Source organism: Pinus tabuliformis, chromosome 2_1, assembly GCF_031772625.1.
Source record: "Pinus tabuliformis cultivar Carrire ecotype Pingquan chromosome 2_1, CPIR1, whole genome shotgun sequence".
In the NCBI taxonomy this organism is placed as follows: domain Eukaryota; kingdom Viridiplantae; phylum Streptophyta; class Pinopsida; order Pinales; family Pinaceae; genus Pinus; species Pinus tabuliformis.
In genome coordinates this window covers 86,675,259-86,747,347 of record NC_142299.1, presented here as the reverse complement: position 1 = coordinate 86,747,347, position 72,089 = coordinate 86,675,259, and the positions used below count along the sequence as shown (strand labels likewise).

Genomic DNA, 72,089 nt, shown 5'->3' with positions numbered 1-72,089 from the left:
TCATTTGCGGGCCCCGAGTACGGTAGGGTGACGTGGTGCTGACTGGGCCAACGATGTGGCACGGGACACAGTGGCGGGGTATGGACGGAGAGACAGAAGCGGTTTGTGGTTTTATCAGACCGCCTTCTGTACGGGAGTGGTATTTGTCAGAGGGACTCCGATGCAATCGCGTGGAGACATGCGTCTTTGGTACGGTGGAGAAACCGCTAGCCTATCGGAGGCTAAGCGTCGGACGTCGGGGCGGCTCCGAAATGCACGTGAGCCGTTGGATCTGGGAGGGCGGATCGAAGGGTTGACGGAGCGCGGAGCTGCGGGTACGATAATCTGAGGGGCCCACCGAGTATTTAAATCATTTGTTAATATGGCGGGGTTCAAAACTTTAGGTTTGTGGGTTTTGCAGGTTATTTGCGCTGGAAGTGTTTAATGTTTAAATAAACATTTGAACACCTAATATGAACAAAGAGCGTAAGAGGGGTAGAACATTTAAGGTTTAAGGGTAAAGGGGAGTAGTTATTAATTTAACCAGGGGTTAAATTAACTCCGGGTTAGGACGCGGAAGGGTTAATAGTAGTCCCAGATGGACTATTATTCCCCTAAACTATATTTATATGGCTATAATGCTATAGGGTGGGATATTTAATGCCTTTTTGGGATTTTATATTTTATATAGTTTTTTGTAGAAGTAGGGAAGGGGAAGTGGTTTTTAGGGAGCTATATAATAGGATTAGGAGTTAATATGGGTTTATGGATTGAAACTAAATGGATGATTGCTAAGTCCATAGTATGAAGACTTAGAGATAGGAAGATGAAAGGAGTATAGAATGATTTTTACACAAGAAATGTGGCTTCTTTTCAGTGAAGAAAGTCAAAGCTTGACTAAGTATTTTTACAAAAATGAAGTGATAACAGGGCTGGTTGGGCAGATCCCAAGGTCTTTTAGGGGTGTTAGTAAGGAACTTTGGAAGGGGGGGAAAGGGAGTTAGACATGCTTCCATCGTTCTGCCATCAAACAACTGCTTTGGGCATTTCTTTCATTGATGAGACAAGCTATAATTGACAATATATCAGGTGATCCAAACCTTGCTTTCTGCATCCTCAAACTACTTACCCAACCTAATACACCTAACATTTTTTCTTGCTTTTGAATGGGTGCACTTAGACTTTCAGACCCTGATTATCCTCTTTTCTTTTGACTTCCCTCCTAACTAGATCTACCCTTATCTCTTCCAAGGACCCAGATTAAGTAGTTGGGCTCCTTCATTTCTCTACCTAGCTACTCATCTACCAAGTTTGAATTGTTTGGCTAGATATCCATTCTCTAGTCTAGAACAAGCAATTTAAACCATGGCATGGTCCAGATTGAACTGTTGGGCCATCCATCCAACTAGCAGTGGCATTTGAAATAGCCACTTCCCTAGTATTTCTTTGGGGTTCATTTTTATCATTATTTTTGACCAATTTACTCTTTTTTCCCTTTGATAATTCTTTTAGGGCATACCCTCTTCAAATTTTTTACCTTGTCACTAATGCCTTTTTACAAAATATGGAACCTTTGCAGCATGAAAAGATCAACATATTTGGCACTTCCACTGTCAATCATGAAATATGAACACCTGTTGCAACAGGAGGCTAACACGTTAGACATTGGGCCTCTTGACATCTGCCATGATATTCATGTGAGCTCTTTGATGGAACTGTATAACACAATGAAAGAGGCATTTAATTTAGAAGTTATATCAATTCCATTTATGCAGCCAAATACAAATATAAAATTGGAGATGTTTGAGCAATTCTCAGCAGATGCTTCGTGGTTGGTCCTTTAAAATCCATGGATGTTAAGCAGAGCAGTGAAGTATTTCCTAATTAAAGGGTGTGTACCCGATCAAGGGTATGAATTATGGGGAAAGGAGCTTACAATAATGTACATGAGTATAATCATGGTAATAGAACCAAATGGGAAAGTATTTACAAGTGATAAACTTGTACTGCCTTTGTTAGATAGGTGGAGGCCAAAGGCTTATCCCTTTACCCTGGACAGAATTAAAGAATTAGAGGAGGAAGAGTGGTCTCAAATGGAGATTACGTCTACTTTAGAGATTCTTTTCTACAATAAAGAAAGCCTATGGCATAAGGTGAGTAGTCCATCATTGTTCGTTTAAAGTTTGATAGATTAAAGGTTGTTTTGTTATATAATTTTTTTTTTTGGGAGATGATAAATTAAAGATTAGTATTTAATTTATATTTGTTTTTTTAATATTGTTATTAAAAATAATAAGTTAAAAAAAAATAAATAGATTATTTATTATTGTTTTAAGATTAATTTTTTTTCTTATTTTGAAAGGTAAAAGAGGTATTGCTTCAACAAAAAATGATATGTTTATTTGGTGGAGATGGCTCTCAAAAAGGAATATCTATGAAGGAGTTTGCATTTTTCTTAAGGAATGTGTTAATAGAGTTTATTGATGACATTCATATAATTTATATCAATGGATTTGATTTCAAAGAGTCAAAAAGTTCAAAGCTCACTGATGCCACTTATGTTTATTATTGTCAACTGCGAAATCCTAAATTTCCAAAAGTTGATATGGAGGAGATGCCTTTGTTGAATTTATTGGAACATGAGGGTATACGATTTTGGACAAACTTTTATTCTTTAGAAGAAATGGTGTCTAAAAGATATGACAATGCCAAACTGAAAAAAATCTTTGACTCTATTGGTTGTTGAAATTTGGTACCGGAGGACAGGTGGTTCCCTTAGGCTTTGATCTTTGGCCTAGGGAAAAGTGTCCAAAAGAATTTAATTTTTCTCATAAAGTAACTTTATAATTTTTATAAAGTTAAATATAATTTAAAAGTGACTTTAAGTGATAAAGTTACTAAGTCTAATTTTAAAGTGACTTTTATAAAGTCAATGAAAAATTAGAAAGGAAAAGTGACTTTGGAAATAAATGACTAAGTGGGTCTTTATTAAAGTGGGGTGAATTAAAAAATAGAAAGTGAGATTTAAATGAGCATTTAATCTCAGCCATTGATCTAAATCTATTTCAGCCATTGGATTTAGGGATCACCCAAAAGTCACTTAGGGTTGGGTTAAGGGAGGAAAAGGAGGAAAAGATCATTAATTCTTTCATGAGCAGATTGAGAGAAGGAGAGCAAGAGAGCAAGGGAGATTTCTGGGCGGTGTAACAGCAAAGCTGAAAGCGGAGTAACAGCAAAGCTGAAAGCGGTGTAACAGCAAAGCTGAAAGCGGAGTAACAGCAAAGCTGAAAGCGGTGTAACAGCAAAGCTGAAAGCGGAGTAACAGCAAAGCTGAAAGCGGTGTAACAGCAAAGCTGAAAGCGGAGTAACAGCAAAGCTGAAAGCGGTGTAACAGCAAAGCTGAAAGCGGAGTAACAGCAACAGCCGCGGTGTAACAGCAACAGCCGCGGTGTAACAGCAACAGCAGCGGTGTAACAACAATAGCCGCGGTGTAACAGCAACAGCTGCGGAGTATCAGCAGTGGAGTTTCAGCAAGGCTGAGATAAGTTGTAAAAGTCTGTTTGTTGATTTTTGCTGAACATTTCTCTCACTGTAAAAAGGCATTTTCCAGAAATAAAGAAGAGCTCTCAAACTGGTTTTCCCCAAGAGTTGTAGGGGGTTTTTCCAAGGTCACATTGACCAAAAATCTCAGTGTTTAAATGTGTTTTAAAGGCTGTTTATTACTGCTGATTTTTTATTTCTGCAATTTCCAGCATTCTGTAAAATTTCCAGAATTTGTGTTTTCAGCAATATTTATTTTTTCCAGCTTGTTGAATGTATGGTTATGGGAAAGGGAATTTAACTATATGGGAGAAATAAGGAGAAACTGAAAACCGGGGTGGGAAATGAGAAATTTCTACATGGTATCGGAGCTTGAGTGCTGAAGCGCAGTTTGGGACAGCAAAAGGGAAAATTACAGTTGCTGATTTTTCACTCAGAAAATTCCAGCAAGCTGATTTTTCATAAACATCAGTTTTATCTTTACCACAGCAGTGCTATTTTTCAGTTTTAGGACAGCAGGATGTCATTGGGATTGAGGGTAGAGGATAGGCTGGATGGGCATACAAATTACAGCGTTTGGAAGGAGAGAATGCAGAGTATCTTTGAGGAGGCAGAAGTCTGGGATATCATGGTGCATACCACACAGAACCCTGTTGTTGTGCCTACTGATGCTACTCAGTTGGCTGCTTATAATAAAAAGAACAACAAGGGTAAGAGGCTGATTCTAGACTGAATCAAAGACCATTGCATTCCTCATGTGAGAGGAAAGAACAATGCCCATGAGATGTGGACAACATTGTCCAATCTCTACTAGAGTACCAATGAGAACCGGAAAATGGTCCTGAAGGAGAAGCTGAAGAACATTAAGATGGGTAATGATAGTGCAGCTGGATATCTCACTAAGATTACTAATGTGAGAGATGAGTTGGCAGCAATTGGAGAGGCCATTCCACCCACTAAGTTGGTGCGGATTGCAGTGAATGGCCTCCCCCGTTCATGGTTGAACTTTGCTGATGGGGTTTGTGAACGTGAGACCCTTCCCACATGGGAGAGGTTTTGGGATGATTGCATTCAGACAGAGATCAGGAAAGGACAGCTTGGGGCAGCCAAGCCAGTTGAGCAGGATGAGGACGTAGCATTGGTGGCAGGAGGCAAGAAAGGCAAAGGGAAGAAGCAGGCTTCCACAAGCGGTGGTGGGGGCAAAGGCAAAGGTAAAGGTAAACAGGGGAACACACAGAAGGACTATTCCAAGGTGAAGTGTTGGAATTGTCAGAAGATGGGACACTATGCAGTTGTGTGTCCAGAGAAGAAGAAAAAGAAGGGGAAGAACCAGGATGTGGCAGCTTCAGCAGAGATTGAGGACTTTGCAGGTCGTTTTGACCGGGAGTTTGCGTTCACTGCATGTGAGTCCTCTAGTGCAGGATCACCTGCCACACAGGTTCAGAGGGAGCATGCTTTTCCCTCGACTAGTGCAGCATCTTCAGGTATCTGGTATGTGGACAGTGGGGCTTCACGTCATATGACAGGAGTCCGTGAGTACTTCTCAGAGCTTTTAGAGAGTGGCACTGATATTGAGGTAGTACTCGGTGATGATAGAGTTGTTAGAGCAGTCGGGGTGGGGACAGTGACATTTCAGAGGGAGTCCAAACCTCCCTTGAAGGTGTCAGAGGTTCTTTATGTGCCAGGGATGAGGAAGAACCTTATATCCGTCTCAGCTTTGGAGGACAGAGGATATGAGGTACTGTTCACGGGAGGACAGGTGTTGATGTATCCCAGGGGTACTCCAGCTGATTCAGCTAGAGTGATAGGTGTACGCCAGGCAAAGGTGTACAAGTTTTCATTCCAACCCCTTTTGGCATTGAGCAATAGTACCGACAGCAGAGCTAGCAGTTCTGAGCTGTGTGAGATTTGGCACCGCAGGATGGGACATATGTATCATGGAGCCTTGAGGACATTGCGGGAGATCACTACAGGTGTGCCAAATTTCAGTACTGATCACTTTGATACTTGCAGAGGTTGTGCGATGGGCAAGTTTGCCAAATCCCCTTTTCCCAGCAGTGACAGCAGAGCGACTGGGATACTTGATTTGATTCATTCCGATGTGAGCGGTCGGATGTCTCATGTTTCCTTGAGTGGATATGAGTACTATGTTGTATTCATTGATGATCACTCCAGGAGAACCTGGATTTATTTCTTGAAGACCAAAAGTGAGGTCTTCAAGCGGTTTCAGGAGTTTAGAGCTCTTGTGGAGACACAGACAGGTCGGAAGATCAAGTCCCTGAGGTCGGACAATGGAGGAGAGTACACCCTTGGAGAGTTTGTTGACTATTGTGCGGAGGCAGGCATTAGGAGGGAGTTCACTGTTCCTTACAACCCCTAGCAGAACGGGGTTGCGGAGAGGAAGAACAAATCCATCATAGGGGCTGCCAAAGCCATGTTACATGATCAGGGGTTGCCATTGTTCTTGTGGGCAGAGGCCTGCAACACAGCTGTTTACTTGCAGAACAGGAGTCCGCATCGTGCCTTGGGGCACATGACTTCGGAGGAGGCTTTCTCTGGGAAGAAGCCTGATCTTGGTCATCTTCATATCTTTGGATGCATTACATACTCCTATATACCCAAGGAGAAGAGGACCAAACTAGAGCCCACCGCAGAGAAGGGTATCTTTGTGGGCTACAGTGAGACCTCAAAGGCCTTTGGGATTTACATTCATGCACAGAGGAGAGTTGTTGTCAGACGGGATGTGAAGTTCGAGGAGGACAGGGCCTTTAGGAGGTCACGGGAGTTAGAGTATCTGGATCAGCCAGACCCTCAGCAGCAGTTGAGTCAGTTGCAGGGATCCAGTGGGCAGGGATCAGGAGGATCCGGAGGTACATCTATGAGGATGTCAGGTCCATCAGTGAGCAGTGGCTCGCCGAGCCAGAGGGGTGGTGCTCCGGGCAGCATGCAGAGCAGTTCACAGAGCAGTTCACTAGGGAGTCCACTGATGGACAGTTCACACGGTACCTCAGCTTCTACAGTTTCAGGTGCAGGCAGGAGGACAGCAGATAGACAGTCAGGAGTTCAGGCTACTGATGGTGATGAGGAGGAGGAGTTTCATTCTCCTATGGGAGAAGCATGCTTAGGGAAGAGGAAGCCCAAGTGGCTTCAGGACCCCTTGAGAGATGCCACATCTGTTGCTGAGCCGAAGAGGCCGGTCAGAGAGAGTAGACCACCTGAGAGGTTTTGTAGTTATATGGCGATGGTTACCAGCATCCTTGACTCTGAGCCTTCTAGCTATGAAGAGGCAGCTAGCCAGCAGGTCTGGAGAGAGGCCATGCAGGAGGAGTATTCTTCTATCATGAAGAATGATGTTTGGGAGGTGGTGCCGAGGCCTGAGGGCAAATCCGTGGTTACTTCCAGATGGCTTTACAAGGTAAAGCATGCTGCTGATGGCAGCATTGAGAAATTCAAAGCAAGGTTTGTGGCTAGAGGGTTCTCCCAGGTAGAGGGAGTTGATTATGAGGAGACCTTCGCTCCCGTGGCTCGATATACTTCGATACGCTCCATTATATCGATAGCAGCAGAGATGGGTTGGAAGATCCACCAGATGGATGTGAAGACTGCATTTCTCAATGGCTTCATACAGGAGGAGGTGTACATTGAGCAGCCACAGGGCTTTGAGGTGCATGGGAAGGAGTCCCATGTGTGCAGACTGAAGAAGGCCCTTTATGGCCTGAAGCAAGCTCCCAGAGCTTGGTACTCCAAGATAGATACATATTTGCAGGGGATGGGTTTCACAAAGAGTGAGGCAGATCCGAACCTTTACTTTATTGTGATTGGTGAGGAGCCTCTCATTCTGGTGTTGTATGTGGATGACTTGGTCATTACAGGTGCAGAGAGACTCATAGAGCACTGCAAGAGAGATCTTGCGGCGGAGTTTGAGATGAAGGACATCGGCTTGATGCATTACTTTTTGGGTTTGGAGGTGTGGCAGGAGGAGGGGCATTTCTTCCTGGGGCAGGGGAAGTATATTGTGGACATCCTTAGCAGATTCCACATGGAGGATTGTAGACCCATGTTGACACCGATGATCAACAACTGGAAGAAGCTTCATGCTTCGGATTTCGAGTTGGTGGATCCCACATTGTACAGGCAGCTGATTGGTTCCTTGATGTATTTGGTCAACACTAGACCAGATATCTGTTTTGCAGTCAACACGATGAGTCAGTTTATGTGTGAGCCTAGGAAGGTTCACTGGGTGGCTGCAAAACACATTCTACGGTACTTGCAGGGGACAGTGGATTATGGTCTGGACTACAGGCAGGGAGATGGAGTGAGATTGGAAGGATACACTGATTCTGATTGGGCAGGTTGTGCTTCTGATAGGAAGAGCACTTCAGGGTGTTTTTTTGGGTTGGGTTCAGCAGTAGTGTCATGGTTCAGCCGGAAGCAGCAGTCAGTAGCACTGAGTTCAGCGGAAGCAGAGTATATGGCAGCCAGTCTAGCTAGTTGTGAGGCCATCTGGCTTCGCAAGATGTTGTTTGGCTTATTTGGTCAGCCATTGAGACCTTCAGTGATTTACTGTGATAATCAGAGTTGCATTAAACTCACGGAGAATCCAGTATTTCATGACAGATCAAAGCATATCGGGATCAGATATCATTTCATCAGAGACTATGTTCAGAAGGGAGCTGTGAAGCTTGAGTATATTTCCACTGATGAGCAGGTTGCAGATATTCTTACCAAAGCCTTACCACGGGGCAAGCATGTCTACTTCAGAGACAAGATGGGTGTGGTGAGGAACACCTTCCTCGGTAAGAGGGAGCGTTGAAATTTGGTACCGGAGGACAGGTGGTTCCCTTAGGCTTTGATCTTTGGCCTAGGGAAAAGTGTCCAAAAGAATTTAATTTTTCTCCTAAAGTAACTTTATAATTTTTATAAAGTTAAATCTAATTTAAAAGTGACTTTAAGTGATAAAGTTACTAAGTCTAATTTTAAAGTGACTTTTATAAAGTCAATGAAAAATTAGAAAGGAAAAGTGACTTTGGAAATAAATGACTAAGAGGGTCTTTATTAAAGTGGGGTGAATTAAAAAATAGAAAGTGAGATTTAAATGAGCATTTAATCTCAGCCATTGATCTAAATCTATTTCAGCCATTGGATTTAGGGATCACCCAAAAGTCACTTAGGGTTGGGTTAAGGGAGGAAAAGGAGGAAAAGATCATTAATTCTTTCATGAGCAAATTGAGAGAAGGAGAGCAAGAGAGCAAGGGAGATTTCTGGGCGGTGTAACAGCAAAGCTGAAAGCGGAGTAACAGCAAAGCTGAAAGCGGAGTAACAGCAAAGCTGAAAGCGGTGTAACAGCAAAGCTGAAAGCAGTGTAACAGCAAAGCTGAAAGCGGAGTAACAGCAAAGTTGAAAGCGGTGTAACAGCAAAGCTGAAAGCGGAGTAACAGCAAAGCTGAAAGCGGAGTAACAGCAAAGCTGAAAGCGGTGTAACAGAAAAGCTGAAAGCGGAGTAACAGCAAAGCTAAAAGCGGTGTAACAGCAAAGCTGAAAGCGGAGTAATAGCAACAGCCGCGGTGTAACAGCAACAGCCGCGGTGTAACAACAACAGCAGCAGTGTAACAGCAACAGCCGTGGTGTAACAACAACAGCTGCAGAGTATCAGCAGTGGAGTTTCAGCAAGGCTGAGATAAGTTGTAAAAGTCTGTTTGTTGATTTTTGCTGAACATTTCTCTCACTGTAAAAAGGCATTTTCCAGAAATAAAGAAGAGCTCTCAAACTGGTTTTCCCCAAGAGTTGTAGGGGGTTTTTCTAGGGTCACATTGACCAAAAATCTCAGTGTTTAAATGTGTTTTAAAGGCTGTTTATTACTGTTGATTTTTTATTTCTGCAATTTCCAGCATTCTGTAAAATTTCCAGAATTTGTGTTTTCAGCAATATTTATTTTTTCCAGCTTGTTGAATGTATGGTTATGGGAAAGGGCATTTAACTATATGGGAGAAATAAGGAGAAACTAAAAACCGGGGTGGGAAATGAGAAATTTCTACATTGGTTATCGCATTCCATGGATGATATTAATATATAAAAATGTAGGTTTTAACCCCGTATAGAAATTACCTGCATACTAATTCTAAAACACATAAAATAAACAATGCAAGAGCATAACACATAAAACACATATACACAGATATTTTTCCCTGGATCCCAAAACCGGGACTACCAGCTTGATTTTTCATTATATTCCTTTCAATGTTACAATACATATTTATACATGCCGAAGCATCCAATACCATGGACCGAAAACCATCGCGTCCAAAACCATGTGCGAAAATCATGCACACAACCATAGGTAGGTCCACCCATAGAGTGGGGTTACCTGCAACCCTCAAACCCCCTGTGACTCCCCCTGCTACACAATCGGTGCAACGAAAGGGGGGCTCCACCCCCCCTCTAACCCTACAGTTAACTATGTGGGCTAGTCGTGGAAAGAATATAACACAACCCAACATTCTCCCACTTGTTGTTTTCTTTCCATAGGGGGCCACAAGAGAGCTTAGTCATTTATCCAGCCCTGCAATGCCCATTGTTTCTCTACACCAAGAGAACTTCTCAAAGCTCACAAATTTTGTCAATGCATCTGCAGTATTATTCAAAGTGTCCACCTTTACAAGCAACACCTTTTTTCTTCTATCATATCGCTCACAAAGTGATACTGAACATCAATGTGCTTTGTCTTTGAATGATATGCAAGGTTCTTTGCCAAGAAAATTTCACTTTGGCTGTCACAGTCTATCCTTATAGCTCCCTGTACTAACCCTATACTTGAACACAATCTTTGCAACCAAACTGCTTCCTTGCTTGCATGAGTGGCTGCCATGTATTCTGCCTTTGTAGTTGATAGTGACACTACAAATTGTTTCTTAATCATCCAACTGACTACACCTCCAAATAGGTTAAACATATACCCACTTGTAGATCTTCTCTGATCCAGATCTCCAGCCCAGTCTGCATCAACAAAACCACAAATATCCAACACTCTGTCCAATCTTGGTCTTCCTTGGTAGCACAAACCATAATCACTAGTGCCATGCAAATGCTTGAAAACCCGCTTCACTACTGTCCAGTGCTCCTTCCCTGGTTTTGACATAAACCTGCTCAATACTCCCACTAGATGTGCAATGTTTGTTCTAGTACATGTCATTGGATACATCAGGCTACCAACTGCACTTGCATATGGAACACGGAACATGTCCTCTTTCTCTTCTTGTGTCTTGGGACACTATTCAGCAGATAACTTTACACCTACAGGAATAGGAACCTTCACCGGTTTACTATCCTACATATTAAACCTCTGAAATATTGTCTCGACATACTTCCTCTGGTTTAACTAGAGCTTCCTGTTAGTCTGATCTCTTTTAATTTCCATGCCCAAAATATAGTTTGCAGCACCAAGATCTTTCATGTTGAATTTAGAGGACAAATGGGTCTTCAAATCCTGGATAATTTCTTTGTCATTTCCAACCAGCAACATATCACCCACATACAAGACCAGATAAATAACATGGTCACCAATTAATTTAAAATACACACAGTGATTTGCTTTGCTTTTGGTGAAGCCAAGTCCCCGTATAAATGTATCAAATTTCTGATACCACGTCCTTGGTGACTGTTTTAACCCATACAAAGATTTCTTTAACTTGCATACTAGTTCTTTCTTACCCTTCACCGCCAAGCCTTCAAGTTGCTTCATGTAGATCTCCTATTCCAGATCCCCGTGAAGAAATGTTGTCTTCACATCCATCTATTCTACCTCAAAATCAAAAGCAACAGCAACAAATAAAATTAATCTAATAGAATTTACCTTGGCAACAGGAGAAAAAATATCACCAAAATCAATTCCCGGCACCTGGGAATAACCTTTTTCTACCAACTGAGCTTTGTATTTCTCCACCTTTCCTTTTGCATTTGTCTTCTTCTTGAACACCCATTTGGTGCCAATGGGTTTCCTTCCAACCGGCAACTCCACCAGATCCCAAGCCTCATTTTTGTGCAAAGATGCCATTTCATCAACCATGGCCTCTTTCCAGAGTTTTCCATCCTCTGAATCTACTGCTTCCTTCACAGTTCTGGGATCATCATCAATAATAAATAAAGCAAAATTTGAACAGAAGCAGATGGACTATACCTTTCTGGATACCTTCTTTCTCGAATTGATCTTCTCACACCCGGAGTTTGTGGCTCTTCATCTATGATTCCTCCTCTGCTGTAGAGTCTGATTCTTCCTCCTTTAGCTCAAACTCTATCTTCTCAAGTTCCTTTGGTTGGACTTCATGTTTAATAACATCTTTTACCTCTCTGAACACCACATCTCACTTGTACACAACCTTCCTTGTTACAGGGTTCCAAAGCTTATAACCCTTTAAACCATCCTTATACCCAATACAGATACACTTTTAAGATTTACTATCCAACTTGGTTCATTTCTCCTTTGGAACATGTACATATGCATCACATACAAATACCCTCAGATGTGAAAGAGAGGGTTTCTTACCAGTCCATACCTCTTGTGGAGTCTTATCCTCGAACACTGATGAAGGTGATCTATTGACCAGGTAACATGTAGTCTCCAACTCCTCTGCCCAGAATTCTTGTCCTAACCCGGCACCACTGAGCATGCTTCTTGCCCTTTCCATCAACGTCTTGTTCATTCTTTCTGCAACTCCATTTTGCTGAGGTGTATATGGAGTAGTCTTCTGCCTTGCTATACCACACTTCTTACAGAATTCTTCAAATTCCTTATTGCAAAACTCTCCACCGTTATTTTTCCTCAACACCTTTATCTTCTTCTCTGTCTGGTTTTCCACCAGAGCCTTAAATTCTTTAAACCTGTCAAAGACTTCAGATTTCTTCTGAAGGAAATATATCCATGTATTCCTTGAGAAGTCATCTATAAATGATACATAGTACACAGAGCTACCCAGTGATGGAACCTTCACAGGTCCAAACACATCACCATGCACAAGATCTAATATTTGTTTTGCCCTCTTACTACCAGAGGGGAAACTCACCTGATTTTGCTTCCCATATACACAATTTTCACAAAAATCAAAATCTAGAGAGCTATTACTCATACTTTCTACCATACCTTTACCATGAAGTATTTGAAGGCCCTTCTCTCCAATATGTCCAAGCCTTTGATGCCACAACATGGTCTTCTCTCCAGAGACCACTAGATTTTCTATTCCACTGTCAGGAACTACAGAACTGTTGCACCCATGAACAACAGTGCTACCTTTCAGCTTGTACATAGTTCCAATTCAAACTCCTCACATCAATATTAGTGCCCCCTGAACCATCTGTCAGGTATCCTTCTCAAACACTGTTTTTACGCCTACATCATCCAACTTGCTTACAGAAATCAGATTTCTGGCCAATGCAGGAATATAAAGAACACCCGGAAGTGTTTTAACCCTTCCACCTTGCAACTTCAACTTTACTTTTCCATGAACAATGATTCTAGCCTTCCTATCATCCCCTAAGAAGGCATCACCACCATCGTATTTCTCATACTCGCAGAACCACTCTCTATGGGGAGTGAAGTGAAAGGATGCACTTGAGTCAATCAACCATGCCTCATTATCTACATGTGTACTTGAAGAAGCCAAGTATACATCCCCACTTTCATCTGAGGTGGTTTTCGCCTCTGCAGAAGGAGCATCATCAGATCCCTTTCCTTTGTCAGGAGCTTTAGATTTACAGTCCCTTTTGTAGTGCCCTTCCTTTCCGCATTTCCAACACACCACCTTTATAGGTTTTCCTGGAGATTTAGATCTCCCACTCGATGAATTATTTTTGTTTTTATTTTGGGACTGTCCTTGTACAGACAAGGCATCACCATTCTAGATCTCCATATTTTTCCGTATCATCTACTCCGTCAACAAGGATGAGACTATTTCATCAAACTGCAAGGTAGTTGCACTGCTACTTATTGCAATAACCAGACTATCCCATGAATTTGGTAGAGAACACAACAAACTAATGCACTTATCTTCATCTGAAATTTTGATATCAACAGACAATAACTAACTTACCACAGTATTAAACGCATTCAGATGCTCTGTCATCGAGTCTCCATATTTCATCCTCAGGTTATACAATGTTTTCTGTAGGAGCAATTTATTCACCAGAGACTTAGATTAGTACAAAGTCCATAACTTGTCCCACAAATCCTTCGCCGTAGCTTCCCCTAATACATTCAGCAATACTCAATCTGAGACACATAATTGTATTGTGCTCTTTTCCTTTCGATCCAACTTCTTCCATTCTTCATCAGACACTCCCGTTGGTTTAGTACCTGGATCTACTGCGATTCACTAATCTTTATCCACCAACAGATCCTCCATCTTGAGTTTCCACAACTCAAAACTCTGACCATTAAATTTCAAGATCTCTATCTTTCCACTGCTTGCCATCTTCTTTCACCACCAGAATCGATCTCACAGATCTCCCACTGAACAGGGTCTACCACAGGCCCGAGCGAAACCCCTCAATAACAAAGGCGTCCCCTTGAAGCCAAAACAACTCTAATACCAAATGTAGGTTTTAACCCTGTATAGAGATTACCTTCATACGAATTCTAAAACACATAAAATAAAAAATGCGAGAGCATAACACATAAAACGCATACACACAGAGATTTTCCCTTGGATCCCCAAACTGGGACTACCAGCTTGATTTTTCATTATATTCCTTTCAATGTTACAATACATATTTATACATGCTGAAGCATCCAATACCATGGACCGAAAACCATCGCGTCCAAAACCATGGACTCAAAACCATCACGTCCAAAACCATGTGCGAAAATCATGCACACAACCATAGGTAGGTCCACCCAACCTAACATAGGTTCCAAAACCAAAATTTTCCGGGGCACTACCCCAGACCCTATAGAGTGGGGTTACCTGCAACCCTCAAACCCCTTGTGACTCCCCTTGCTACGCAATCGGCGCAACGAAGGGGGGGTTCCGCCCCCCCTCTAACCCCCCGATTAGCTATGTGGGCTAGTCATGGAAAGAATGTAACACAACCCAACAAAAAATGGGAAAATAATTATAGAAAATGGGCAAGATATGGTTTCCCTATATGTAGAGAGTATGGAAGAGAAAGCCAAGAGATTGATGCAAATATTCATCAAGGGCTCCAATGAGGACAGAGAACAAGCATTGTTTGCGTTAGAACAAAGATGATGTATTTAATGCTATGTATTAATATAAAGCAATTATATTTTATTTATTATTTTCAATATGTTTTCTCATTTTTATTTCACTATAATAATGTTCTTTCTCATTATTAATTTTTATTGTTGATTCAAAGATGTGTTGTCTTGAATTGTAGTGAATTCAAAAGTATAAGAGAATCATAATCAAACACATTATTTCTTTGAAATAGGACATAAGTCCAGTCAAGCAAAACCAAATGCCCATTAATCCCAAACTAATGGGTTTTCTTAATATTGTTATTAAAAATAGTAAGTTAAAAAAATTTAAATAGATGATTTATTATTGTTTTAAGATTATTTTTTTCCTTATTTTGAAAGGTAAAAGAGGCATTGCTTCAACAAAAAATGATATGCTTATTTGGTGGAGATGGCTCTAAAAAAGGAATATATATAAAGGAGTTTGCATTTTTCTTAAGGAACATATTAATAGATTTTATTGATAACATTCATATAATTTATATCACTGGATTTGGCTTCAAAGAGATAAAAAGATCAAAGCTTACAGATACCACTTATGTTCATTATTGTCAACTGCAAAATATTGATATGGAAAAAGTTGAGATGGAGGAGATGCCTTTGTTAAATTTATTGGAACATGAGGCTATAAGATTTTGGACACACTTATGTTCTTTAGAAGAAATGGTGTCTAAAAGAGATGACAATGCCAAACTGAAAATAATCCTTAACTCTATTAGTCATCACATTCCATGGATGATATTAATAGATAAAGATGGGGAAGTAATTACAGAAAATGGGCAAGATATGGTTTCCCTATACACAAAGAGTATGGAAGAGAAAGCCAAGACATTGATGCAAAGCTTGATCAAGGGCTCCAAGGAGGACAAACAAGCTTTGTTTGAGTTAGAACAAAAATGATGTATTTAATGCTATGTATTAATATAAAGGAATTACATTTATTTATTATTTTCAATATGTTTTCTCATTTTTATTTCACTATAATAATGTTATTTCTCATTATTAGTTTTTATTGTTGATTCAAAGATGCGTTGTCTTGAATTGTAGTGAACTTAAAAGTATAAGACAATTGTAGTGAGTTTAAAAGTATAAGACAATCATAATCAAACACATTATTTCTTTGAAATAAGACATAAATCCAGTCAAGCAAAACCAAATACCATTAATCCCAAACTAATGCGTTTTCTTAATATTGTTATTAAAAATAATAAGTTAAAAACATTTAAATAGATGATTTATTATTGTTTTAAGATTAATTTTTTTCCTTATTTTGAAAGGTAAAAGAGGTATTGCTTGAACAAAAAATGATATGTTTATTTGGTGGAGATGGCTCTGAAAAAGAATATCTATGAAGGAGTTTACATTTTTCTTAAGCAACATATTAATAGAGTTTATTGATAACATTCATATAATTTATCACTGGATTTGACTTCAAAGAGATAGAAAGATCAAAGATCAAAGCTCAAAGATACCACTTATGTTCATTATTGTCCACTGCAAAATATTCATATGCCAAAAGCTGAGATGGAGGAGATGCCTATGTTAAATTTATTGGAACATGAGGCTATAAGATTTTCGACACACTTTTATTCTTTAAAAGAAGAAGTGTCTAAAAGAGATGACAAAGCCAAACTAAAAAAACTCTTTGAAGCTATTGGTTATCACATTCCATGGATGATATTAATAGATAAAGATGGGGAAATAATTATAGAAAATGGGAAATATATGGTTTTCCAATACAGAAAGAGTATGGAAGAGAAAGCAAAGAGGTTGATGCAAATCTTGATGAAAGGTTCCAAGGAGGACAAACAACAAGCATTGCTTGACTTATGCTTGATTTAGAAAAATTATGATGTATTTCATACCATGTATTATAAACATTTTATCTATTATTTTCAATATTTTTTTTCATTTTTATTTCATTATAATACTATTCTTTCTTATTATTATTTTTTCTTGATAAATCAAGCATGTGTTGTCTTGAATTATGGTGAGTTTAAAAGTATAAAAGATTCATAATCAAACACAAAATTTCTTTGAAATAAGAGGTAAATCCATACAAATAAAACCAAATACCCATTACTCCCAAACTAGTTTTGATCGTGCATTCAAAAAAATTAAATAGATGATTTATTATTGTTTTAAGATTATTTTTTTCTTATTTTGAAAGGTAAAAGAGGTATTTCTTCAACAAAAAATGATGTGCTTATTTGGTGGAGATGGTTTTGAAAAAGGAATATCTATGAAGGGCTTTACATTTTTTTAAGGAATGTTTTAATAGAGTTTATTGATGACATTCATATAATTTATATCACTGGATTCGATTTCGAAGAGAGAAAAAAATCAAAGCTCACAGATACCATTTATGTTGGATATTGTCCACTACCAAATCCTGATACACCAAAAGTTGAGATGGAGGAGATTCCTTTGTTAAGTTTATTGGAACATGATGCAATAAGATTCTGGGCACACTTTTCTTCTTTAGAAGAAATGGTGTCTAAAAGAGATGACAATGCCAAACTGAAAAGAATCCTCGACTCTATTGGTTATCACATTCCATGGATGATATTAATAGATAAAGATGGGGAAATAATTATAGAAAATGGGCAAGATATGGTTTCCCTATATGTTAAGAGTATGGAAGAGAAAGAAAAGAGATTGATGCAAATCTTCATCAAGGGTTCCAATGAGGACAGAGAACAAGCTTTGTTTGAGTTAGAACAAAGATGATGTATTTAATGTTATGTATTAATATAAAGGAATTACATTTTATTTATTATTTTCAATATGTTTTCTCATTTTTTTCACTATAATAATGTTCTTTTTTATTATTAATTTTTATAGTTAATTCAAGAATGTGTTGTCTTGAGTTGTGGCGAGTTTAAAAGTATAAGAGAATCATAATCAAACACATTATTTCTTTGAAATAAGACATAAACCTGTTCAAGCAAAACCAAATACCCATTAATCCCAAACTAGTTTTAAACTATGGAAAAAAGAATAAAAAATTTAAATTATGTATTGATTTCCATATTTTTTACTAGTTGTATCAGAATGACAATTAACCTTTTCCCAACATGGATCACCTAAAGAGTTACATGCTCTAAGATCTTATATATTCCGATGTATTATCCAAGAAAAATTAACTATTGGTTTCTCATGAAAGATGTACAAAATGACCTTCACTACTCCTTAGGGGTCTTATCTTATATCACATCCTACGCCAACATATGTTTTATGTATATATACTTTTTCTATACACAAACTATTGTCATAAGTTAATATGAGGCTATGGCCACATCCCCCAATGAGTAGTTCTCCTTTTACTAAAAGGGGTAAATATTCAATGGACTAAACCATGTTATACCACCATTGAAACCTCTAAGCGAAGAAACTATGAAAGGGCATATTTTAGTCTATCCTACATGAAGCACGATATTTCATATCTAGATAAATAAATCTAATACTGCTATTGGAATATATTAACAAAATTGCATCCTAACAATATTGATAATCTTATGTTAATAGGAAGCTAAATGTAATTTAAAGGAATTATAAAACAATTCAAAAGGAAGTATGTAACATTTAGAAAACTTTCCATTTCCCCTTGGAACCCAAAATTTCAATGTTGTGTTGATCACTAAGAATTGAACTATATTTCCAACAAGTCCTTCTTATTAGGACACTTAAGCAATTGATTTTTTATTTATAAGAACATGAGTTCACTTTTATTATCAAACTAATATAACGACATGTCTTTATGAATCACATCTCTACCATCACCCTAGGCTAGACAGAAGAGTTTCAAGATGTGTTTGTTGATAAATAATTGTTCAAAATTCACCCACAAGATGGCCTAAATTGTCGCAAAGATGTTTATTAGTTCTTAACTAATCAAATTTGATTAGAAGAGTATTCTATAAAGGGGACATCATCAAAATATTTTTTTTTCTTATAAATCAACATTACAAAAGTGATACATAAGTTTGATAATAGAATATGAATAAGATTTATTTTTCCCTATGAATATTAAAACTCTATGAATAACATTACACCCTATGAATATGAACCCTTAGATTAATAAATCCAAGGGATTTATATTAAAAACCCAAGGGATTATCAACGTTATAGAGATTAACAATAAAACTTTGATGAGATTGGCGGGAGATAACATTCATATTAACTATATCAAATTTTATACAGATGCCCTACCAAGGAAGAACCACAAAGCCCTAATCCCTGCGTCGGCGCTCTTCGCGGCCTCCCCTTGCGTGTCTGGTTGAGGGCTCTCGGTGCCCTGGCTGCCATGGCTGAACCACATCAACATCTTGGTGCCCACTCCTCCAAAGATATGGTCATTGGACGACCTCCAGACCAGGCTTCCTTCTTCACAAAGTTTGCCTCCAACTCGACCTTTTGTATGCCACCAGGAGGAAAATCTGACAAAGAAGGAACAACACATACATAAAAAAAAGAGCTTCCTCAGAGGAAAGAAGAAACATAAAAAAGGATAACCAAGGATACTCAATTGGAAAAAGGAAAGGTTGCATAAATCCTTCAAAATCTCAGGAGCAGACGTAAGAACAGAGGAAAAAGACTAAGAATAACTACAACCCCATAGCCAAGAAAATCCCGAAACTGGAAATCCAGGATCCATGTGTAGCAGTCTATAGAGAATATATGCAAGAACATGAAATAATATGCAAGTTCATGGGCATCTGGCCAACTGAAAGAGCCTAAATTGGTGGATACAAAGAAAATGGACACCCAAAGGGGAGATCAGACTTCATCTGGGCTCCAAAGGATTCTTCATGGTCATCTTTGACCTCCTAGAAGACAGAGATAGAATATTTGAAGGAGGACCCTATTTATACAACTTAGCCAGTTTATACATGAGATTTTGGAAGGACAACTTCACACTGGAAAAGGATGATTTTACGAGAGTTCCAGTCTTTGTCTCTACTCCTTACCAACTGATTACTGGGCTCCTTCTGTCTTAAAAGGTATAGGAGACTAGCTAGGGGAGTAAATCAAAATGTCTGAAGGCACTAAAACGGGTCACTATGTTTCCTACGCCCAAATTTGCGTATACATAGATGTCTCTGGTTCCCTACCAGAATCAATTAAATTAATCTTCAGGGACGAAGTCTGGCTACAAAGTATAGACTATGAACATATTCCCTTCCGATGCAGAAAGTGCCATGAGCATGGGCATCTCTTCCGAGACTGTCCTATGAACAAAACCCCTCAACCTCAAGAGTAGGCAAGTAAAAGAAAAGATAGTGAAGGATATACTAAAGTCATCTCCAGGAACAAGAACAATAGGAAAGAGGCTATCCCCAAGAAGAACTAATATAAAGAAGCAGGTCAGAATCAGTTCAATGCATTGAACAACACTCAGGAGCAATTGGATCCTTACGACCTGATAGGAGATGAAGCAGGAGAAGACAAAACGAACCCAGCAGATAGAGAATATGATGATAGGGACACATGTTATACAAACAGAGGAAAGGAGCATTCACAAGAGGACACAAAAATGGAGCAAATAGAGACAGAGGAAACACCAGAGGAAAGCACCATAGAGGAAGCTCTGGAGGGAGTAGACTTAGCAACAATTGCAGAGGAATGGAAACAAAAAGGAATAAATTCCATATCAGAACACCAACTTCAAAAAATTGAAGGCACTTATCTCCTCCAGGAAGATTTAAAACTCAAAGCTCACCACCCAGCACAAGAAAGCATAGCATCAAAGGGCATATTAGCAAATATTCTAGTAGGAGGAATCAACCTCAACGGCTCAAGCTGAAAGCGAGTTCGAAAGACCACTAGTCAACTCCTCCAAGAACTAGGAGCCAAATTAATCAATGAAGGAAAGGTAAAAGCTCTGGCTCTAAACCCATCTCCATGTCAATGAATTACATCTCTTGGAATATTAGAGGACTGAACAATCTTGGGAAGAAAAGAATCTTAAAAAATAGAATCATGTCTGATCATCCTGATATTCTTCTAATTCAAGAAACTAAACTAGAGTCGGCTCACCCCCCTCTCCTTCTCAACTCTTGTTTCAAGCCATAGAACTCCTTAGCCAACTCGGCTACCGGTTCGACCGGGGGTATAATGACCTTTTGGAAAATCTCCAAGTTTGACCTCATATCTTCTCTCGCCACTCATCATTCCATAACAGTGAGCATGAGAATCATTGGCACCAATGAGAGTATTTGTATGACTAACATTTATGCCTGCACAAGGTGACATACCAGATTAAAATGCTCCAAAGCATCTCCAATCTTCTAGATCCATTACTCCTTCCTCTCAAAATCATAGCTGGTGACTTTAATATGATAGCAAATTTGTCTGAGAAGAAAGGAGGTATCTAGAAGCTTGATAAGGACTCTGAGGCTTTCCTTACCACCATTGAAAACCTCAACCTCATCGACATTCCCACCAGCGATGGCATTTTTACGTGGAATAAAAGAAGAGGAGGAGACTGTCAAATTGCCTCCCGTTTAGACTACTTCCTTTTATCTGAGGCAACTTATCTTACCTCCTGGGAAATGGAGGCGAGAATCCTACCGCAAGTAGGCTCAGATCATTAGCCTATCTCTCTCAAGATTCAAATTTCCAATGGTTCAAAAAATAAGCCTTTCATATTCGAAGCCTTCTGGCTGGATCACCTAGACTTCATGGAAAAAATGAAACAATGGTGAACTTACCCTCCCACCAGAACTGGAAAAAAAATGTACAAGTTCCAACAAAAGTTAAAACATATCAAAGAGGAAATCAAAAAATGGAACAGAGAAACATTCGACAACATCATCACGGACAAAAAAAACTTGGAGCACAAATTGGAGCTTCTCCAACAAAACATAATTGAAGAAGGGTTACGGAGAGAAGTAAGTAAGAGGAACAAAGGTTACAACAAAGTTGGGAGGAAAGAGACATACATGAAGAAAAGTTGTGGCAACAAAATTCCAGAATCAATTGGCTGAAATGTGGTGAAAGGAACACTGCATTTTTCCATAAATCAATGATACAGCATAGGAGAAACAACAGAATCCTAGCTTTGAAAAACCAAGATGGTCATCTCATTCACTCTCAATAGGAGTTGGTGATCTGAAAATCACCCTTGAGTGACCTCAGTTAATTAATTAATGAATGAAGGTATTACAGACTCATGTGCTGGTGTGTGTCTATGTTATTATAGGCAACGGATCGATCAGATTGCAAAATACACAGACACTAGAAATATAAAAACAGCAGAGAAACATAGTAATAAAAAATAAGAACACAACAATTAATAAGGATTTCACCCTATCCTCCAAGGCTACGTCTCCTGTCCAGCTTTCAATGGTGGCCTTCTTTTATTGTGTCTTTAAAGCAGAGAATTACAATGAGGAGCTCACTCTGAGTCTCCTGAAACAGAATTGCTTGGCAGGGTGGTACTTAGATTCCCCAAGCCACTAGAGTGCACAGACTCTTTTCCTTAACAGCTCTTGACCTCTCTGGTCTTTAATGGAAGGAGCCCAATGTGGTGCTCAATTCCCAAAAGATCCTCTCAGGGAATGCTCGATGCTACCTTATGCTGCACGTCAGCTTGGCCCTCTATCTTTTTGCTCTTTGCTTCACTGTCTCTTTGTTCTCTGTCTTCATCTTCTTCTTTCTTCGGTTCTTCCTCTCGGTGTCCTCTCTCTTCCTTCTATTCTATTTGTTCATGGCTTTGAAGCCAATCATTCTCATGACTACTCGCTTCCTCTTCTGCCCCTGTCAGATCGCCTATTGCTGCTCGCTTGGAGTTCCCTGTCTCTGCGTCTTCATCAATGGCTCACAGGGAGTGGGGACTTGTCCTCCTACGAACTGCGCCAGCTTTTTCCTCGTCGGTTCCGTTCTTTGGTTACTCTGTGGAAAGAGTCATCCGCCACCTCAGCGATCAAATCAGACCTCAAATCCTTATACATCGCGGCTTAATCCCCTATTAAATCTGGTTCTTTCATCGGGCGCATTCTCAGCCGTTAGATCTGGAGCCCCCAGATCCGACACCATTCGCTCATTTCGCGCGGATGACTTGCTCAACCATTAGCGCACGATGAGCGGTGGTTTCCTCTCTCCTCTGCCTACCACACATTTGGCGCTAAGTGGAATCACTTGTTTTTCTCCAATTCCGCTTACCACCCAAGGGTGCCCCCGATAGATAACGCTGGTTTTGGAGCGCGGGTCCTGCCTTTAGCCTTTAGCGCTTTTCCTCACGGTTTTCCTGGCTTCCATGCCACCGAGCACTTGGGGCCTCTCCTTCTCGAGGGGTTTTCCCCAGTGATAGCGCTAATCACGCATCAGAAACTACCTCCTTTTCCCGATCCGGGCTTCCCAGGTGCTAGTTTCGCCTCCTGCGCGGTCTCCATGGGCCTTGGTTAGCGCACTTTGACCGAGGTCCTCGTCATTCCTCACTGGCTGCCAACTGCCACTGTTTAGAGGTCTTCCTAATCGCTCTATGCTCATAATTCTTTGAAGTCTGTCCTGTTTTGGTACAACCATGGTGTTTTGATTATTCTTCATGGATCCAATTCGGATCACGACCTTCCCACTGAAAAAGCTTTTGGACCACCAAAAGTTGGTTTTCAAGCATCGACTAAGTGAGGGTACAATTGTCTCACTTGTCCAATCTCTATCCACTTTGCACTACTCGGCTTTGAACCTTTGAGCCCAATTCTGAGGTACTCAACATCTCCTCTGCACATCGTCCTCACCTTCCTGTCTAAAACTGTTTCTTCCTACAATTCATTACGATATTCAGGTAGTAGGTCATCAATAGAAGGCAATTGACTTTGCTCTTCAGGATCCCCAATCAGTGAGGGTTCAAACAATCTCAAGCAATCTGCATTTACGACTAAGTAGATGTGCATGTAAGCTGGTAGATCAAGGCAAAAAGAATTCTCACCAATATTCTCAAGTATCTTGAAAGGTCCATACTTGATAGGCTTTAGCTTCTTACCTTCACCTTGCATCCTGTCCTTGCTGATGTACAGCCAGACTTGGTCACCAACTTGAAAACTATGCTCCATCCGATGCTTGTCATGCCTTGCCTTGTATTTGGCTTGGCTCTTTTCTAGCTGTTCTTGTACTGCCTGGTGGATCTCCTGGATTTGTTCATTGAACCTAGTTGCCTTGTCCACATCACTGTGTCCCTCAACTGTGGTATCTTTACCAAAGACAAAATCGAAAGGAGACCTTGGTGTGAACCCAAAACAGGTCTCAAAAGGAGATCTCTGTGTAGAAGAGTGTTTTGCTTGTTGTGAGCATGTTGTACATAACACAAATGTTCATCCCAAATCTTAGGATGTTTGCTGCAATATCCTCTGAGTAACTGTATCACCGTCCTGTTTACTACTGCTGTCTGGCCATCAGTTTGTGGATGAAAAGCTGTGATCTTCTTCAGTTTGGTGTCCATCAGTTCCCATAGACTTGACCAAAAATTTCCCACAAATCGGGTGTCTCGATCAGATACAATGGAAGTGGGTAATCCAAAATGAACCCATACATGTTCAAAGAACAATTTCGCAGTTTGTTCAACTGTAATCTGTTTATTACAAGGTATCAAAATACACATTTTGTTGAACCTATCCACAACAACATAGAGATAATCATGAGGTTTCCTAGATTTAGGCAGTCCTCCAACAAAATCCATGGAAACACTTTCCCAAGGGTGAGAAGGAACTGGTAATGGAGTGTACAAGCCTAGTTTTCTATTGTTGGGCTTGCTTTTAGCACACATAGTACACCCTCTTACATATCTAGAAACTGTCTCATTCATTTTTGGCCAATAAAAAAATCTTTGCAGCTGTGCAACTGTTTTACTTACCCCACAGTGACCTGATATCAGAGAAGTGTGTGCTTCCCTAATTATCTTTACTCTCTCAGTTTGTAGAATGCAGAGTTTCCCATAATGGTATAAGAGTCGGTCCTTTACATGATAGTCCAATTCTTCTACTCGTTTTCCTTGACCCAAAGTTGCATATACATCTTTAAAGTATATATCTTGAGCATATTGTTCAATGTAACTCTCATGTAACACAAAATTATGCTTAAGTATAGTAGATGCATTTATAAAGGGTCTAGATAACATGTCTGCAACTTTATTATGTATGCCCTTTTTATATCGGATGACTAAATGAAGCTGTTGTAGAAAACCCATCCATCTATAGTGTCTTGATTGCTGCAACTTTGTTTGGGAGTGTAGATATTGAAGTGGTTGATGATCAGTATGGATTATTGTCTCTTTGCCCATTAAGTAATGTTTCCACTTTTCCACACTCTGAACTAATGCATACAATTCTTTATCATATGTAGGATAATTAACTACTGCAGGATTAAAAGTCTCAGAATGATAACATATGGGTTTACCATGCTGTGTCAACAATGCTCCCATGACATAGTCACTGGCATCTGTTTGGATCTCAAATGGTCTTTGCAGATCAGGCAGTGCTAGTACAGGTGTTGTACTAATCTTTTCTTTCAAGGTGTCGAAGGCTTTCTGATGTTTGCTTCCCCACGGAAACACCTTGTTCAATCCTGTCAAAGCATGTAAGGGAGCTGCAACTGAGGAAAAGTTAGAAATGAACTTCCTCCAATATTGTGCTACCCCTAAGAAGCTTCTCACTTCTGTAGTAGACTTGGGTTTAGGCCAGTTTACAATGACTGCCACTTTAGAGGGATCTATTTTGAATTCACCACCCCCTACTATATGACCCAAATAATTTAGAGATTTTTTGCCAAATTCACATTTTGAGAGTTTAACATAAAGTTTTTTTCTTTTCAAAACATCTAATGTCTGCTTAACATGCTTTAAGTGTTCTTCCCACATTTTGCTAAAAATCAGAATGTCATCCAGATACACAATAACAAAATCATCAAGAAAAGGTTTGAGTACATCATTCATTAATCTCATGAAAGTAGCAGGAGCATTAGTTAAGCCAAAAGGCATAACCAGCCACTCATATAATCCCTGCTTTGTTTTGAAAGCAGTCTTCCATGCATCTTGTTCTGCAACTCTGACCTGATGGTATCCACTGTGCAAGTCTAACTTGGTGAAATAAATAGCTTCTTTCAATTGATCCAAAAGATCATCTATGCAAGGAAGGGGATAATGATTTTTGATTGTTATCTTATTCAGTGCTCGGTAATCAATGCACATTCTCCACAAGCCATCTTTCTTTCTCACCAAAACAATTGGTGACCCACATGGTGATGTGCTAGGTCTAATGAACTCTTTCTCAAGCAACTCCTGCACCTGCTTCTTGATTTCAGCATTCTCTAAAGCAGACAACCTGTACATTTCAATGTTAGGTAATGGAGCATCTTGCTACAAAATAATATCATGTACTATTTCCTTTTTGGGTGGCAGACCTTTAGGTTCTTGAAACAAGATATCATACTCTGAAACAACCTTTTCTAAATCAACTTGTTGTTTAGCATTACAGCCCTCAAATACATTGGTTTTATCAGGTTTCTTTTCCTTTACAACCATCAGCAAGAATTGTCTACATGAAGTTATCGTTCATTTCATCTACCCTGAGTTTCTGAGAGTATAATTATTCTTGAGCTTATGAGCTCTTCCAAAGTATTGGATTCCATCTTTAACAAGTAGATACTTGTTCTCAGTTCTATAGAAAATAGCTTTTCTGTCGTACAAGTAAGGACTTCCTAAAACAATTCCACATATATCCTAGGGAATTATGTCTAACTCAACCTCATCTACACATGCTGACCCAAAAGAAAACTTGAGTTTTCACTGTCTAGTCACTTGTAGTTGTGCTTTATCATTCAACCATCCTAATGGGTATGGTTTCCTGTGAGGTGTAGTTACTAATCCCAACTTCTTCACAATTGCTTCAGAAATTAGATTTACTTGTGAGCCACTATCAAACAAAGTATCAATCTTTTGATGTTTGGAAATAACTCAAATATGGAAAAGCTCATGTCTTTTTCTCTCATTCTCTTCATCAATAATAGATTGTGCAGAATTACTAGTAGATGCTTCAGAATTCTTACCTTCTATACCTATAGCTGCAATGGTTGTTTCATCTCCTGAGTCTCACCCCAAATCTTTCTGAATAGTTGCAACAGTCTTCTTCTTCTTTCCCTCGAACTTCTTAGGTCTCAGCTTTGGATGCAGAATCCAACAGTGCTCATCTTCATGCCCATCCTTTTTACAGTGAGTGCATGAAGCCTTACTCTTCTGTGCAGTATTAGCCTTCCTTGCTTTCCATTTCTGCTTTCTTTTCTCCTTATTCTTGCTTTCAGTGGGTTGGGATGGTCCCCCAACTTCGGGACTTCCATTCTTTCCTCTAGCTTCTAGATGAGTAGCTTGTACAAATACCTCATCTATACTAGTGGGATTAAACATGAGGATGGTATGCCTCATGTAGCTATGTAGACCACCAATGTACTTCAAAAGAGTTTCAGATGAGTCTAATGAAATTCCTAGAATCAATGCTCTCTTTCTGAATTCTTAAGTGTACCCTTGCACACTTTTCCCTTTCAACTGTCGAAGAGTTTTCCAACTCATCATGGCTTGTTGCATGTAGGCCAATGGATAGAACTGCTTTTTGATTGCAGAAACAAATTCACTCTAGACAGAGATAGTCTTACCATGTCTCTTCATGTCAGCTTGGGTCCTGCCTTCCCACCAAACCAAGGCAGTGCCTCCTAGGCGTAGGCTTGTCAACTGAATCTTTCTCTTGTCTGAATCAATACTCTGCACTCTGCAATAAACATCAATTTGTCTAGTCCAATTGTCCAACTTTTCTGCATTCAACTCCCCGTCATATATAGGCAAATCAAATTTAACATCTAGCTTAATCAAGGATGCCTTCTTGTTATGTACTGGGCTATTAGGAGGTGTGAGAAAGCTTTCCTTTTTCCCTCTTCCTTTTGAGTGGCCATGGAAGTGAGACTCATCTTCTCCTTTGTCTTGCCTGAAGCCTGATGAATCTTCCTCCTTATGCTTTCTAAAGTCCCTATACATTTCTTCTACCATGGAATTTATGGCTAGAAAACTATCTATGAATTGAGGGTCTAGTCTTACAAAACCTTCTTCTGACATTGTCTTCTGAGGATAGACTCTCCCAATTTCAGGATTAGTTTCAACTAACTCTCCTTCTCCTAACTTGAGCTTTGATCTAGTTAGCATTCAACAGCTAAACCAACACAAGCTTGTCTAACCTTAACAACCTAGAGCTCTGATACCACTTGATCTGAAAATCACCCTTGAGTGACCTCAGTTAATTAATTAATGAATGAAGGTATTACAGACTCATGTTTTGGCGTGTGTCTATGTTATTTTAGGCAATAGACCGATCAAATTGAAAAATAAATAGACACTGGAAATAGAAAAACAGTAGAGAAACACAGTAAGCAAAAACAAGAACACAATAATTAATAAGGAGTTCAACCTATCCTCCAGAGCTACATCTCCAGTCCAGATTTCAGTGGTGGCCTTCTTTTATTGTGTCTTTAAAGCAGAGAATTACAATGAGGAGCTCAATCTAAGTCTCCTGAAACAGAATTGCTTGGTAGGGTGGTACTTGGATTCCGCAAGCCACTAGAGTGCACAGACTCTTTTCCTTACCAACTCTTGACCTCTCTGGTCTTTAATGGAAGGAGCTCAATGTGGTGCTCAATTCCCAATAGATCCTCTCAGGGATTGCTCGATGCTGCCTTATGCTGCAGGTCAGCTCATCCCTCTATCTTTCTGCTCTTTGCTTCACTGTCTCTTCGTTCTCTGTCTTCGCCTTCTTCTTTCTCCGGTTCTTCCTCTTGGTGTCCTCTCTCTTCCTTCTATTCTGTCTGTTCATGGCTTTGAATCCAATCGTTCTCATGACTGCTCACTTCCTCTTCCACCCTCGTCGGATCGCTTGCTGCTGCTCGCTTGGAGTTCCCTGTCTCTGCGTCTTCATCAACGGCTCACAGGGAGTGGTCACTTGTCCTCCTACGAACTGCGCCAACATTTTCCTCATCGGTTCAGTTCTTTGGTTACACCGTGGAACGAGTCACCCGCCACCTCAGTGGTCAAATCAGACCTCAAATCCTTATACATCGCGGCTTAATCCCCTGTTAAATCTGGTTCTTTCATCGGGTGCATTCTTAGCTGTTAGATATGGAGTTCCCAGATCCGACGCCATTCGCTCATTTCGCGTGGTTGAATTTCTCGACCATTAGCGCGCCATGAGTGACGGTTTTCTCTCTCCTCTGCCTGCCACATGTCGGGCGCTGAGTGGAATTGCTCCTTTCTCTCCAATTCCACTTACCGCCCAAGGGTGCCCCCAATAGATACCACCGGTTTTGGAGCGCGGGTCCCGCCTTTAGCCTTTAGCACTTTTCCTCACGGTTTTCCCGGCTTCCATGCGACCAAGCACTCGGGGCCTCTCCTTCTCGAGGGGTTTTGCCCAGCGATGCACGATTAGCACTAAGCGCTAATCACGCATCAGAAACTGCCTCCTTTTCCCGATCCAGGCTTCCCAGGTGCTAGTTTCGCCTCCTGCGTGGTCTCCATGGGCCTCGGTCAGCGTGCTTTGACCGAGGTCCTCATCGTTCCTCGCTGGCTGCCAACTGCCACTGTTCAGAGGTCTTCCTGATCACTTTGTGCTCATAATTCTTTGAAGTCTGTCCTATTTTGGTACAGCCATGGTGTTTTGATTATTCTTCATGGATCCAATTCGGATTAGTTGGAAACAGAGCTCACTCACTATTTCATCTCTCTTCTCAAAGAGCCAAGGAATGAACAGGATCATGACATTAAAAATATCACAAAGAATTTCCCCAAAATCCTCACTGAGGAACATAACAAAATGCTCCTTAGGAAAGTTTTCCTCCAGGAAGTGGAAGATGTGGTCATGGGAATGCCCAATGGAAAAGCCTCAGGTCTGGATGGTTTCACTATTGATTTCTACAAAGCTTGTTGGCCCATCCTCAAATTGGAAGTGCATGCCCTTGTGGAAGAATCTCGCATTCAGAAGTCTATCCTTAAATCCCTTAACTCCACTTTCCTTACTTTGATTCCCAAGGGAAATACTGTTGATTCCCCGAACAAATTTAGGCCCATAGCCCTCTGCAATGTCATATACAAAATAATCTCCAAAGTCCTTTCCAATCAGATTAAAGTCATCCTTCCTCTCCTTATCTCCCATCAACAATATGGCTATGTGGAAGGAAGGAAAATCATGGATAGTATCATTCTTTCTCATGAGCTAATCCACTCTCTCAAATCCCAAAAACAATCTGGTATGATGATTCAACTAGATATGTCCAAATCCTTTCATAAAATTACCTGGGATTATATGAGACAGGTCTTGGGAGCATTTGGGTTCCACAAAGACAACATCAAGTGGATCATGGCTATGGTATCAGGAGGTTTTTTCTCCATCCTCATGAATGGTTCCCCTTCGCAACCCTTTAATCCTTCTAGGGGTATCAGGCAAGGGGATCCTATCTCTCCCTTCCTCTTTGTCATTATCACTGAAGGGTTAAGCTACACAATCTCTGCTGCCTTGCAAGCTAATAAGCTCACTGGTCTCCAGCCCCATGCCTCTGTTGCCCCCTCCACGCACTAGCAATTTGTGGATGACACCCTTCTTATGGGGCTCCCAACGATCAAAGAAGCATCCTATTTCATGTCCATTTTGTCTGACTTCTCTACGGCCTCTAGAACCTCTATGAATCCTGAGAAATCCAAGTTGTTATTATTTAACACCCCGCTGCCTATTCGTAGGAACATCGTCAGACTCTTGGTCATTCCCATCAACACCCTCCCCTCCATTTACCTTGGAGTTCCCCTTACAGAGATGCCACTCTCCTGAGCCACTTGGGAGAACCTGATCAATAAGTTGGAGAAGAGAATTGTCAATTGGACCTTTAGATCTCTCAATCTGGCAGGTCATCTTATCCTGGTCAAATCTGTGTTACAGGCCATCCCACTCTACTTGTACTCGGCTTTGGCAGTCCCAAAACTGATTTCAAACAAAATTAGAAACCTGGAGAGGAACTTTTTATGGAGAGGTGCAGAGGTAAAACAAAAATGGGCTCTAGTGGCATGGGAATAAATTTGCAAGCCCAAAAAAGATGATGGCCTTGGTCTTAGAGACATAGACCTCCTAGGAAAGGCCCTAGGAGCCAAAACCTTATGGAGATGGATTGCAAACCCCAAATCCACCTGGGGAATACTATGGAAAGAAAAGTATACCCCCTCCCTCTCGCAAGAGAAAATTATCATTCTAAATGGAGATATCAAAGGTTCAGTCATACGGAACCAAGCGTGGGAGAACAAGGATATAATACAAAATCACAGTTTTTGGGAAATAGGCAGCAGAAACAAGGCTCTTTTCTGGGAGGACTCCTAGCTACAAAGGTCGGTACTTGATCAAGATCATTATCACCAAATCAAGACTGATATGAAAAACAGAGGGAATACCAAAGTCAGCCTGTATTGGAAACCGAGTGACGAAGAGGATAGATGGAGAATCTGGTTGGATCAAGAGGATTGGACTCCCCATATGAATCCCCAGGCCTGGTCGGACCTCTCATCAGAACTTCAAAAAAGACAAATCCTCATTGACTCTGTAGAGGATCAAATCAGATGGGGTAACAAATGTGCAGGACACTTCAATTTAAAAGAAGCCTATAGATACATCGCCAAGCTAGATCAACTTCAACCAGACCCGAAGTGGAACTCTATTTGGGACAGGAAGCACTAGCCAAAAATATCTATCTTTCTATGGTTATTCATGCACAAAAAGATTTTAACGTGGGACAACCTAAGAAGAAAATGTTTTATTGGTACCTCTAGATGCCTTCTCTGCTAGCAAGAAGAAGAAACCCCCAATCACCTGCTGAATGTATTCCCATACGCGTCCAAATTCTAGGACTGGATACTACTGGTTTTCAGCAACTCAGATCAGGATCCCTCCTCCATTCAAAGCACCATCGTGAACTGGAGATCTTCCTTCTCCTCACATCCTTTGGTTAACCGCGCATGGAATTTAATTCCTGGTCTGGTCTATTGGGCACTTTGGAAGGAGCACAACGAAAGAATATTTCGTGGCATCTATACTCAGGAGGAAATCATAATACCAAAGATCAAAAGTGCAATTTGGGAAACGGTGACTTCTCTACCTACTCAGACTGCCAAAGCCCCTCCCACTATCTCCGAAGCGAGAATACTCTCAATGTTGGACCTCCCTCAGATCAAGGTACACGAAGTCACCCTCCTCTCCAGGCATGAAAAACAAAAAAACATCTGGAGGACGCCAGAGCTGGGGACTTTAAAGCTCAACTAGGACGGTGCTGCTAAAGGTAATCTAAGCCAAGCCGGTTTTGGAGGAGCCTTCAGAAACAAAAAAGGAGAAATAATCTGGTTATATGAGGGAAATATAGGTTCAGCCACAAACAATGCCACAAAACTTCATACCCTAGAAAATGGCATAACCATAACACACAACCTAAAGCTCAGTCCTCTGATTGTGGAAGGAGATTCCACACTGGCCACTCAGATTGGTAAAAAAATTCAGCACGGCATCGAGGTGGATAAAATTTCGAAAAAATGGCGCCTAAGAAAAATAATTCAATGGATCAAGCAGAGAATTGACAGCATGGCATGCCTCCACTTTTAAGCCATCAGAAGGAATGACAATAAACTTGCGGACAGACTGGTGAATGAGGGCACTGCAGGGACCCTACGCTTGCATTTCTGAGCTTGGTAGGATTTGGAGGATAGTGAACTGCGTCAGCACTGCGCATCAATCAATGTCGAATATAACCACTCTACTGAACAATAATTGTTCGCGTTCCCTTCATCATTGCAAGGTCGATTTTAAGTGTCGGTGGAAGGATAGAATTGTGGTGCATGCGCCCAAACCCATCCTTGGCCTGCTAGATACACGAGCCCTCGCTGCCACCTCCCCTCTCCCTTATGCGGCCGCTGGCTCCCAGTCACATCCTCTCTGCTTGGCTCTTCTTCCACCTCATCGCATCAGATCTTTGCATGCTTCCCCTTCCCAACCCTCTTCCCCACTCCCGACCTCCCTCCTTCCCCCAACCTTTATATATTTCCCCTTCTCTCTTTTCTCCCTCATTCTCCTCTCTACCCTCATCCCTTTTCGTTGGTCCTTCGCTCCTTGGTTCCTCTCGCTCCCAAGCCCTTCCGCTCCCTTCATGGCCCCGAAGAATAGCTCCATCCCTGGTTCCAGTTTGGGAGGTGCACGTAGTCACGCAACCTCCTGTTGGAAATCTCTGGGTTTTCCCCCCACCACTCGCGCAGAGACCTCCACAAGGCGCGCAACTCTGTGCTATGTGGTGATGGTTATTCCTGAAACTCAATAGCTCATTGCCGACTTAGAAGCCCATGCTAATGATCTTTGAAGAGAGGTCACGACTGAGGAAGTCAATGCTGACTTCACCTGGATTCCGGATCCTGCCATCACCCGAGCGCGCGAAACCTCTACGCGCAAAATATCGAAACATGGTGGAAAATGAAAAACATCATGGGGCAAGCAATGCATGAGCAGAAGGAGCGCACCAAGGCACTCGAAACAAAGATTGATAGACTGAATGCGAAGTTTGTAATTTATGTCGAAGCCATCCACCACTGCCGATTTATAACTCGGGACGCACCACAATACACTGGTATCAGGAAGAAGTCAATGACGAAGGTCCATTCGGCTGCTGAAGGATCCCCAAGCATCAAGGAAGAGGCTGCTAGGGCCTCCACCAGTCATCCGAACACCACCGTGCAACAGGAGGGCAGCTCTCAGGAGACTCCCATTCTTCTGGAGGATGATCTGGTAACCACCAACCAGGATTGACTTCGACAACCTCCTTTTTGTCTCTCTTCCTCCACAGAGGACTGTCTGTCATGGAGGAAAATGACTCTCACCTTGTCTGCCTCGCAATGGATTTTTTATACTCTTTATGTTTCTATACTCTCAGTTTTGAGAATGATGTAAAGAGGGTTCTACTTTGTTTCTACCTTTGGACTCAAAACCCATTTTTTCCAAGGTTGCATTGTAAAAAAGATAATACCATGGCCATTTCAGGGATTTCTGTTGGGTCTTGTGTCAGACTCTCTCTCCCACACAACCCAAAAAATGTAATTTTCCAGTTCCTTGAGTAATATATTCTATCTTATTCACAAAAAAAACCCAAGGGATTATAAACCCAAGGAACGAATATTAAACCCAAGGGATTAATAATATAAACTCAAGGTATGTAAACCCTAAGATAAATATTATAAACCCTAAAACAATAAAGATTGTTGATAGTTGATTTTCATATTGAGAATATTTGTCACAATGCGACATTGGACCATGGTTGTCCATGGTTGACCATGATTGATTTTCATATGGAGACAATATTTGTAACAATGTGACATTGGACCATGGTTGATTTTCATATTGAAAAAATCTTTGTCACATTTTGATGTTGGATGATGGTTGACCATGATTATAAACCCAATGGATTTATATTAAACCCAAAAATTAATATTATAAATCCTATGAAAAATATTATACCCTAGGAATATGAACCCTTTGATTAATAAACCCAAGCGATTGATATTGTAAACCCAAGGGAATGATAAACAAAGGGGAATAATAAATGGTTGTTTTTCATATTGACACAATATTTGTCACAATGTGACATTGGACTATGGTTGACCATAATTTATTTTCATATTGAGATAACATTTGGCACAATGTGACGTTGGACAATGGTTGGTCGTGGTTGATTTTCATATTGAGACAATATTTTTCACAATGCGACGTTGGGCCATGGTTGACCATGGATGACCATGGTTGCCACAGTGTAACATTGGACCAATGGATTGAAACCCAAGGGATATATTATAAACCCAAGGGATTAATGCTAAAACCCCAAGTTATTATAAACCTAAGGGAATAATATTAACCCTAGGAAAATGGACCCGTAGATTAATAAACCCAACGAATTAATATTATAAACCCAAGGGAATAATATACCCAAGGGATTAATATTAAAAATCCAGAAGGATTATAAACCCAAGAGAGTAATATTAAACCCAAGGGAATAATATTATAACCCTATGTATATAAACCCTAAAATAAACATCGTTGACCATGTTTTACCATGGTTGATTTTCATATATGCTATATTATAAACCATAATATCAAACCCAATATTAAAATTCGTAATTATAAAACCTTTAGTATAAACCCTAATATTAAATATTAATATATTAATTATTTATTAAGAAAATATTGTATTAATAAATATTAATATATTAATATATATTAATAAATATTAAACCCAAAGGATTTATACTATAAACCTTAAGGAGTAAATATTATAAATGAAAGGGAATAATATTAAACCCAAAGGATAATTATTATAGTCCCTTCATATTTTAATATTATAAAACCAAGGGATTATTGATATTATTGATACTAAAAACCCAAGGGATTATAAACCCAAGGGAATAATATTAAACCTTATGAATATGAACCCTAAAATAAACATGGTTGACGCTGGTTAACCATGTTTAATTTTCATATTGAGATAATCCTTGTTCCAATGTGACATACGACCATGGTTGACCATGCTTGACCATGATTTATTTTCAAATCAAGAGAATCTTTGTCACAATGCGACATTGGACCATGGTTGACCATGGTTGATTCTAATATTTGTCACAATGCGACATTTGACCATGGTTGGCTATGAGTGGTTGGGATTATAAACTTAAGTAAATAATATTATATCCTAGGAATATGAACCCTTATATTAATAAACCCAAGGGATTGATATTATAAACCTAAGGGAATTGTGAGGACCCAACCATAGGTCCTTTAAATATTGATATAATCATTCAATTAAATTTCCCAAATTTTGAGAAAAATTAAATAAATTTCACAAAATTTTAGAACAAGGAAAATTTCAGGTTTATAAAACATCATAAGCATGAACATATATTAATTTAATTCTACAAAATGCATAACTTTTAACAATTTACATAAATAAAATAACTAACTGAAGAATACTTGATTCGATGACTTTGTTGGGATGCTCTTGACTCTGTTAGGATGCTCATGTTGGGCTACTTAATCGAATTTACCTCCCAGCCAACTAGGAATGATTTCTTAGCCCAGGGAATGTCCATAGGTTCCCTAGCCCTCTGAGTCCAAGTCCAACCAGTTGTAGTGTGTCCAAGTTAAAACCACCACTCTCCAATAGATCCAAGTTTGAGTTCTCTCATTTTTCTCTCTATTATATTCCTTCTCCTTCTCTACCTTCCTCCTCCAAATAAAATCCTCCAATGCCAAAATAAAGAATAGGGATCCCCCTTCTCCTCTCATCCTCCTTCTATTTATGTCTCTTTCTTTCATCCACTTGAACCAAATACCATTAATGCCATGAATACACCCCCATCATTTTAATTTAATGACCTTGACTTTCCTTTTCATATAGTATCCCAAAATAAATTTGAGGAGACACCTTGGAAATTGAAATACAAATATTTAATTCAGAAATAAATTGGAGAAGACCATATCCTATCCAAAAGTAAATTTGAGAAGACACCTTAAGAATTGAAATAGGAGTATTTAATTTAGAAATAAATTGGAGAAAACCATATCTTATCCAAAAGTAAATTTGAGAAGACACCTTGGGAATTGATTAATAATTAAATAATAATAAATAATAAAAAGTCATATTAGTAAAATAAAGTTACAGATTCACAAGTGTAGGTATGACTTAATAATAATTACACTGAGAGATGCATTCTACAGCCCAATATGACCCTGATGTGTAAGTATGTCATGTCCTCAAAAAATAATAAAAATATTTCTTACTAATGTCGGCCAAAACATTAACTTGAATATTAAATTATATATAACTTTTAAATCTTATTAATGGACTAATATTAATTATTAAAATATAACTATGTACTATTATATATAATTTGAATGGATAATAAATTATCTCATGCATTTAATAGTTCCTTTATCATATACGTGAATTTCAATGGATCATAAATTTACCTTTAACAAAAAAATTTACCACATTAAAATTGCAAATTAGGTAAAATATTAAACATATTTACTCAGATTTACTAAAGCTAATAACATCTTTTAAATCAAAGGAAAAAGGTTAATTCAACAAAAAGAATCGGAAATCCCGCTCCAAAATCTTTTAATAAATTTTTTGATTAAATATTTGTAAAATGAATCTTTAGAGGGAAAAAACATATCCTATGGATATATTAAAGTCTTTAAAGACATAAATATTTCCACATCAAAGTTCTAATATTTGAAAATATTAATTTGATGTAGTTTTATTATAATTTTTGTTATCATGCCACAAAAAACATTATTACATCTAATATTAATATCATTAAATTTAATAACTTTTGATTAATACAATATTAAATTTAATATGATATTCAATTTGTTATATTATAATATATATTAATATATCATGATATATATTAACTCTAGATATATATATGTAGGGAAGAACAAAGACATAAAGTGGTAGAGGTGGAGAGATAGAGGGAGTGACAAGGGAGATATGGAGATAAAATGAAGGTGAAAGACATAGAGAGAGAAGATTGGAGAGAGAGAGGGGGGGTTATAAGGGAAAGATGTAGAGAGAGAGTGTGTATGTTTTGGGGTGACATATAGATACAAAGAAGGAGAGATGGAAGGAAGGAGGAAGCAAAGGAGAGAGGGAGGGAGAGAGAGATGGAGTTGGAGGGAAAGATGGAGGGAGGTAAGAAGAAATACCTAGAGAGAGAAAGGTGGAGAGAGAGAGAGAGGGAGTGATAAGGGAGATAGAGTGAGAGGGAGAGAGGAGAGAAGGAGGGAAGAGAGAGAGACGAGGAGGAGAGAGAGTGAAGGGGAAGAGAGAGGGAGAGGAAGAGGGAGGGGGAGATATATAGATATGGAGAAAGCGTGTGTATGTTTTGGGGGTGATATAGAGAGACAAAGGAGAGGCAAATGAGATAAATATATATATATATATATATATATATATATATATATATATATATATATATATATATATATATATATATATATATATATATATATATATAGATAGATATAGATATATATATATATATATATATATGGATGGGAGGTGAAGAGAGGGAAGAAGAGGGAGATAGAGAGGGAGGAAGAAATAGATAGATATGGAGAGAGTGGGTGTGTATGTTTAGTGGGGTGAGATAGAGAGACAAAGAAGGAGATATGGAGGGATATATAGATATAGATGGATAGGGGAGAGAGGGAAGAATATTTTTTGTTCTATATGTATTGATTTCAGTGTAGATGACAATTTATAATCCTATTTGATTGTTTGCACTAGATGCATTGATTTAAGTGTAGATGTTGATTTCTATTTATATTTGATTGCTTGCACTTGATGCATTGATTTTAGTTTAGATGTTGATTTCTAATCCTATTTGATTGCTTGCAATATGCATTGATTTCACTGTAGATGTTGATTTCTAATCTCATTTGATTTCTTGCATTAGATGCATTGATTTCAATGTAGATGTTGTTTTCTAATCCTATTTGATTGTTTTCATTAGATGCATTAGATGTTTTTAAGCTTGAGGTTGTAGATTATTAAAAAAAATATTTTTCAAGATATATTTAGTAATACATAGAGGGACACTATTAAGAAATAATTAGCTATCAAAAGTTGTGATACCTAGAATTAAAATGAAAAATATGTGCATAATAAATCCTCCTGCAAAGTGAAAATTAATCCTTGACAAGATTGTCTCCCTTCTTCATCACCAACCAATTACTAATAGACAATTACATATATTCAAAATTACTAATAGAGTAATTGCATACAACAATGTATTCAAAAATATTTATAAGAGGAAAATGTATATTTATAAACATCAAAACAAATCAAAATATTCTTGAAGGAGTTGTGATAATGGTTTGGAGAAACAAATTATATAAAGATTTTATAAATTTGGCCACTCATTAAAAAAAAATCAAAAATTCATTATTTATTGACTTTGCAAAAATAGACTATAGATAAAAAAAATCATCAAAATATTCTTGAAGGAAATAAATTATTTCCTACATAAACAAAGAAAAATATTATTTCAAGAGTAATCTTGACGCAGTAAATTATTAAAACTACCCTTCAATATATATTTTGTTATATTTGGAGGAACACTATTTAGAATTAATTATTGTCAAAAGTTGTGATACCTAAAATTAAATGAAATAGATGTGCAATATTAATCCTCCTGCAAACTATTGACATGATTGTCTCCCTTCTTCATCACCAACTAATTACTAATAAACAATTACATACACATATAAAATTATAACACAACAACTGTAAAATTCACAAACATTACCTTCCAAATCCAAACACATAAACACACAAATCACTTAAAGTATCCAAACACAGACGTACAAACCATTCAAGGAAAGAAACACAAACCAAAATAAAGAAGAGAATGATATGGTCATGCCAAGCAAAGAAAACATAACATGAACTTTTAATTTTATCTCAAACATATACATAATAATGATAATCTAAAAATGTGACATTGTTTCCCTCAACTGGAACCAACTTAGATCCATCTAAAACCAGATCTATCATGTGTCGAGAGGGATCAAATCCCTCGAGGTGAAAACCTTTCCTCAAGTTCTACACACCAAAAAGAAGGTTTTCACGTCGAGGGATTTGATCCCTCTCAGCGCATGATAGATCCGGTGTTAGACAGATCTAAGCTAGTTATAAGTCAATATTTTTAGGTTAATTAAACTCTAATCAAAATTACCATGATAGTTTCAAGTAGGGAATTACAAGAATAATAAACCCAAGGGATTAAAATTATAAACCCAAGGTATATACACCCTAAGATAAATATTATAAACCCTAAAATAAGCACAATTGACCATGGTTGATTTCCATATTAAGCCAATCCTTGTCACAATGCGATGTTCGACCATGGTTGATCATGTTTGACCATGATTGGTTTTCATATCGAGACAATATTTGTCACAATGCGACATTGGACCATGGTTAACCATGGTTGATTTTCATATTGAGACAATCTTTGTCACAATGTGACATTTGACCATGGTTGACCATGCTCGGCTATGATTAACCATGGTTGACCATGGTTGATATTATAAAGGAAAGGGAATAATAAACCCCAGGGATTGATATTATAAACCCAAGGTAATAATAAACCCAAGGGATTAATACTAGAACCCCAAGGATTATGAACCCAAGGAATTAATACTAAAACCCCAAGGATTATGGACCCAAGGGAATAATATTAAATCCAAGGGACTAATATTATAAACCCAAGGTATATAAACCCTAAGATAAATATTATAAATACTAAAATAAACATGTTTGAACATGGTTGATTTTCATATTGAGACAATCCTTGTCACAATTTGACGTTGGACCATGGTTGATTTTCATATCAAGGCAATCTTTGTCACAACGCGACATTCGACCATGGTTGACCATGATTGACCATGGATGACCATGCTTGATTTTATAAAACATGGTTGACCAACATTGACCATGATTGACCATGGTAAACCATGGTTGACCATGATTATCATATTAAGACAATATTTGTCATAATGTGATATAGGACCATGGTTGAAACAATGTTTGATTTTCATATTGAGACAATATTTGTCACAATGCGATGTTGTACTATGGTAGACCATGATTGAATTTATAAAACATAGTTGACCATGATTGGCCATAGTTGACCATAGTTGACCATGATTGATATTATAAATCACGGGGAATAATAAACCCTATGGATTAATAATAAGAACCCAAGTGATTATAAACCCAAGGGAATAATGAACCCAAGGGAATAATGAACCCAAGGGATAAAAATTACAAACCCAAGGAATATAAACCCTAAGATAAATATTATAAACCCTAAAATAAATGTGGTTGGCCATGGTTGATTTCCATATTGAGACAATCCTTGTCACAATGTGACATTGGACCATGGTTGACCACGATTTATGTTTATATCGAGACAATCTTTGTCTCAATGCGACAGAGGACCATGGTTGACCATGGTTTATTTTCATATTGAGACAATATTTATGTTAATAAAATATTATAAACCAAGGGAATAATAAGTTACCCAGGGATTGATATTATAAATCCAAGGGAATAATAAGGCCAAGGAATTAATACTAAAAGTCCAAAGGATTATGAACCCAAGGGACTAATATTAAACCCAAAGGATTAATATTATAAACCTAAGGTATATAAATAGGAAGAAAAGTATTAAAAACCATAAAATAAACATGGTTGACCAAGCCTGATTTTCATATTTCCTTGTCACAATGCAATGTTGGACCATGGTTGACCGTGATTGGTTTTCATATTAAAAATCTTTGTCCCAATGAGGCATTGGAGCAATGTTTCCCATGGTTGGTTTTCATATTGAGATAATCATTGTCATAATGCAACATTGCAACATGGTTGACCATGAATGATTTTATAAAATATGATTGACCATGGTTGATTTGCATATTGAGACAATCCTTGTCACAATGCAACGTTGGACCATGGTTGACGATGCTTGCCCATGATTTATTTTCATATTGAGACAATCTTTGTCACAATGCGACGTTGAACCATGGTTGATCATGGTTGATTTTCATATTGACAATTTTTTTGTCAAAATGTGACATTGAACCATGACTCACCGTGATTGATTCTATAAAACATGGGTGAGCATGGTTGACCATGATTGATAGTATAAACCCAAAGGATTAATACTAAAACCCTAAGGGATTATGAACCCAAGGGAAAAATATTGAACCCAAGAGATTAAATAATATAAACTCAAGGTATATAAACCCTAAGATAAATATTACAAACCCTAAAATAAACATGGTTGACTATGGTTGATTTTCATATTGAGACAATCCTTGTCACAATGCGACATTGTAGCATGGTTGACCGTGATTGACCATGATTGATTTTCATATCGAGACAATATTTGTCACAATGCGATGTTGGAACATGATTGACCATGGTTGATTTTCATATTGACACAATCTTTGTCACAATGCGACATTGTACCATGGTTGACCATGATTGATATTATAAACCCAAAGGAATAATAAACCCAATGGATTGAAACTAAAAACCCAAGGGATTATAATCTCAAGGGAATAATATTAAACCCATGGGAATAATATAAACCAAAATTATATAAACCCTAAGATAAATATTTTAAACCCTTAAATAAATAGGGTTGACCATGGTTTATTTTCATATTGATATAATCTTTGTCACAATGCGGCGTTGGACAATGTTCGACCATGATTGAACCCTTAAGTTAATAAACCCAAGGGATTGATATTATAAACCCAAGGGATAAATATTAAAACCCCAAGGGATTGTGAACCCAAGGGAATAATATTAAACCTAAGAAATCAATCTTATAAACCCAAAGTATACAAACCTTAAGATAAATATTATAAACCCTAAAATAAACATGGTTGACCATGGTTGATTTTCATATTGAGACAATCCTTCTCACAATGGACATTGGACCATGGTTGACTATGTTTAACCATGATTTATTTTCATATTGAAACAACCTTTGGCACAATGCAACGTTGGACCATGGTTGACCATGGTTGATTTTCATATTCAGACAATCTTTGTCACAATGCGTCATTGAACCATGCTTGGATATGATTGACCATGGTTCACCATGATTGATTCTATAAAACATGGTTGACCATGATCAAGAAAAATTTAATGTTAAGAGAAATCTCAATCTTTGATTTGTTAACTACTATTAAGAATATTTTATAATATTTCATAAAGCTTAAATTCCTACTATCCACTTTTAGTTATTGATAAATATATTCAAATATTGGAGATTGGATTATAAAATAAACAAACATACTGAAGTAAATATTTTATGAATATTCAATAAAGATTAAATTTATTTCATCTACTATAATTATTAAATTAAAAATCAATTTTAGAGACTAAATTATAAAATAAACAAACATATTCAGGTAAATATTTTATTAATATTCAATAAAGATTAAACATATTGAAGTAAATATTTTATGAATATTCAATAAAAATTAAATCTCTTTCATCTATTATAATTATTAAATTAAAAATCAATTTTGAAAACTAAATTATAAAATAAACAAACTTATTCTGGTAAATATTTTATTAATATTCAATTAAAATTAAATCTTTTTCAATTATTATAATTATTAAATTAAAAATTAAAATATCTTATTCTAAAATAGTTATTGATTTTAAGTTGTAATTTCAAAATTTAAATAAAGTGCTTTTAATATATATATATATATATATATATATATATATATATATTTTAATACAATAAAGAAATATTCCAAAATATTTATTTATTAAATTGAGATTATTTATTAATATTTGTTAATTATAGAGTTTATTTATTTCAAATATGAAATTAAAATACCCTAATTAAAATACATTATAGCATATGAGGCATAGATAATATTGAATAGTAAATTGTAATATTTAAAATTTAACTAAGATTTTTTAAAGGTACTAATTTTTTATATATATAAAAAGATATTTCAAAATATTCATTAATTAAATTAGATTAAATTGAGTTTATTTATTAATTATATAGATTTGATGTATTTTAAATATTATTAAATAGAGTTTATTTATTTATAAAGTATATCCAAAACAAGGTAATTTCATAATTGAAATCAATAATTTTAAGATTTCAACATTATAACATTTTGAAGTTTCAGGATTGAAACATTAAAACATTTATTTATGGTTACAAAGGAAGAAAGGTAATCATATGTTAATTACTTGAAATATTAAATGAAAACCAACATTATCATAAAATTAAGTATAATTTGAATATATTGTTTAGCGGTTAAAAATATATTCATATTTTTTATAAGAAATTACAATTTCAAATTAAATAAACACTTGTAATGTTTCTCTCCCACAACATATATTGTCTAATTTGAATAGTGTATTGATTGCATGTATCTTTACGTTGATCAAATATTGTTGTTAGGATAATGCTTGGCACAATCAATAAGCATATCACCTTAGTACATTGATTACTATACATTCTGGAATATGTATATGTTGTGTAATTTGAATGATATATTGATTGCATGTATTTTTAGTTGATCGAACATTGTTATTAGCATAATGCTTTGCAACATCAATACACATATCAAGTTAGTTTATTGATTGTTATACATTATGGAGTCTTGTCAAATTGTTTTTAGTTTTTTGAATACATATAATTTTAGATTGATTTTAGTTTCATTAATAAGGATTTGACTTTTTGAAAATATGACATTTGTCTGAAATTTAGTGAGAAGTTTTTTTTTGAGTAATAAGTTTGAATCTTGTAACTTATATTATTAATGTTCCAAATCTTCTTGAGAAAAAAAATAATTTATATATTAAAAAACATATAAACAATAAAAAATTTCCAAATTTTTTAAGAAGGTAAATTTATTTATACTTTTAAAAATTTATAACCAATAAAAAATTCACAATCTAGTAGAAAGTTTTAAGAACCAATTTCAAACCAAAAAATAGAAATCTTTTCGTTTCATATGATGTTTAGGTTTCAATTGATACTTAGCTATAAACTACAACAATTCTTGTTATATATGTATATATTATGTGCTTTAAAATGTTCCAGGTCATATAATATATAATTTAGTCTAGATTCTATTGATTATGGTTTCCTTTACTCGATATTTTTTTAATTTTTATATATATTAAAGTCTCTTTATATTAAATCTAGATTGATGAAACATTAATATACATTAAAACTCTTACGGGTCAAAGCTTATACATATTTAAATTGATATAACCTTTGTGTACAAAAAGTTCACTTTATAATATAAAATTATCAAATGAATTTATTAAAGCCACATATATCATAAAGGTGTGTGCATCACCTGAAAATTGTATCGTGGAATCATCCATGTTTGTATATATAGTCAATCTAGCTGATTCTTTTTGGTCATGAATGTTCTTCCAAAAGTCCACAAAACCAACATGATTGCCTTGTTGATAGGCCACAACATCTCAATCTACAATTTGGAAGAGTGTGGTTTTGCAGCAAATGAGGCAAAATTGAAATGCAAATGAAAGACCGACGACAAGTTTGTTAAATATGTTAGGCATACGAAATCAACTCTCTCTTTTTTCCCTGTTTCAAATTATTTTTTGATGCAGGTCTACCCTGCAATACCCATAATCCTCCATCTCATGCATATACAAATTCGTCTCAAACAATTGCCCAATTAAACTTCAATACACGGGCAAATTCAACAACTTAAATTCGCGGAAGCTCTTCAAATATCTTATTCACAAATTTCTATGTTTTAGAAAAAAAACCACGCTTCAAATCTTTTTTTCATGCAATCAACCCCAAATCTTCATTTCAATCCAAATTTAGAAACTTCATGCAGAAGCTTGCTCTTTTTAGCTTCAATCTATTGTTAAATCCCATTCTAATAACATTCACATATGGCTGGATTCAATCAAAAGAATTCACTCATGTTTTAAAAGCTCGACCTGGCAATTCATACTACTGCAATCCAAGTAATGTATGCTTCTTCTATTAAATGTTCATAGAACATTTGAACAAACCTTTGAATTGGTTTAAGTTCCGGCTCAAATACACATGCGTCCCTTAAAACTTTGGTAATTGGTTAGCAAACCAATGCCCTTACACATTCATTTTCAAATTCTGCTATGGCAATTACAAAAACTCAGATTTATATTCAAAAGCCAATTACTAACAACAACATACCTCCCATGAATTCAACAACGCTTTCTCTTCTACCCAATTTCCACAGTGTTTTCTCTGCATTCGATTTTAAACGTCTACGTGTCGATTGTCCCATTTTTCTAAGCCAGAACTTGGCGCTTTAACGAGAATTAAGCTGCTGTGAGATGTAAGTCGATCTCCATCTTCCAGCAAACATGCCTTCAATTTAGTTTCACGCTGTATATCACACAATTCCACCTCGATTTCTTTAACGCCTTCTTGCCAGATTGCAATTCTTCAGTGCTTACGATTTTACCAAACAATTCCAGGTGTTAATTCACTGTATAATGCTCATAAACAGAAATCGAACCTATGAATCCTGTCTTCTCTGTTGTGAATCGATTGCACAGAAATCGATTCATCAATCCCATACAACACTGTCATTTAATTTTAAATGTGTTTTTGCTCGTTCCATGCAATTCAACCAGTTCATAAATTTCAAATGCCTTTCTTCAACATATGCAGACAAAATCGATATAAATGTATACTCATTTACAATCAAAGCTTACAATCTCTTAATACAAAAATCGCTCATCTTGTCCAAGACTGGAAACGCACTTTGATTTAAGATTTCTTTCATAGATACACAACAATTAACATTGTTCATTACAGTTCTTCTTATAACCAGCAACATACATCAATCAATCGATATTGAATTCTTCTCATACACAACTCAGGAAGAAGGCATAAACTTCAGAAATCCAATGCTGTATTAATGCACAAAATTACTTACAAACTCTTGATTTGGCCAGATATTCGAGATCTATGGCCCTTTACAATTGTTCATAGATTTACAGGAAAAAACCCTGTCTCCTCCCTGTCTCCCTATTCTATTCTACCAAAAGGAAAATATACATCAGTCACACCTAACTACTTCTTTCCACACAAGAAAGAATTAGTTATTCAGTTATAACTCAACATTTAACTAAATTAGACCCCTTTTAATTACCTACCCTTATTGAAATTAACACAATTTAACAACTAATTCTTCCTCAAGTCTTGCATTTAGCATGTGACCACCCCGTCACATTGCTGGCCCAAGTCTAGATGCTCCTGCATCAGACTTTCACGCTTGAAAACATTCATGATCTCCTGATCATGTGCTTTCAAGAAGGAATGAAGAAAAATTCCTCCTAGATCCCAGACTTTGTCCTGGAGTTGTCCATATGCAACTAATCTAAGTCTCTCACATCTTGCCATTGTTGCATCTCTTTCCTTTGAAATAATGAGATTTTCAGCCTCCTGCAACGCAGTAACTTGGCCTTTTATTTCTTCCTCCAGCTTCTGCAAATCTGACAAAGCCCTCTCCATTTTATGGCTGACATCATCCTTCTCCAAGCTCAATGCCTTTGCCTCAGCAGCAACCCGGCCAGCTTCCTTGAAATTTCTTGCTGTAGCTGCCACTTTCTTTTCGGCTTTTAGTTCTGGACCCCTTTTATCAATGAACAACAGTTTTTGTTTCATGGAAGTGATCTCTTGATTGAGGTTAGCTTTGGCAGATGAAAGCTCCTGAAGAGATGACCTTGCAGCTGCAACCTGCTGTCTCAACCCTTGGACTTCTTGTGAAATTTGTTCCTCCTTCTCGACCAGTTTCACCTTATTTTCTCTGGATTGCAAAAAGGATGAAACTATCAATTTCCTCAAATCCACCAACTCCTGAAGTACCCTTGCCTCATCCCCAGCATTGTCAGCCAACCAAACGAGGTTTACCCTCTTTTGGTCCACTGAGGTAAGCAACTGATCGACTTCCATTTTCTTCATGGAAAGAATTTCAGAGTTAGTATACAGTTGGTCTAATACACACTGTAGTTCTTCATACTTTCCTTTTGTTCCTATAAGATTTTCTTCAAACTTGGACACTCTATCAGAAATCATTTTTTCAACACTTTGAATTTGCATATCACTTTCTGATATCTCTTCTTCCTTAGCTTTAACCAAGGTGAGCAGATGTTGCAGCTCTTGCATCAATGTTTCTCGAGTATTAAAAAGGATTTTTTCCTCTTCCATGTCCTCCCTAATAGAATCATTAATTGATTCTCTGAGTTTTGCATCTGCATCTTCAATTATCTTCAATTCAATATCAGTTTCCAATTTCTTCAGCTCCAAAGCTTCTTTCTCTAGTTGCCACTTTTCCATTTCATTGGCAACAGTGTTTTCTGCCTCTTTAATGAGAGTATCTGCAGTTTCTATAACCTCCTCAAAGATGTTAAAAAGGTCATAATACTGACCATGGATGTCATCACAAACAGTGAATTGCTTTCCATTCAGAGAAATCGCCTCCAGTAAATCCTTTGCTTGCAATACCATTTGAAATGCACACCTTCTGCGTATGTTTTCCAGATTCTTGAAGTCTTCCATCACCTTCTTTATAAATTCCAATGTTTTATTTCCTCCTTCTATTCCATGTTGTAGCTCCACCTTTATTGAATGAAAATCAATGGGTTCAACAACCGAATGATTCACCAGATCATTCACTGAGATGGCCTCAATAAATCTAATTTTTTTGACTGTTGTTTCGGTCTCTTCAAGCCTTTGGGTGGCATCAGGACCATTTAGACAAATTCTTTTAACTCGCTGAAAATCTTTTAATACTTGACTGTTCACCTTTCCTGATGCTGCCAGCCTTTGCCTCCTGATCTACTGCGACCTCAATTTCTTTATGTTCTCAGTCTCTGTTTCCAGTCGATCTTCTTGCTGGTCATCTTCATTAATTCTCCCTTCCTTCTCTAGCTGGTTGCTGCTGTCCAGCTGCTTCTTCCTTTGTCTCACACATTTACCACTGGCAGTAATTGGAATGCTTAATGGCATACTTGTTTCAAACATAGAACTACCTGACATGTGGATCCCATCATTCTCAGTAACCAATTCCACAGAATTTCCACTGCTTGGCGCTACAGGGTGCCCAATCTTCTCCAGTGTTGATGGCTGAAAGCTCAAAGATTTTTCATCTACAACATATTGCTGCTTTGTCTTTGGACGAATGCAAGTTTGCTTTGGAAATCCGGACTGATGGTGTTGATCCACATTCCCAGAGAAATCTGACTCTGGCATAGGTACAGCTGTTAGAAAAGTTTCGGTTCTCCGAGTCAAGGTACTGGGTGAAACTTTCATATCTTGCATTATAATCACAGGAGCTTCATTCAGAGCAGTAGTGTCAGAAATTCCTCTCCCTTTCACATGGCCCTTCTGTTCATTCGCCTTCATATGATGATTTAGGTTTTCCTTGCTCACATTGTTCGTCCTTAGAAAACTTTCCTATTTTCCCTGTTCATATTTCGCAACATTGATAGGGATATCACAAACATCATTCTTTCCAAAGTTCCTTTCAGCTGCAGTCACATCTGAAACTTGAATGGCATCACTATCGGAATGGGTGTCCCGCTCTTTAAGAAGACCATTTTTCTCACTGAGATTTGGTCGACTTCTTTCATATTCATTGGTAATACAGTTACCATTGGCAAAGCTACCGCCAAGAATATTTTCTATCTTGCCAGGAGCAACATGTAATAATTTTGAATTTTTATTTTGACTGACAATGACCTGCTCTTGCTGCATAGCTTCAGATGCTACTGGCCCACTAGATATGGTTTCACCTCTAGGATTTCCTCCCTCCTGAAATGTTGCAGCCCTTTTGCTCAACTCTTCCAGTTTTGCAAGAGCTTTTGCCTTCTGCTCCTTTGTTCTCTCCGCCTCTTCTTTTTGAGCTCCTCTCTCTGCTGCAACAGCTTCAAGTACAAATGCATCGCTGCTTTCTTCTTTCGAGTACTTATCTCCTGAAAGATTCTTCCCCATACTTGTGACAGCTTCACAAGATTGCGCATCCTCCTTAGTAAATCCTGTAGTCACATCACAATTGTCAGCTACAAAAATACAAGGTTTTACATTATCCAGTCGTTCCAGATTTACCCAATAGTTCAAGAAATCATCAATGATCTCCTCTTCTATTTCTCCAATGGAAACCTACACCTTCAACTCAGCTGCTCTGAGTTTTTCATGTCTCAATTGTGTACTCGTCATCTGCTCGAACTTCCTTAGTGCTTCTCTTAACTGCATGTTTACCTGTTGATCTCTTTTTTGTTGTAGCCTCTGCCACTTCACTCTCTTCCTCATGGTCCAACCATGTCTCTGGTCTTTCATATTCTCCTGTGACAACTCCATCAATAACCCAAGTTGCACTGCTATCTTAGATTTCTCTTTCTCATACTCTTCATCAGTCAACTACTGTCTTATGCCACTTACCTTGGCATCTTCTTTCTCCCTCTTTCTACTGTGGCCTCTTTCTGAACCTCTGCTCTCTCCTTTATGACTTTCAGTAGTCATCATCCTCACCATGAGTTTCTCACCCATGAGTTGCACCAAGCCTCTACAACAGCAAACTCTCCTGTTGCCACTTACCTCACCAATCCTTCCCTTCGGATATGGTCTTTTGGTAATCACCCGGTCCTCTACTGGAACCTTTTGAGCATTTCTCCACTGCTCCTTCAGGCTTCTCTCATCTGCAACTTTCAAGAACACACTTGTCCTTTTCATTCAACCTCTGTTGAATCTTTAGGTTCTGCCACATTCACCTAGAATCCTTTGTTGGACTCCTCTATCACTGCTCTACAGCTGTGATCTGCTTCTTCCCGCTGAGACTTTCTTCAATCTTCTTGCAACCTGAACTCTGCAAACAACTTTCAAACCAGAGTCAAATATCATCTGACAACTCACCTTCAAGATCCTGTTGATCTTGCTTCACTTCCTCAACTGCACTTGCATATCTGCACTGCAATCTTCATCAGTTCCAAAATCTGTTCTTAACACATGCAATTAATTTAACTGAAAACTTAAATCTCCACACAGAGCTATTCCAGCTCTGATACCACTTGATGCAGGTCTACCCTGCAATACCCAGAATCCTCCATCTCATGCATATACAAATTCGTCTCAAACAATTGCCCAATTAAACTTCAATACACGGGAAAATTCAACAACTTAAATTCGCGGAAGCTCTTCAAATATCTTATTCACAAATTTCTATGTTTTAGAAAAAACCCACGCTTCAAATCTTTTTTTCATGCAATCAACCCCAAATCTTCATTTCAATCCAAATTTAGAAACTTCATGCGGAAGCTTGCTCTTTTTAGCTTCAATCTATTGTTAAATCCCATTCTAATAACATTCACATATGGCTGGATTCAATCAAAAGAATTCACTCATGTTTTAAAAGCTCGACCTGGCAATTCATACTACTGCAATCCAAGTAATGTATGCTTCTTCTATTAAATGTTCATAGAACATTTGAACAAACCTTTGAATTGGTTTAAGTTCCGGCTCAAATACACATGCGTCCCTTAAAACTTTGGTAATTGGTTAGCAAACCAATGCCCTTACACATTCATTTTCAAATTCTGCTATGGCAATTACAAAAACTCAGATTTATATTCAAAAGCCAATTACTAACAACAACATACCTCCCATGAATTCAACAACGCTTTCTATTCTACCCAATTTCCACAGTGTTTTCTCTACATTCCATTTTAAACGTCTACATGTCGATTGTCCCATTTTTCTAAGCCAGAACTTGGCGCTTTAATGAGAATTAAGTTGCTGTGAGATGTAAGTCGATCTCCATCTTCCAGCAAACATGCCTTCAATTTAGTTTCACGATGTATATCACACAATTCCACCTCGATTTCTTTAACGCCTTCTTGCCAGATTGCAATTCTTCAGTGCTTACGATTTTACCAAACAATTCCAGGTGTTAATTCACTGTATAATGCTCATAAACAGAAATCGAACCTACGAATCCTGTCTTCTCTGTTGTGAATCGATTGCACAGAAATCGATTCATCAATCCCATACAACGCTGTCATTTAATTTTAAATGTGTTTTTTCCCGTTCCATGCAATTCAACCAGTTCATAAATTTCAAATGCCTTTCTTCAACATATGCAGACAAAATCGATATAAATGTATACTCATTTACAATCAAAGCTTACAATCTCTTAATACAAAAATCGCTCATCTTGTCCAAGACTGGAAACGCACTTTGATTTAAGATTTCTTTCATAGATACACAACAATTAACATTGTTCATTACAGTTCTTCTTATAACCAGCAACATACATCAATCAATCGATATTGAATTCTTCTCATACACAACTCAGGAAGAAGGCATAAACTTCAGAAATCCAATGCTGTATTAATGCACAAAATTACTTACAAACTCTTGATTTGGCTAGATATTCGAGATCTATGGCCCTTTACAATTGTTCATAGATTTACAGGAAAAACCCCTGTCTCCGTATTCTATTCTACCAAAAGGAAAATATACATTAGTCACACCTAACTACTTCTTTCCACACAAGAAAGAATTAGTTATTCAGTTATAACTCAACATTTAACTAAACTAGACCCCTTTTAATTACCTACCCTTATTGAAATTAACACAATTTAACAACTAAGTCTTCCTCAAGTCTTGCATTTAGCCACAACATGTGACCACCCCGTCACATTGCTGGCCCAAGTCTAGATGCTCCTGCATCATTTTTTGTTGTTGATCAATCACCATAAAATATATATTACATGGTTCCAACTTTCTTAATCAGTTTATGTTGTGTGACATAGATAAATATTGAGCCATTGAACCTTTTTTAATTACTTGAAACTGTGTGACAAATATTTACCTTCACATGCAATCTCATAGAGAATATCTGAAGATTTTTCTATTGTTCCATAAAGATAGTCATATATTGGCATGAAAAGACTGAAGTTAGTGTGCACTTGAGAATGATAAAGAGAGTGAAATGTGAAAAACCAATTTATTTATTTTAATATTGAAAGAAAAAAACAAAAGAAAAGGAGAGTGAAATAGAAGCTAATCAACCATCTTTGGAGAAATTTCAAAGGCATACTGCACAACTCGACATCATTTTCATATATCATAGTATATATGTAACCATGAATTACTTACGAGGGTGTGTACATGAAGTATTTGAGGATTGGAAAAATCTTAAATGGTCACTAGGGGAGAAACTTGAAGTTGCAGTGGCCCATGGTATTCATGAAATCGAACCATAAATGATAAGAAAACATAACACCAATGGAAGGAGTATTGGTGATAGCTAGAGGTAGTTGAGCCATGGAAAAGATTGTTGCATACATGATATGTTCTGAAAATGGATGCACCACAACTAAACAGAAACAAAAGCACAATATCAACATGAAACATCAAGAAAACGCACAACCAATACAACGTAATGAATGACTTGCTAAGAGAATATGGATGCTTTTCTTACATGTAATTGGTTCCATTACAAAAGAAGAGTGGTGATGTGAATGGTAGCGGCTATATAGAAAATGATGATGCAAGGCTCTATGTGCCTAGTAATATATGAATTCGACTGGCTTGATGGGCCAATTCAATTCCATCGACCACATTCCTAGGCACGATCATCGCATTCCAAATCAATTCAATTTCATTATTTTTTTTAAGTTGTAATGCACCCTCCTAGAAATAACAGTTATGGATGTGTTATTTAGATGAAGAATATTCATTTAAGAATCCATCCTCACCGTTGATCTAAAATTCAACGTGGCCTCATCCACTTGAGGTTGAAATAAGATGCCTTCAGCCAATTAGTTTTAATGAAAACCATTTGAAAATATCAGTAATCTCATTCTCATCATTCTTCCTCTTTTTGTTATTGATATTACAATCAATATCAAAGAAATGTGGTAAGAATAATTCACCCTAACTTTCAACCATAAAATAATTCAATATTCATGATATTAAGTAACATAATTTTATATATATGTGGGTGATCCGAATGGAAAATGGCATCAACCCATGGTATTCATCCACCCATGGAATTTACCCATGGTATTGTAAGTGGCATCCACCTACGGTATTTATCCACCCATGGTATTGTAAGTGACATCCACCCATGGTATTCATTCACCCATGGTATTTGCCCATGGTATTGTGACATCCACCCATGGCATTCATTCACCCATGGAATTGACCCGTGGTATTGTGACATCCACCCATGGTATTCATTCACCTATGGAATTAACCCATGGTATTGTGACATCCACCCATGGTATTCATTCACCCATGGAATTGACCCGTGGTATTGTAACTGAAAAATACTATAAGTAACAAGACACATTTTGTAAAAGGACAAATTGTCCGCCACAATGTAGCCTTTACAGTTATTCTCCATTTTAATAATAAAAAAAATTCTTTGTGGTTTTTTTTATTGAGCATTCTCCTCTTTTTATTCTGGCAATTTCAATTCTTCAGATCTTAGGGGCCTCCCCCCAAGATCTGGATCAGTGGTATCAGAGCAGGTTATGATTCCATGGGAATGAGGTTTTGATGCATATTTTAGTTTCAAATTTTGCAGCAATATTAAACAAACTTCAGACATGTGCTACGACCTTCACATAGCACTTCGTTTGGGCCAAGCAGGAATATTTTATTTTTTTCATTTTTATGCAGGAATTTTTTTTGGGTGGCGAGTTTGCAAATCATATCTGAAACATTTGGTGCAATATTTACAAGAAAAAAAAAACAGATCTGGATTCCTTGCGAAAAAAATACCAAAATTCAATAAAAAAATCGGTCGAATCTGAGTCAAGATGAGAAATCAGCGATGTTCTAGAGCTAGTTTCTGACGACAATTGGTGGACGATGATTCTCCTATCACTTTTTGAAGTTTTTGTGCAAAATTTCAGAAAAAGGAGTGTATATCTGATATCCTCTTGAAAAATCACCCAATTTCGAAAAAAAAATGGGTTTGAATCGGAGTTCGGATGTGGGAGATATTGCTGATTTAAAATCAACTATTTTTTCAGAACTTTTGTGACGGCGAAAAACTTGCAGGGTGAATCTGAGATCCTAGAGTGTCCAGATAAGGATTTCCATCACATGGGAAGATGCAAAATGGTCCTTCTGCTTCCAAAAATAGGTTATAATAAATATTATGAGTTATATTGATTGAGTTATGTCCATTTTAATTCTAGAGCAGCATTCGGAGTAGGTTCCCATTGGAGACGTGCCCTCCCACCCCACTTTAGTAGGAACCTACTTCACATTCATCAGTTTCAGCATAACAACATTCGACTTGGGTTATTTGGAGACGTGCCCTCCCACCCCAGGCTATGTAGGCACCTGCTACTTCATCAACAACCAACATCACGGTTATGGGTCAATTGCACAAAATCCTTGTCATCGAAGTCCATTTGCTAGGTCGCACACTATTAGTATCACAGTTGGTCACAAGTATTACATGGTATCTCTATCCTCGGATCTTCATTTGTCATAGTTATGGGTCATCCACAAACCCACACTTCATTGAAGTCCATTTGCTAGGCCGCACACTGTCAGTATCACAGTTGGTCACAAGCATTACAGGGTATCTCTATCCTCGGATCTTGGTTCATCATGGTTATGGGTCATCCAAAAACCCACACTATATCGAAGTACATTTGCTAGGCCGCACACTATCAGAATCACAGTTGGTCACAAGCATTACAGGGTATCTCTATCCTCGAATATTCGTTCATCATGGTTAAGGGCTAACCACATAAAACCCTTATCTTCAGTGGCTCTTCATATTCAACAAAGGCTTCGCAAGAGGGAACTTTACACAATGGGGACCATTGCTTCTTAAGGAGGGAGGAATGATTCAATGGAAAATGGCATCAACCCATGGTATTCATCCACCCATGGAATTTACCCATGGTATTGTAAGTGGCATCCACCCATGGTATTTATCCACACATGGTATTGTAAGTGACATCTACCCATGGCCTTCCTTCACCCATGGAATTGACCCATGGTATTGTGACATCCACCCATGGTATTCATTCACCCATGGAATTGACCCGTGGTATTGTGACATCCACCCTTGGTATTCATTCACCCATGAAAGTGACCCGTGGTATTGTAACTAAAAAATACTATAAGTAACAAGTCACATTTTGTAAAAGGACAGATTGTCCGCCACAATGTAGCCTTTACAGTTATTCTCTATTTTAATAAAAAAAAAAATCTTTGTGGTTTTGTTTATTGGGCATTCTCCTCTTTTTATTATGCCAATTTCAATTCTTCAGTCCCCCCAAGGTTTGAAGAATTGAAATTGCCAGAATAAAAAGAGGAGAATGCCTAATAAACAAAACCACAAAGATTTTTTTTTATTAAAATGGAGAATAATTGTAAAGGCTACATTGTGGCGGACAATTTGTCCTTTTACAAAATGCAACTTGTTACTTATAGTATTTTTCAGTTCCAATACCACGGGTAAATTCCATGGGTGAATGAATACCGTGGGTGGATGTCACAATACCACGGGTCAATTCCATGGGTGAATGAATACCATGGGTGGATGTCACAATACCACGGATCAATTCCATGGGTGAATGAATACCATGGGTGGATGTCACAATACCATGGGAAAATACCATGGGTGAATGAATAGCATGGATGGATGTCACTTACAATATCATGGGTGGATAAATACTATGGGTGGATGCCACTTACAATACCATGGGTAAATTCCATGGGTGGATGAATAATATGGGTGGATGAATGTTGGCCAGATAAATCGATCTTGTGGACAAGGCCGATCTCCCTAGTATCTAAAGATATCTAGCAACAAGCAGAACAAAAAAATCTACATTTCTCTAAACATATACGATTCATTAATAAAAACTATAGAGGTGTTATACCCTACCTTAAGTCCAACGCTATTTTGTAGTAGCCATCCTTCAACCGTCCGAAAGAGTTTCCTTTTGAGAACTTGCAATCACAAACAAGCACACATCAAATAACACCTGCATAGCTAATATCATAAAACATGTTCATTAAGGTGATCAAGGAATCCATAAAATAAACCATAAAACATAGCTTATTGAGAAAAATAAACTTATTTGTATTAACTTTGAAATAGAAGAAATTTACAACCTTTGGTGCCTTGTTATTGTACAAGCTCTTCCCAAGGTCTGAAACAGGGATCTCCTTTACTTTGACAAGCCTCACACTCTTCCCAATGAGATAAAAGAGGTATGTAATCTCTCCTTACAAAAGCTCAATTAGGAAGACTAAGTTCCAGCAGCATTTCACCTAAAAAAATATTCAGCTTTCAACCTCCTCAGTAACCAGCCCAATGCTTCATTTTATAGTGGAGAGGAAAGAGGTTACAGGTCCACCTATGAAGGGATAGAGGCCTCCTTCAAATGGATAAGCTCCTCACATCAAGGGGTTAGCTCCTTAAGGTATGGGATGCATGAACCTTAAAGGAGCGAACTTGCCACCTCAATATTCCTTCCAGAAGCTTCTAGAAATGACTCAAAGTGAGTTTTTAAGAATATACTTGCACCTTTTTTACTTTTACAGGGGTTTGCACCCATAACACAGATACAGAGCAGTCAGGTGTGTAGGGGACATGAACATTAGGTGTGGGACCGCAGGTAATGCTAAGAGAAAGTGCATAACCAGAGTTTTAGAGATTTTTGAGGACTTTCTCTTATTTTCAAGGCTTGATATGAAGAACTGAGGCTTAAGACTTGCAAAGGAGGAAAGTATGAGTGGTAATGGACTCACACAGATTGCAGAATGTCAAGGTGACAATTTTTAGTGCAACAGATTGCCCCCTAAAGTGTGAAGTCTGTAATAAATGAAAATGAAGTCTTTCATGTATGAAGAGTGAAGTACTTTATCATTTCAAGGATCATCCTGCGGACACCCCAGTCGGAACCTGTAAAAACCATTCAATGCAAAATATATATATGTGAACATATCATCGCTGAGGTAGGCATTCCCATACTCAGATCAAAACTGACTAGAAAACTGACTAACTAACTAAATTTTTCTAATACAAGAATGATTTTGTAATTCATCACGAGTATAGACATATGTAGACACAGTATGGGCACAACCATCTGTTAATGAATAGTCCATTGTATAATGAATAACAAAATTCCTCACAGCCTGGATGGTAGAAACTAGATCCAGGGTCTTGATTTCTACTTCCTGAACTAGTACGATTCTGTCAGGCCAGGAGTAACTCCAGACTTGGCAGAAAAACTTAGAAAAACTGATAGGTGTGTTATTCCATAGGTAACCCATTGTTATATACAATAGGGAGTGATTGTTCAATTCATCTCCTGATGACTGTTCACCTTCCCAATTTATTTATTTACATAAAATTCCCAATCATGAAGATTAGGTGTCAACATTCCCCCCCTTAATCTGAAGGGATGTTGGTGAGTCCAAGCATCATTTTGGATCGTTCAAGCTTTTCCTTTCCAAGTGATTTGGTGAAGATGTCTGCAATTTGCTCATTAGTGGAACAATGACGGAGATGGATTGTTTTGGCCTCAACATGATGTCGGATCAGATGATATTTAGTATTGATGTGCTTAGTACGATCATGGAACTTTGGGTTCTTGGCCAACTTTATTGCAGAGGTGTTATCAATCATGAGTGGAGTTGATTGTACTTGTTTTACCTGCAAATCTTCAAGAATTTTCCTGAGCCACACAATTTCTTTCGTTGCTTCAGCTGCTGCCACGTATTCTGCTTCTGTTGTGGAATCTGCTGGAACTGATTGTTTGCGTGATCTCCAAGAGACAGCTCCTGATCCAAGACTCATAGCATATCCTGAAGTAGATACTCCAGTTTCTTTGTCTCCATCGAAGTCTGAATCAGAGTATCCAATCAAGCTGAAGTCGTCCACTTGTGTATACTTGATTCCAAGGTCTTGAGTTCCCTTCAAGTACCTTAGAACTCTTTTTGCAGCAGACCAATGTCCCTCACAAGGCTTTTGCATAAACCTGGAGAGGATTCCAACAGCAAATGAAATGTCTGGTCTGGTAGTAGTGAGGTAGATGAGACTTCCTACAAGCTGTCTATACTTTTTTGCATCCTCAAATTCCTTTGCTTCAATAGATGTGAGCTTTAAGTTTTGTTCCATTGGAGTAGAAAGAGGATTGCACTCTGTCATGCCAAATCTGTTTAACAAATCTCCAATGTATTTCTTTTGAGAAAGAAATATGGATTTTGGATGTTGGGTTACTTCAATGCCAAGATAGTAATGAACATAACCCAAATCAGTCATTTCAAAACTTTTTCCTAATTCTTTCTTTATGGATGCAATATAGCTTTCATTGTTCCCTGTCATTAAAAGATCATCTACATATACCACAATATATACAACTGTTTTGCCAACTTTCTTGACAAATAAAGTTGCATCATCAAGATCAAAATGATTGAAATTGAGTTTCAGAAGATGCTCAGTTAGTTTTTCATACCAGGCTCGTGGTGCTTGTTTGAGGCCATACAAGGACTTCACAAGTTTGCATACTTTATATTCATGTCCTTTCACAGTAAATCCTTCAGGCTGGGACATAAAAACATTCTCTTTTAGATCTCCATTCAAGAATGCCGTTTTTACATCCATTTGATGGACTTTCCAACCGTTCTGAGCTGCTAGTGCAAAGAGTGTCTGGATGGTGGCCCATTTTGCTGTGGGGGCAAACGTTTCCTCATAATCGACCCCTTCCTTCTGTGCAAAACCTTTTACCACAAGCCTAGCTTTGTGCTTGTCAAGTGAGCCATCAGTTTTGTACTTGTTCTTGTAGACCCACTTGCAGCCAATTGGTTTGGTTCCAAATGGAGGATCAACCAGCTTCCAAGTGCCATTCTTTATGAGGGCATCATACTCCTTTTGCATCGCTTCTTTCCATTCATCATGAGAAGCAACTTCTTTGAAGGAAGTTGGTTCAAAATATGTAGACAAGTTCAATTCACAATCGTAAGTAACATCCATATCAATAGGTGAATTAGAGTCATCTACATCACCTCCATCTTGTCGGTTTGTATTTCTGGTTCCTGTTTTTCCAATTTCATCAGGATGAACACTTTCAAGTGTCTTTGTCAGCCACTTTGGGGGACCTTTCTGAGATGGTCCAGGCTGCTCTATTGATTGAGTTGGGACTGAATCAAGATTGAGTCTCCCAATTCTATCAATTACATCACTTAAAGGATCATCCGTTGTTGGAGTTTCATGCAGGGGAGATTGTTCTTCAGAAGAAGATTCCACATGTTGATCTAGTATAGGAATCCCCCCTTCAAGATGTGGAATTTGATTATCAAACTCTTGAAATGATTTCGTTTTTGTGAATCTATCCAAGCGATCAAGTTGCCACTCAACAATATTGTCAGATTTGGATGATTCAAGAAAAATGACATCTCTAGATACAACAAACTTTTTATTTACTTCATCATAGAGACGGTATGCTTTAGAGGTGTTTGAATACCCCAGGAAGATACACTTACAACTTCTAGCACCAAGTTTGTTTCTATGTACCTTTGGTATTAAAGCATAACAGGTGGAACCAAAGATCCTGAGATGTTTTACCGAAGGAACATGTCCATACCACAATTCATAAGGAGTCTTGTTTCTTATAGCATTAGATGGACATCTATTCTTTATATATGCATCACATAGAACAGCATCAGCCCAAAACATTATCTTTACATTTTTGAAGAAAAGCATGGATCGTACCATATTCAAAATTGTTCTATTCATTCTTTCTGCTACACCTTTCTGTTGGGGATTATAAGGTACAGTTGTTTGATGTTTGATACCATGTTGGAGAAGATAGTTTTCAAATTCATTTGATGTATATTCTTTTCCATTATCAGTGCAAATAGACCCAATATGAGATTGTGCATCATTTTCAATCCATTTATGAAAATTCTTGAATGTTTGAAAAGCATCAGATTTGTTCCTCAATAAATAAACCCAACACATTCTGGTGTAATCATCAATAAATGTCATGATATATTTATTTCCATTTGCAGAAGGAACAGGCATTGGACCACATAAATCTGAATGAATGAGTTCAAGCTTCCTATGTGCTCTTGAATGTGAATCATGAAAAGACTGTTTGCTATGCTTTCCTAGAATGCAAGCATCACATTGCTTATGTTTCCTAGGAATTGTAGGCAAACCAGCAACACCATTTTTCTTCAATAAGCGGAGACTGTCATAGTTTAAATGTCCAAATCTAGCATGCCATAATAAACTTGATGGAAGTGTACCTTCTTCATGATGAGAAATATATGAGAAATGTTGTGCATGAGCAGAGGTTCCTTGCAGTTTGAGAAGTCTTTCTTCTTCTATTCCCCTCATGACAAGTGAGTGGTCAGATTCTTTTCTTACCTCAAGCTTTCCATCAAACATATGAATGGAGTGACCTTGCTGGCGGATGTGGACCAAGGACAACAAGTTTCTCTTGAGCTGTGGGAGATATAGAACATGATCCAGAAGAAAGTCTAGAAGACCAGGCAGTTTAAGCCTGATTGTGCCAAGCCCTGATGGCTTGATTTTTGAATGATCTGCAAATTATACTGCTCCATCAACATTGTCAGTGAAATCTTCAAAAAAATCTTTCCTATGAGTCATATGACAGGTTGCTCCTCAATCAAGCAACCAATCATTTTTCGAAGAAGCAAGTGAAGCATTAAAAAAATCTTCATTTACTCCAATGTTACATTGTGCCTTAATATAGTGAGCGGATTCAGGTGCTTTACCTTTGTCTGTATCATCAGTTTTACATTTCTGCTGGTTTCTTTTCTGCTCAATTTTGTCCCATGGTAGCTTGCATGTAGAAGCATCATGTGATCCATTTCGTTTGCAGCGAATGCAATGCAGATCTCCTTTTTCTGCTTGAGAATGTCTGCCCCCCCTGCCTCTAAAGTATCTTCCTCTTCCTCTTCGTCCAGCTCTTCCTCTTGTAGAATCTTGAGCAGGATGCTTTTCCTTATGAGCAAGGCAAACAGTCTCTTCAGAAGATTCAGGGACTGTCTTCTTTCCAAAGGCTTTCTCTCTTTCAGCAAATTCTTCATTTACAGATGCTGCAATTAATGCATAGGCTTTTCTGTTCTTATTTTCCCAAATGACGAGCTCTTTGTCTGATGTAGGCTGCACTGGGTCTTTGTCTTCTTCTCCGACACACACTCCTTTCCACAACTCATTGTAGATGAGGGTGTGTTTTACCATCCGGGACCATTCAGGATAGTTCTCCTTGCCAGTGAGAACTATTCCCACCATGGATATGATTGAATGCATTCTGTAAAAAAAAACTTCTGCTGATAGAGAAACAATATATATGTTATACCTTCCACTTCTCAAGCATATAACATATTGCCATAAAAATTAATAAAATTTCATTCCATGCTCACCCCACCAATGAAACAGCAGCATTTGAAAATGTTATTTGACACCATTCACCATACAATATTTTCACACCTCTGTATATTGACCAGACTTTAAAAGAGGCAAAATATTATTCAGTCCAGCGCAACAAAATAACGATAAATTAAAATGGTGTATAAAATGTAAATCTCAATGTCGCTTGTTCAAGTCTCACCCCAACCATTACTGTCTCAAGCATCCAAGAGTTCTTGATCGTTTGGATTAATCACTTCATGAATGCTTTTCAGATTTACAGGAAAGCAACCACCTGGTAAGCGAGCTCCACAGCTAACCTAACCATGTGTCCACAAGCATATTTACCAGCGCATCCCCACCGTCTTCTGGAACGCACCCCACGGACCGAAGCATCAGCTATCAACACACGCCACCACCCTTTTCTTGAACACCCGCGGCAGTACGCATGTCAACCTCAGCACCAACACTAGACATGGGGATTGATTACAACGATGTGCAAAGCTCGCCTGCTTGACACTGTGACCCCAATTCCTCACTTTCACTGACAGAGACCATCCATCGATAACCTTTCCATCGTTTCATAGGAATCCATTAATAGCAATCGCTATGATGTATCGTGGCACAATAAAGTTCATAGATCCTGATGGGAATACGAGGCGTGTAATCGTTCGGAGGAGATCAAGGGATCGTCCTGCAATACGTTTTTCACGATTCATAAACAAAAATATCCGCCCAATGTTTCAGCTAAACAATGAGGCGATTGTACGTGTAACGTTTGAAAGAGATGGGGATGTGGTAATGGTAGAGAATGAAATGAGATGACAAATGACTCGACTAGGAGTGTGTTCAATGGTAACCAGTAAGATATGCATTAACGCTGAATAGCTTAGTGCTCAATTCAATATGGACGCTGAAACGGTAAGATACGCTCATAAAAACAATGCACAGTCTCTGTATACTTTTACAAAATTGGGACAGAAAAATATCAGATAATGTAGGCGTTCAAACCAGGCAGTGCGCAGTCTCAGGCGTTCATGTCAGTCAGAGAGCACAGAGATACCATGTTAGAGGAATATCAGACAGAGAGCGTAGGGATGGCAGACAGAAGCAGGTAAGGTAATCAGTTATTGAATTATATGGGGAGCAGTGGAGCAGACCAAGAGTTACAAGGACATAAAGGCTAAAAAAAGGAGCTGACTCTGATACCATGTCAGGCCAGGAGTAACTCCAGACTTGGCAGAAAAACTCAGAAAAACTAATTGGTGTGTTATTCCATAGGTAACCCATTGTTATATACAATAGGGAGTGATTGTTCAGTTCATCTCCCAATGATTTTTCACCTTCCCAATTTATTTATTTACATAAAATTCCTAGTCATGAAGATTAGGTGTCAACAGATTCTATCCATGTGAATGAATGTGTCGAAGTCGAACATGGTAGAAACCACTTGATTACCAGTCAATGATGTGAACTGTTAACAAGTGTGAGAGAAACCACCAGTAATGTGAATGGCTCTCAAAGTCCTCAGTACAATCCATGAAATGTGAATAAATGAGCTGATGCCGAACATGTCACAGAATCCTTTGATCAAAGGTCAATGATGAAACCTATCATCAAAGGCGAGAAACCTACCATTAGGGCATGCAGATTCCAAGGTACTGACGATTTCTAGATCATCTTTCTAGATAATGAGCTAAAGTCGATAGAAAGCAATCTGTTGTAGGCAAGCCCACAACACGAAATCATAGATCAAGTTTTGAAGAAATATATTTGGCAAGGACTAACTCAGGGATGGTCAAAATGGATGACAGATATTTTGCAGATGAATGGTTTATTTGAACTGACCTCTTGAACACATAACGACACTGCAGATGGTTTGGTGACAATTGACCCAAAGCTAATACCCAGAAACTGGCTGAAGACTTTCAATATGGTTTGATTAACTGTTAGGCAAAGGATTTCCCAACCCAGGTGAACAAAAAGTGTCGTGTTCAAGAGTGGTTAACTGCTTTTCTAAAACACAAAGTGTAACAAACAAGTTCATTTTTCTCTCTTTTCCCCCACCATTTCTGGCAAGTACCTCTTTATTTTTGACAAGCTTGAGGAGGATAACATTTGCTTGGTTATAAGCTCACCCTTCGGATGAGTCCAACTTAGTTTAAAATTTGAACCCTAAGAAGGAGTGGTTCGTTCCTGTTTAAAATTGAACAGGTCCTTTACTGTTAAATTTTAATGAGTCCAGTATAGGAGAAACTCGGTGTTTTTCAATTTTAGGGAGTCAGAAGAAAAACTTAAGGAAACTCCATGGGTGTCCTTTTTCGTAAATTTGTGTCCCTCAAGCCCGAAAAAGTATAAAATAATACTTGATAGAGCCGCTTGACCATTACGATCAAGGAATACTTTTCATAATTAGTGGCTCCGAGCTGAAAAAGTAAAAAAGTGATAAAAAACACGTCATTTTTAACCAATATCGAACTTGAAATGACAAAATTCCAGCGATCTTTTCGTGTTTATACAATCAGAAAAGATCTATAAGTGGACCGCCTTTTTAATTCTGTTGAGTTAAAAAGGGAAAAACTCGGCAATCTTTTCATATTTTACGAGTCAGAAAAGAGCTTAAAGAAGACTCGTCCTAGAGGAACGAGTGGTATAAAGGGTAGCGACTAGTTCCGATAATGGTGGAACTGCTCAAAACATATAATGATTAAGAGGCTGGCTAATAAAACCACTCATAGCTGCGGTCCCTCAAGAAGGGTGAAAACAACCAAGTGAAAGCATATGATCGGCTAAAGAGATGGTGGCGATGGAATGAAATAACCAAGGCTCATCTAGCAAAATTTAGTGGATAAAGACAGCAACCACGAGATGTAAATCGGGTATGGGTTCATTTTTACACAAGCTTGAACCATAGAGAACTCTGCTTGGATTTGGTTTCATGTTTACACAAGCTTGAAACGAAAAACTATGCTTGTTATAAGTTTGCATGCCCCCAGCATAATGACTCAAAATGAGGTACATGCCCCCAAGCTTCATTGCATTCAACCAGGTAGATGGAATGAAGGTTCACTTTTGAGATCTTGGAAAGACTCGACTTGGAAAGGGAGTTGTTTCATTTTTTAATGAGGTTGACACAGGAAAAGAACTATCCTCATAACCCTTGTTTCATTTTTTAAACAAGCTTGACACAAGACAAGGAACTATGCTCTTGACCCTTGTTTCACTTTTTAATGAGCTCGACACAAGACAAGGAAAGATGCTCAAGACATCCAGTTTCATTTTTTAATGAGGTTGAGACAGGAACAAACTATCCTCGATCACTCCTTGTTTCATTTTTTAACGAGCATGACACAAGACCAAGAACTATGCTCCAAACATCCAATTTCATTTTTTAACGAGGTTGATATAGGAAAAAAACTATCCTCACGATAGGTCAGGAATCAGAAAACCACTGTACAGCCTGATATGAAATTTCAAAGGGACTCATAGGCATTGCGCCATGAAATTAATCCACCTCAGAATCGGAAGGTACGATCCAAGGATCATCAAAAGTAACAGTATTCGATGAAATCATTTGAATATTCGCAATAGAAGGTGATACGTTAGGAGGAGGGAAAGAAAAAGTTCCTAGTAAACCAGAATATTTAATCAAACCTACTCCAACATCCTTGTAAGGGATAGTTGTTTTACCGACATGCTGAATACTATCTGAAGAGGCTGGGTCAGATGAAAAGTAAGTCAGTTGGTCAATAGTAACTGTAGAGCTGTAACAAGGGCCTTTTTCACCTCTAGTTATCTCACATTACAAGTCAATCCGGGAGCGTTTTGTTATTGCAAAGGGTATCTCAATTTGAGGCTATTTGTCAGAGTAATGCTTCGTAGTATAGGCCTAAGAAATACAAGAGTAAATGGATGCTAAACTATGACTAGATTACTTTTGCAGAAAGGAATTACACACAGCAACTTTACTAGTCGAGGGTGCGGAAGTAATAACCCATCCCTCTAGAAACTGTTTGAAAGAAAAGAACTTAGAGTATGGATCTTGGTTCTGGGAGCATAGTAGCGTCTGCTGTGTCTCACGACAGCCTTGATCCTCCTCTCACACCACACCAATGAATGCGAGTAAAACGGAACAGCAGGAAAGTAAAATGGAACGGCAATGCAGAAATGGAACGGCAGTAAAAGGAACAGCAGTAAAGAAACTAAGTCTCGCGAGTTCAACACTTTCAATCCCTTACATCAACTTATACACAAAGACAGAGCAATCCTTTATACAAGTAAACAGCTTAACCAAATGGAACAGCAAACCATCATAAACAGGAAACGTCAATCATATGTACAGATGATCACCAGTAGTCCACATACAACATTGATTCCACTTTCCTATGATCGTCACTCCAACTATATGTAGCTAAAGCATTTCACTTGTAAATTCTGTAACAGAAGTGAACAACTCAGAATAATCGTTATGTGACCAATTCTGGAAATATGATACGAGCTTGTTATAAAGATTTACAATAGGAAACTACTGATGAACGACTATGGAACAACATGTAAATATGTCAAATTATTGAGAATGATAAACAAACCACACAAAGCCAAACTGTAATGATACAATCAACCAGTGTCCGTTGGAGCCGGGCCCTTAGCTTCCAATGGCACACCGCCGGAATTTACTTCAGCCGCAGAGGGAAAATAATACCAAAGATATTATATTAACGCATCAACGATAGTACAGCAAAAACTAAGTCTCAAAGAGACTTGATAGTCTGAGTGAAGTATGTAAACAGAGAATAAAGATACAATATATAAACCCCAGAGTCCCCTAAGTCTTCAATGCTACCCTTTTTATACTAGTGATGGCGGAGTTAACCAGACAACAAAATAATTGAAAGTAACGATCCCTCAGGATCAAAGATCTTGAGGGATCTGTTAAGCTGTTAACTCCTCTCTTTTGTTTGCCTCGTCTTCCGAACTGACAGCTCCTTATCTCGTCCCAGATTGATTTGCCGAGATTTGCTCGCCCTGGTCTGGATTTTAGTTAGTCCCGAAGGGACAACCGTTATCTTCTCATGGAACTCTAGCTTTGCACTGCGTTTTCCTCCTTTTGTCATTTTCTGCATAGAGAAGACAATTATTAATAATTGGTCATTCGTGCTCATTCTTTTTACATTCTTCTTACTTTATAGCAAAGAAAGGATTACAAACATTGCTTGAAACATCACTGAATTATGCATCAAAACATACCTTTCCAATGCTCTACAGTAACGATATTTCCATTTTGAGGAAACTTAATAAGCCGAAAGACCGATGAAACAATAGCAGTCATAGCATAAGACCAACTGTGACCTAGGAGAAGGTTGTAATCTAGAGGGGCATCAACCACTTCCACATCTAGATTTACGGTTTTGCCTTCGACCCCTATAGGTAAATCTTCCAAAATACCAAAAGGATGGAACCCTCGGCCATCAAAAGCCTTTAGAATTGTCGGAGACTGATTGAGTGTGGGAGAACCAAGCGATCTCCAACACTGGATCGACATAATACACGTAGAAGCTCCCTCATCAATCACAGTCCGAAAGCAAGGTCTGTTTTTGACTAACACTGGAATCTGGAAAGCCATTTGATGAGGAAGGCGGGGTGTACTATTCTCTAAATCGAAGATTATTAGGTTCAAATCCTGAATATCAACAGCTCCTATAGCAAACAATAGTAATTTACGCTGTGCTGGGCATGATTGCAACACTTCCAAAGCCGACATTGCTGAAGGGGCAACGGCTAAGTCTTCAACAATGTTATAATTCTGAGCAGCTTTCGCATATGGATTGAAAGCTGATTTCTGAAATATACCTTTAGCAGGCGGTTTGGTTACTAAGTCTGGGTTGGGTTTCTCAATCTGTAGCGGATCAGAACCAGAAGGAGTTGAAATTGATGGGGTTGAATTAGAAGATTATGCTTCTTTACCATCAACAGGATTTTTACTACCATAATCTTGTGATCACGTCGCAATCCTGACATGAGACATCATCATAATGGGTTCTTCTAAGGTATTCAAGGAAGAAGCAACCACTTTACTATCTTGAGTAGGAGAAGGATCCTTCAAGACAGTAGGCATTTGAGAACCTTTAACGAATTTCGAAAACTCTGCTCGATAGGGCCATTCTTTAGTGAAATGATCCTCATCGCAGATGAAACAAGGATAGCGAGGTTTTCGTTTTTCGTCAATAGATTCATTTTTGTTTGTTTTATCTTTTGAATTTTGATTGTTTTTGTTCTTCCCCTTCTCTTTACTACCGGATTTTGTCGTAGATGAATCTACGACATGGACGTCGGTAGAAACTTCAGTGGAAGAATCTCCTTTCGGGGAATCAGGTAAAGTTATTGTAGGAGAAGAATTCTCTGAAGATTTCTTCTTGCTTTTAATACTAATTGAACCAATCATACCATCAGCGGCATCAGACCTTGAAGGAGTTGTAGTTTTCGAAAGATTAGGGATTTTTTCGCGTAAAGTACCTGACTTCGTATAAACGAGGTCAAGGTATTGAGACCGAGCAATAACTTGCTCTTCAGTGACAACTCCTGCCTTAGCTACATCTTCAATGATTTTAGGTAACAATGATTTAATGAACCATTCTGCTAAAATTTGATCCAGAATAACAACTTTCACTAAACGCCTCCTACGTCGCCATTCATGAATATGATCAGAAATATATGTGGACATGGATTGTTTTAGTGAAGTTAACAGTTCCGTGCCATTGTCATATCTGACAGGCAACTGAAAATGAGTTAAAAAAGCAGTGGCTAACTGACTGAAATTATAAAAAGAGCCTTGTGGTAACTCAATGTACCATTTGGCAGCAAGAACAGTCAGAGTTCGTTGAAAAAGACGTAAGCAAATTGAAATATCAATAGTGGAATTAGATGCACACCAGAGGTGATAAGTCATCACATGATTTGACGGATCCTCACCTGACTTACCCTCGAATTTCAGGATATCACTAGGCAACTTATTAGGCATTGGCGGCCAATACGGAAGATAGTAAATTGGATCGTTCGTAAGGCGCGACAAATCAGGTAAATCCAAAGTTGCAATAAATGGTAACTGACGGTTAGGTTCACGAAAACCTTGTGTAATGAGACCAGCTCTAGGAGGAGGATATCCAAGATAACCTAGAATCGGATTTGCATTAGGAATGTTATAACCTCCCAGGAAACCAGGATTAACCGGACCAAACTGGGGTTGTTGAGGCTGTTGATAAGTATAGCTAGGGTACGGTTGATACTGATAAACTAGATTTTGTACAGTAGGACCGGATTGATACTGTCCCTGGTATGGTTGACTCGTGGCAATTGTACTTGGACCAGCTTGTCCTGCAGGTATCTGGACCGAAGTCTGAATTGTAGGTCCTGACTGGGGCACGAAGACTTGAGGAGTTTGTAGTGATGTATGGATAGTAGAAACCAGAGCTACAGATACTCTAGAAACAGGTGTGGTAGATTGAACAGAAAATGCAGCAGTTGCAGTAGCAGTTCGAGGTGGAGTTTGAGGTGAGCTAGGCCCAGGCTGCTGAACTAAACCAGGTGCAGAGGTTTGAACTGTAGGTTGGACAGGTTGCTAGGTTGGACCAGAAACCAAAGGCTATCTGGATTGATAAGGTAACTGCACATTAGGTTGCAAAGTCGGTTGAGTTTGAGACGGATCCCACACCATATTCATTCCGGGACCCATAAAAGGTTGTATGTATGGAGGGCCATAACCTGGTTGAACGTAGGGCTGATAATTAGGAGTTACATTTCTAGTTCCTTGTAAAAATGACTGACCAGAAGTTGGTTGGAAACCTTGAGTTGGGTACTGACCTTGAGGTTGATAACCCTGAGGCACGTACTGATTCAGGGGTTGATAAGCGTCCTAAGGAATATGGGGTTGACCTTGGGGTATGTACTGTCCTGAAGGTTGAAAACCTTGAGGTAGCTCTCCAGGCGGAAACTGACTACCTTGGGGTTGCCCCCTAGGCGATAACTGACTACCTTGAGGTTGCCCCCCAAGCGGTAATTGACTACCTTGCCCCCCAGGCGGTAACTGACTACCTTGCCCCCCAGGCAGTAACTGACTACCTTGAGGTTGAGGATTTGGAATACTACCAGACATCATAAAAATTTGTTCTGCGTTCAACATTTTAGTTCCATTATTACCAGGTGATAACTGATGTTCAGTTGGTCGAGGAGTTGCTCCTGAAAAAGTACCAGAAAGTGACTGGTACCCCAAAGGAATAGTAGGACCGCCATATAAAAATGTTTCCGGTGATTGGGAAAACATGGATGACTATCTTGACATGATTGATCAAGGATAATAATCTATGGGTGTAGGATGAAAATAATAACACACAAACAAAGAAAATTTCAATAAAATCACCTAAAGTCTCTAAAGAAACAAACAATTGAATCACACGCCTAAAAAATCTAAGAGTTCAAACCACACACAAACAGTAACTTCCTGTACTAAAACGCTAGTTGGTGATGAAATCCAACGTCATAGAATTTAATACAGAAAGGGCGATTGGAACAGTTACCCCGACAACCTACTTAATGAAACAGACTGGAACAAGTTTCTTCACATAACCATCTCGAGTGAAGAGAACCCCCCAGAGAGTCCAAGTGAGTCTAGTCGACGTCTGCTCCAGGTACAGTGAGACCCGTCCTTCACCGTCACCTTAGGAAATAATCTGCTCCAGGTACAGTGAGACCTGTCCTTCACCGTCACCTTAGGAAATAATCTTAAGTATATGGACACTAAGGTTACCAACAGCAACAAATACAACTAGGGGAACAGTCTACGATCCGATCTACGCGCAAGGGCAGAGTAACAAAGCTCAATCCCCTTGAAGGCTCCTCGACATGATCAATCCGAGGTTTACCAACAAGTGACCCCAGGCTCCTTGACAATGGTTAATTTGAGGTTTACCGTTTATAATACGCACAAATCTTCTATCTTTCCCAATGAGACAGACTTGATTGTCTCAAAGGTTTGGACATGATCTCGTGATTAACTCCTTTAAGAGAAGCTTCCCAGAATATATCAATTACAATTCGATTTATTTCCTACTGCAAGATATAACTACTTATTTGTTTTAACTATCTTGGAGAGTTAATTACTCCCTACTCCAAGATACTAGCCTAAGCTATATTGGTGATAAGAGCCCTAGAAATAAAAAGATTGCTAGATCAATTTTAATTAAGCGTTACTTTTATGGGTTGTTTCTTAAGTCAATAGGTATGGAAATGAAACTTTGATGGTGTGAAGAATCGACTTTGAAAACACTAAAAAATGCACCTAAAATGATAAACAATTCGTTTTCTTTCAATGAATTGCTAGCTAAAACAAAGAGTTCGAGAATGCAATCTTTGATAAACAAATCTTTCTTTCAACATGTAAATGAAAAGAAAACATTTTTTTCTTTTTCAATAAACACTCAAAACGAGACTACTAATTATGCTCACAATAAATCCCTTTCCTTTTTCAGCACTCAAAACTACAAAAAATAATTTCTTTCAAAAGAGATTCTACAATTTCTAGAAAAACTCAAAACTATAAAAACTAATCTTGAGATCTAAAAACTTCTAAAAAACTAATTGAATAAAAGCTTCAATTCTTTTTTAGGACATTTTACTTAGTTAATCAGTAAACTAAGGATTAATTCGTTCAGAATAACAAATCAATCCAAAAACATCCAAATATGTTTTCTTTATAAAAATGATATTCAAAACTTATAACCAAGTTCGTTCAAAGATTTGCAAAGAGAAAACAAAATATATTTCTCACAAAGGAAAGATTTCACAAACCAGTCGGACTCATCAAGAAGACAAAAAGACACCAGGGTAATCTAAGGTTTCTCAGGCTTCTAATCTTTGAGTCACTACAGAGACCAAGTGAAGACCAATCTAGGCATGCAAAACTTCTAGAAAATCATCTAAACAAAAATGCCAATGGAACTTATTCACAAGAGATTTCTGATAGAACACATGCAGATCTGGGTAGACACTAAAAGTCATAAATAAAACCTAAACTTAACTGGAAGAAAACATTTTAGGTTTTTCAAAAATTTCACAGGGTCCGCAGCCTTCCAGAAGAACCAGATGCACTATCGCTCTGTGTACTAAAGGAAAAGTGTGGAGATGCCTGCATTGTCTATAAAAAGAAAGTGTGGTCCTCT

The 72,089-nt window shown here is 38.0% G+C and overlaps 1 protein-coding gene across 1 annotated transcript; it reads right to left on the bottom strand.

Annotated features, from left to right (window-relative positions):
• Positions 1 to 19,084: 19,084 nt before the first annotated feature.
• On the bottom strand, positions 19,085 to 48,014 carry LOC149198897 (uncharacterized). Its single transcript, XM_089400402.1, has 3 exons — positions 46,847 to 48,014; positions 20,887 to 21,003; positions 19,085 to 19,203 (listed from the first exon to the last, which is right to left on the bottom strand). The coding sequence occupies exons 1-3, from the start codon at positions 48,012 to 48,014 to the stop codon at positions 19,085 to 19,087; spliced, it is 1,404 nt and encodes a 467-aa protein (XP_089256528.1).
• Between the last annotated feature and the right edge of the window lie 24,075 nt (positions 48,015 to 72,089).

What these genes read in the sequence shown, in the direction of transcription:
- LOC149198897 (XM_089400402.1), bottom strand. Translation starts at nt 48,014, where the DNA reads ATGGAAGACTTCAAGAATCTGGAAAACATACGCAGAAGGTGTGCATTT. An exon ending in AGATGCAACAATGGCAAGAT is followed by an intron (nt 21,004 to 46,846) that starts GTGAGAGACTTA and finishes CACCTTGTGCAG; the next exon opens with GCATAAATGTTAGTCATACA. An exon ending in ACTTGGAGATTTTCCAAAAG is followed by an intron (nt 19,204 to 20,886) that starts GTCATTATACCC and finishes CTTCTTTGTCAG; the next exon opens with ATTTTCCTCCTGGTGGCATA.